Consider the following 68,313-nt stretch of genomic DNA (forward strand, 5'->3'; position numbering starts at 1 on the left):
TGTCCACAGGTGAGAGGGACTGAATGAGTGTGTGAAATTGTCCACAGGTGAGAGTGACTGGATGAGTGTGTGAAACTATCCACAGGTGAGAGTGACTGAATGAGTGTGTGAAACTATCCACAGGTGAGAGTGACTGAATGAGTGTGAAATTGTCCACAGGTGAGAGGGACTGAATGAGTTTGTTAAATTCTCCACAGGTGAAAGTGACTGAATGAGTGTGTGAAATTGTCCACAGGTGAGAGTGACTGAATGAGTGTGTGAAAATGTCCACAGGTGAGAGTGACTGAGTGAGTGTGTAAAATTGTCCACAGGTGAGAGTGACTGGATGAGTGTGTGAAACTATCCACAGGTGAGAGTGACTGAATGAGTGTGTGAAACTATCCACAGGTGAGAGTGACTGAATGAGTGTGTGAAATTGTCCACAGGTGAGAGTGACTGAATGAGTGTGTGAAAATGTCCACAGGTGAGAGTGACTGAGTGAGTGTGTAAAATTGTCCACAGGTGAGAGTGACTGAGTGAGTGTGTAAAATTGTCCACAGGTGAGAGTGACTGAATGAGTGTGTGAAATTGTCCACAGGTGAGAGTGACTGGATGAGTGTGTGAAACTGTCCACAGGTGAGAGTGACTGGATGAGTGTGTGAAACTGTCCACAGGTGAGAGTGACTGAGTGTGTGAAATTGTCCACAGGTGTGAGTGACTGAATGAGTGTGTGAAATTGTCCACAGGTTAGAGTGACTGGGTGAGTGTGTGAAATTGTCCACAGGTGAGAGTGACTGGGTGAGTGTGTTAAATTGTCCACAGGTGAAAGTGACTGAATGAGTGTGTGAAATTGTCCACAGGTGAGAGTGACTGGGTGAGTGTGTTAAATTGTCCACAGGTGAGAGTGACTGAATGAGTGTTTGAAAATGTCCACAGGTGAGAGTGACTGAGTGAGTGTGTAAAATTGTCCACAGGTGAGAGTGACTGGATGAGTGTGTGAAACTATCCACAGGTGAGAGTGACTGAATGAGTGTGTGAAACTATCCACAGGTGAGAGTGACTGAATGAGTGTGTGAAACTATCCACAGGTGAGAGTGACTGAATGAGTGTGTGAAACTATCCACAGGTGAGAGTGACTGAATGAGTGTGTGAAATTGTCCACAGGTGAGAGTGACTGAGTGAGTGTGTAAAATTGTCCACAGGTGAGAGTGACTGAATGAGTGTGTAAAACTATCCACAGGTGAGAGTGACTGAATGAGTGTGTGAAACTATCCACAGGTGAGAGTGACTGAATGAGTGTGTGAAATTGTCCACAGGTGAGAGTGACTGAATGAGTGTGTGAAATTGTCCACAGGTGAGAGTGACTGAATGAGTGTGTGAAATTGTCCACAGGTGAGAGGGACTGAATGAGTGTGTGAAATTGTCCACAGGTGAGAGTGACTGAATGAGTGTGTGAAATTGTCCACAGGTGAGAGTGACTGAATGAGTGTGAAATTGTCCACAGGTGAGAGTGACTGAATGAGTGTGAAATTGTCCACAGGTGAGAGTGACTGAATGAGTGTGTGAAATTGTCCACAGGTGAGAGTGACTGAATGAGTGTGTGAAATTGTCCACAGGTGAGAGTGACTGAATGAGTGTGAAATTGTCCACAGGTGAGAGTGACTGAATGAGTGTGTGAAATTGTCCACAGGTGAGAGTGACTGAATGAGTGTGTGAAATAGTCCACAGGTGAGAGTGACTGAGTGAGTGTGAAACTGTCACAGGTGTTTCCAATGATTCAAGGTAGGCTCTGGGCCCAATGCAGCCCTGAATAAGATGAAGTATTTACAGAAAATGAATGAATGAATGAGTGAGTGAATGAATATAGGCAGAACTTGAATTTTCAGCCCAATGTTACACCAAGCTGTGGTAACACAAATGAGTTTGGGTCTTTATTTCAGGAAGGCACGTAAGTCAAATACATAAACCAGTTGATTACAATCTATAGCAGTGTAAATTTTAGTATGCTTAAATTATGTTAAATTAGTTTCGAATTCACAGTACCAGACAAAAACACAGAACATACCAGAAGTCAGCTTGACCTGGAATAGATTCACTTAAAGATTTATAGAAGGTGGATCAGTAGTACCTATACAAATATGGTGGTTTGCACACACAGTAGTTCCAGAATCACGAAGGGTGTCAGGGCCGTGCGAGAAGCTCACACAGTCAGTGCTGAACTTGGAAGCGCTTTTGCGTTGGGGTCCCCTGGGAGTTGGCCATGCAGCTGCTCAGGAAGTTGTGGCACCTGTTGGAGTAGTCCTCGGGACAGTCTCTGTAGAGGCTCACATGGGCCGGCGTGATGAAGTCGAAGCTCTCCACGGACAGGCCTTTCTCCTGCAGAGCTCGGACCATCTGCTCCACATCCCTGTGCCTGATCACCCGGTCCGCCCTGGAGTAGAGGTACATCTGAGGCCAGGGAGCTGGGCGCTCCATCATGGCGTCGTAGTGGTTCTTGTGGAAGTATTTGGTCACCGGGTACAGGACGACCCTGAGCAGGACCACCATCACAGCGAACAGAACCAGGAGGAAGCACCGCAGCAGCACATTCACATTTGGGCCCAGCGTGGTCTTGAGGGCCCGGAGAGCCCCCCTTACATTCTGGCTCCCTGGAGCACTGTCCACCACCGTGCCCACCACACACAGAGAGCCGAACTGCTTGTGGTTCTGCAGGAGCTCCACCATGTAGCGGTAAAGCATGAAGCCACCGTTACTGAACACGTGGAAGAAGATGGGGTTGTTCTCCACCTCGTAGTCGTACAGTATCTCCAGCAGCTTGTGAGCTGTGCTCCTCAGCTCCTTGTATCCGAACGATTCCGAGATGAACACTGTCTTCAGGGGCGCGGTGTAGCGAATAGTCACACATCCCTGAAAATTGAGACGTACACATTAGCAAACACATACTGATGGTTAAATGGAACACCTGTGCCAGAAAGGGGTGCACCTTAACATGGCAGAATTCACTTTTGGAAAAATGTAACCTTCCAGAGATATAATTCGCTTAAAACTCGGTACTCACCTGCGTATTATAAATGGAGCTGTACTTAGAGAGGTGCTTGTCTCTGCAGCCAGCCCAGCCTAAAAGAATGACAACCGGCTCCTTTGACCCATGCCAGTGTCTCTCTGCCGGTAGAAAAGAATAAAACTGAAGGCAGTTTGGCAACAGAGCTCAGCAAACAAAGCAGTGCCAACCCTGCTGCCAATCAAACAAGCCACATATGTAGTTAAAGTTTAGGAGTAAATTATCTACAATTTTATTATTCATTCATTTGTTCATTGTCTGTAACTGCTTATCCTGTTCAGGGTCCTTCCTTCCAAAGCCTTCCCAGAATCACTGTGCGCAAGGCAGGAGCACACCCTGGAGGGGGCGCCAGTCCTTATTAGGGTGACACACATTCATGCATCCACTCACACCTACGGACACTTTTGAGTCGCCAATCCACCTACCAACGTGTGTTTTTGGACCGTGGGAGGAAACCGGAGCACCCGGAGGAAACCCATCCCACTCCCAGTCACAGGGAGAACACACCACACTCTTCACAGACAGTCACCCGGAGGAAACCCACACAGACACAGAGAGAACACACCACACTCCTCACAGACAGTCACCCGGAGGAAACCCACGCAGACACAGAGAGAACACACCACACTCCTCACAGACAGTCACCCGGAGGAAACCCACGCAGACACAGGGAGAACACACCACACTCTTCACAGACAGTCACCCGGAGGAAACCCACGCAGACACAGGGAGAACACACCACACTCCTCACAGACAGCCACCCGGAGGAAACCCACGCAGACACAGGGAGAACACACCACACTCTTCACAGACAGTCACCCGGAGGAAACCCACGCAGACACAGGGAGAACACACCACACTCCTCACAGACAGCCACCCGGAGCAGGAATCGAACCCACCGGTCCCTGGAGCTGTGTGACAAGTCATTACTATGAGATATGGAGTCATAACTATGAGATATTAAATCATTATTATGAGATATCCAGTAACAACTGTGAGATACTAAGTCATTATTATGAGACATCCAATCATAACTGAGAAATCCAGTTATAACTCTGAGATACCAATATTATGAGATACCCAGTCAAAACTGTGAGATACTACGTCACTATTATGACATATTCAGTTATTCTTAAGAGCGAATAAGTCATTGCTATGACACGTGCTGTCTTTATTTCACAGGATCTCATTGAGAGAGCAAGTGCAGCTGGGAAGTGTGAGACATTTCTCATTACTTCGATATAATAAACACTTCTGATAAACGTTCTGGTTTTTAATAGATACCAAGTCCTTACAATGAGATTTTCATCATTATGAGTTGTTAAATCATTATTATAAGACACTAAGTCATGATTTTGAGAAACCTCCTCACATTACCTCCGCTCTATACGTTCAGGACTGAACACGCGATGGGGTTTAGTTCATTCATGTGTTTGGTTAAATAAACGGATGTCAGTAACGTCACTGTTAGCAGTGAACAGCACTGGAGCAGTTTAACCGTTCGGGAGTAACCACAACACAGCAGCTAGCGTTACCCACGGTCTACCGCTGGTTAAGGGGTGCGTTCCAATTTGTCTCCATGCTCTCTACGTAGTGCACTACTCACGGCTTTAAATAACGGACGCTATGAACAATACACCTAGAATATGACCAGTAAATCTAGAATAAAGGCATTTCGACTTCTCAACGGACATACAGTACACAGTAATGGTAACAGAACACCTCAGGTATCTCACACGCTGCAGTACGTAGGGAGTATGAAGCCGTTTGGAACACACCCAGGCTACTGTTAGCTACAGCTCTAAAACATACGCTCTTACCCGAGATCTGAGGCTCTGGGAAGACGATGTTGTAGTCTATTCCATCATCATCTCCCATCCTGAGTCTCTGAGCCGGTTTGTATCACCGCCTCTGCCCCTCTTCCATCAATAAAGCGCTTAGACCTGGTCTGAACGGTCTCTCTGAGACGGAGACGCAGAGGGATGAAGAGCAGATACAGCACATTACCAGCACTTCCGCCCTACACTCATCAGCGATGACATTACTTTTACACACACACTTAATGCACACACACAGACAACTTTTTTTTACGTATATTTTTGTTTTCTATAATGTGTTCACTTATTATTTTGGTAATATGTTTTTATTATATAATGTGTTAAATGAATACTAGATCGTAATTTACCATAAAATTACAACTTCATTATCTGTTCACTGACCAGCACTGCAGAGACTGCACTATGTAACATTTGGAGGACAGTAGGAAACCAAACCCCCTCCATTCTTCCTCTCCCTTGATTTTAGGACAGTACTCTAAATGTAAAGTACATTCCTACACTGAAGTTCTCATGGACTACTAACTATCATCACCAGTAGATTGACCAGAGGAGGATGGGTCACCCCTTGTGAGCCTTGGTTCCTCCCAAGGTTTCTTCCTCAGCTGGGGGAGTTTTTCCTTGCCACTGTCGCCCCTGGCTTGCTCACTTGAGGGTTTTACATTTGTCTTTACATTTCATGTCAAATCTTGTCTTACTGGAATTCTGTGAAGCTGCTTTGTGACAACATCAGTTGTGAAAAGCGCTATATAAATAAATTTGATTTGATTTGATTCTGCAAAAGCCCCGCGACCAAAATTACCAAATTCTACCTAGTTTTATTTTAATTATTAGGACATTTATTAACAAATATTAATCTTAATACCTATCAATGGCCATACAATACATCAGATTTTTCTCACTTCTTACAATGATATATTTGATTGCAGAACACCTCAACAAACTGGCGTGTAACTCACTCACTCACTCACTCACTCACCTTTTGGGCCGGCACCACAGGGGGGCAGTATTCAGTCCTTTGTTTGGTCATGTTTTGCTTGGTCCAAGATGGTTTTTTTTGCCCAGGAGTGTACATAATATTCCTCCTGAAATCGTTTTTTTTTTTTTTTTTTTTTGCTGTAGGAGCTGCATCTTTTCTTCCAGAAAAAATTTACACTAGATGTTGGAACAATTATTTTTATATCACAAGAGCCACTCAACCACATCCTAAAGGTAAACGAATGGAATTCCATTACTCCAGTTTTACTGCTCCACACCCCGGTACAATCAGGCCTTTGTATTCCTCTAGTATAAATTTAGCATTTGGCATGGTGTCATTATGTGCAGCTGCTACTGACTGTCACAATATATTGCCCCTGTTCAGTGCCTTTTTTAAAAAAGAAGTAAATAAAGAAGTGTTTACGTAACTGAACACCTGGATCACCAATGGGTGCATCTTAAAGTAGGTGACCTCACTAATCGCAGGGGTAGGGTATAGTGTGACATCAGAATGTTAATGTTTCTGTATTTGATTAAATATTCACACTGTTATTTAACAAGGAGTGTTTTGGTTATGACTGACATTTTTTAATTAATTGTTTTATAATAATTTTATAAAATAGAGAAAACATCAGACTTGCACAGAACAGCGTTACATCACATGGGTTACGAAGAGAATGAAAGTATAGAACGTTTATTCATGATGTAATACAGTACAAGACTCACATGGACATGGATTAAGATTATTTAACATCATTCTCCATTTAAATCCTTGCTAGCCTACATTTATGATTAATCTTGTAGTGGCAAACCAGCCCTAAAATGTTAATAGAGCTTTATACATTCCAAGAAAATACCCACAATCTTTAAGTCAACATCCCAAGATTTAAACACCGTGTAGTATATAGAGCACTGTTAAAAAGCTCAAAGTCACTTTACAATCAAATGGTGGCACAGGTGAAAAAAGGACATGTAAATATATAAAGGAATAAATAAAACAAAACAAAAATGAAGGGAAAAGAGGAGAGTAGCATGACACGGACAGGACCAGAAAAAGAGGTGGGTCTTTAACTGAGATTTGAAAGCTGTGATGGGACGGTGCAACGAAGACTCTGTGGGAGATTATGCCACACTCTCAGAAAAAAAAAGATACAGTAGAGGTACATTATTGGTCGCTAAAGGTACAAAGAGTGTAAATATACCTTTAAAAGGTACAACAGTGGTTGCTAAGTACAGTTGAGTTGGTGCGATATGGGTTTATGGTTTGGTAAATGTAAGTGCATTAGCTGCAGAGTTTTGGATATAGTGCAGTGTTTTGGATGGCAGGTGGTTAAAAGAGGGCATTGTAAAAGTCCAAGCAAGAGGATAAGGCAAGAACTAGAGTTACAATGTGTGAATTTGAAGAGAGACTACAGTGCCACACAGTGAATGAAGGATGTCAAATCTAAAGGAAGACCTAGACCAAAGTTTTGCACTTTGAGAGATCCTTAGTCAGTTACCTGACAGGAGGAAAATTTTACCGTCAGAAAGCATGTTTCCATCAGACACATCTGGTTCCAGAGTGATGGACGGTATAGGTATGTGACCTACTATTTCAGCCTTCTCCTCTCTCTGTTCACAGCCACTGCTGGTGATAGCTTGCTGTGGAGGAATGGCAATGTCTGTAGAAACCTCTGTAGACACCCGTCGGGCAAAGGGCAATGAGTTGACACTGGAGCTATCCGCCTCACTCTCCGTCCAACAGGATTCGGTGTCCGAGGCCAGTCGGGTCTTCCCGTTTGCACGGGAAGCATTCCCAATGCAGATACCCAGGGAGCACTGACTGGTGAGGGTGGGCTTGCGAGAAGAGGAGCTGCTGACAGAGCTAAAGGAGGAACGCATGTCCTTCTCAGCAACACACATAACGCTACGGAGAATGGGAATATATCGGGCAATGGCTGCTCTGTACTTGGGGTGGGTGATGGCGTAGATTATTGGGTTGTGGATGGCAGAAGCCTTGGCAATCACCGCAGGCACCGAGTTCATGTACGGGGTAAAGAGGTGGGCATAGCCAGCAGTGGCAGTGAGAGCCACGATGGAATAAGGCGACCAGGAGATCACAAAGAGGAATATAACAAGCAGTGCCACTTTGGCCATCTTCCATTCACTCCGCATGCGCTCATACATTTTGTGCGTCTCCCCAGAGTCCAGCTCTTTCACCTCTTGCCGAGCCGATCTGATGGCTTGAAAAATGGCCAGGTAGCAACCGCAGATAATTCCCAGCGGAATGAAGAAGACGAAAAGGAACAGCAGGATTGTGTAGGCACGTACTGATGGCGTGAAAGACATGTAGTCCCAAGAGCACGACGTCTGCAGACCCTCTGGGACGTAGGCACTCCAGCCAAAGAATGGCGGTAAACTCCAGCCTAGGGAGTAGAGCCACACCAGAGCAAGCACGGCCCCTGCCCAGCTGCGGGTCACCTTGCCCAGCAAAGCTAGAGGCCGGGTGATGGCAAGGCAGCGATCTATGGCTATTGCTGTCAAGGTCATCATGGAGCAGATCCCAAACAAGCCTCCACAGAAGGCATAGAGCTCGCAAGCAGTCTCCCCAAACACCCAGCGCCCATGGAGGCTGGCCACAAAGAAGACAGGCGACTGGGTGAGGGACATGAAGAAGTCGGCCACAGCCAGGTTGACCACCAGCATGTTGCCTGAGGTGCGGAGGGATCGGCTGCGGCAGAAGACATAGATGACCAGAGCATTACCAATCACTCCCGTGACACCCACCATAAGGATGACTGAGCCGATGATGTAGTGAGCATGGTCTGGAACATCCACAGTGGGAAAGGGGTGAGGGGGCTCATGGTGGTGGTGGTGGCTGTTGGTCGGCCCATGGAAAGGTGCATGTAGAGACTTGTGCGTGTGGGCATTCAGGGAATCTTTGAACACGGCTGTGCAGTTGGATTCGCTGGGATGACAGAGATGCCCTCTCTGAGCTGAGTGAAGGCTCATGGCTTGGGTCTCGATCTTTCGAGGATTCACCAGGGAGCATTAAAGTAATTTTCCTTGTTTGCCAGAAGAACAACAGAGTCGAGAGTATCAAAACTGCATGGCATTGCTTGTTGCGAAGTCGGTAACCTCCTCCCTCGATCATTCTGGGATTAACTGTGACTAGCATTAGCTTTTTATATGTACATTGATCGGTCCACAAAGGACATTATTGATCCCCTGTCCTCTGGACTGGTTTCACATCTGTTTTCAAAATAGCAGCAGACAGAAGGATCAGCTCCATCTAAGCAGACCATTAGTGACCCCCTTACTGAATATTCCCCTTCAATATTCAGCTTGAGTTGATGCCCTGCCAAGCTTCCCCTAAACTCAACTGGGTCAGTTGGTAAAGGCCCGGGAGACAGCTGGGCCCTAAAAAGGGGCTGCTAGGATAAAAAGTGGGCCATGACATGCCATGGATTTTTGGGAGGCATTAACTGAATAAATGTGACCACTTTTCGTGAACTGGATAACCCAGTGGCCCTGCAGTGGTCCACATGGAGAAACAACACTTTTCTTTTTTACCTCTAATGAAACATAATGGACGATCTGAGCAGCTGCTTTGAGGAAAATCAATCGCGCAGGGTGTAAAATTGTAGAACACACTGTTTGTTCCAATGACCAATATCCTTCATCCTGGCAAAGTGCTCAGTGACCTGAAATGAATGAACCAATTCCCGTCTTCTCCATGTAAGCAATGGCCAACTTCTCTTCTGCCTCACAGTAGGGATTTCAACTTCTCATCACAGAAAACAGTGACAGTGGATAGTTTTGAGTTAGTAATATATATATTTATTGTTTCATAATGAAATCCGAGTGTACAGAAATAAACTGGGAACACTGTTTTTTTATTATTTTTAGGCATCTTCTGATTTTAAAGCCATTTTACAAACTAGCACCTTCATCACCTCAAATCCCAAACAAAACTTAACATCTCTTTTGAAAGTTACAAAAATATGAAGTGAATCTGATCAAACGTCTGGACAAACGTCTGGAGACACCTGCTTGCTTAAGGTTTCATTAGAAATACAGATATCAAAGCTCATTAGATATATAGATAAAGATCAGAGCTTCTGGGAAGGCTGGACCCTAGATATTGGAACATAGCTGTGAGAATCCAATTGCAGGCAAGGTAATGATAATGGATAATAGTTAGTTCTGAAGCTCTAGCACCAATTTACCAAATCCCATGTGTTGGTTATTGCTCTGAAAGACTTAAGTCCAGACGTCGGAACCTTACTGAACTCAGTGATTAGTTCTGGATCTCAAACACCAATCCAACTCATCTCAGCCATATTGGATGGAGCTCCATTGCTCCAGAGAACACAGTGTTACATATCCACAGCTGAATTCAGGAAGGTTTTTTCTACCCCCCAGTCACTTGGCACTGGGTGACCTTAGGCTCATATCCAGAACATCCTTTTGTATGAGCTGGTGCTCTTTTATATAGAGATTGTACAAATGGTTTGTGCACAGTCCAATGTTTGTATCATCAATGAGTGCAAATTAAAGCCGAAATTACTCATTTAAGGTGTCTACACAATTTTGGACATGTAGTGAATAAAATAAAGGCTGTTGTTGTATTTTTATTTTGAAAGCACACTAGTTTATGCATGTCATGTCATTCCAGGATATCAGTCTCACAAACCTCTAACTGTAGGTAAGACAAGTCGTTGGTGCAGCTTTGAGGTTTGGTGGCAGTATGATCTATATCTCGAAATCCATTTTCAGCAGAGTTTAAAGGTGTAGGTCCTTTATTCAAATTCAGTCTGTCCTCGTGTCTTACGTGGGTTCTTCTCAGCACCTGAGAGCTTGGGGAACGAGCAAAAAACATTAAGTAGTACACACTGATCCCATTTTAGTCTTAAATTTTGGAATTCATCTCCTACAGCAAGGTTTAAAAATGTGGGATACTATAAGATGAAAAAAAAACAAAGGAACACAGAGTATTTTTGTCTATTTTTAGCCCTTGCCTCTAGAAATGAAATACAGTGGAACCTCTGCCTATGAACTTGATCCGTTCCGTGACCCGGTTCCTAAGTGGAAAAGTTCGTTTCTCGAGTCAATTTTCCCCATTTAAAATAATGGAAAAGCAATTAATGCGTTCCAGCCCCCACCCCGAAAGTCACCCTTTCTGCACTGATATATGTTTACAACACTCTCAAATTAGTAAAAAAATACATGTAGCGTTACTAAAAATAAAAGAAAAATACAGTGGTAACAGTAATAAAAAAGAAATAATAAAGTTGTAAGTGGTTACACATCGCTACCTTGAAGATGTGACGACTGGCTGGAGGAGTAACACAGGCACTGGCTGTATGACGGGAGGTGGGGGGTGGGGGGAATAACGGAGAGTAGGTGGTGAATGTGGGGAGACGAAGCGTAGATACGGCTTAACTTAGCACGAATTTAGATGTCTGCTATTTACACTAATGCTAAATTGCTAAAGCTACAATGTGCTAATCTTAAAAGCTCACTCAAGTCTGGGCGCTGCGAGACTCGCCTATTGGGGTCAGTGGCCATTTCCAGCTGCCGGCTCGGAGGAGGCTCGGGTTCGTTTCTAGAGTCGTGGTTCGTTGGTAGAGGCAAAAAATATTCAAATGCCCGGTTCGTATGTTGGAAAGTTCGTTAGTAGAGGCGCTCGTTAATAGAGGTTCCACTCCCCTGACTTAAATTTAATTCACTCTTACACACTTGACTGGTGTAAAATTGTATTAGACCAGTTAGACCACCATCATTTGCCAATGATTTCTGGTATTTAACAAGCTCAGTTTAGCCTAACCTCTCAATACTGTATGATCTACACGTTACAGCTGTAGGCACCCATACATTAGAAGGAGTAAAAAGCATTTCCGCACGCTATTTAATGATATTCTGTGAGTAGCAGAAAAGGCTGAAAACCCTGTCCTACATCGGAGCTCATATTTCACACACTCACTCAATTTAATTTAATTAAACACTGCTGATTTCACGTAACAGATTGTAATTGGTCTTACCTGCCCCTGCCAGTGTGGACAGTGAGTGATTTCTCACTTGGCTTTGATAAGTGTGCATCATACAGTATAGTCTCAGTATTGGCCAAGCAGAATCCATTAGACCTCCATATATCTAAAGAGGATTACACCACAGTAATACTGACATTGATTAAAAAAAATTACATTTTATTAATTAAAATATTTTTAAAAAAAGCAACATGAAAGGCAAACCTGCCACTGTGACAGGACTGAACGGCTGAATCGAGTCGAAAGAGGTCCCGTGAAAAAATGTCATCATTGCCTCAGACTGGGAATACTAGGGCGAGAAGTGTAATTAATAATTAATAATATAAGAATTTAATCAATTTTAAAACATGAATATAATACGTTTTTTTTAATAATACACATACACACTAATACAGTAACACTAGGGTGACCAGATCTGAGAGGGGGGTGGGCGACTACTGATGTGCAGACTGACCAATTAAATATTTACAGAGAAGGTTATCGACCAATACCGGTAGCTCTACAGTCAGACCGTCCAATCAGAATATTTTAGGCTACTTCACCACGCCCCCTTCTCACTCAAGCGAACCAATCGGAGTAGGGGAGGGCGGGACTAGTTTGTGAACAAAGCGCTTCTCTAAGTTCTATGTAAGCGCTAGAAAAACAAAATTTTTGTGAAATTTATTCAGTTAATGCCTCCCAAAAATCCATGGCATGTCATGGCCCACTTTTTATCCTAGCAGCCCCTTTTTAGGGCCCAGCTGTCTCCCGGGCCTTTACCAACTGACCCAGTTTTTTTGTGACGTTTGTGAAATTCCGCCCGGACATTTTTTTAAGTCTAAAAAAGAGGACATGTCCGGGTAAAAGAGGACGTCTGGTCACCATAAGTAACACATATATGTAAAATTCATTAATATATTTATATAAAAAATATGTGGTGTACAAATATACATGAATACACAATAATACTGCCCCCCCCTCACTTTTTTTATTCTTTGAATGTAACCATCTATCCAGTTAACCTATCATCTGTTTCTATTTTTAAATATATATTTCTAAATGTTTTTAAATTCAACACATGTACCCATACCTTACGGGACATGCTGATTATATCCCGTAGTATTCCTTCCACTTCAGACAACCTGGTTTCTTCATCTGCATTTTTCTCTGATTCTCTTATCCTCTGAAGGGCTGAAAGTGGGGAAAATTTAATCAAGTTTTAGTCCAAGATCAATCACACTTATGACTGTAAAAAAAAAAGAAAAGAAAAAGAAAAACCCACAATTAAGACCATTAGAACAATTAGCACTAAAAGCTGATGGTTTCTAACTACTATAAATGATGTTATTGGTCATTGTTTGAGGTAACTAGTTAACTTAGTTTCCAGTAGGACATCAGTAGGACAAGTCCAAGTTCACTGTTTAATCATTAGATTATTTTACAGATAGATAACAACCCATCAGGCATTGAAAACAGAACCTACCCTCCAGCACCGAGGTTTCAACCGTCCCTCCATCTCCTGGAGCAGACGATGTTACTGCTGATAACTCCGTCCACAGTCTCTCCACCTCTCTCTCTAACTCTGAGTTCCTTCTTTTTGGTTTCTCCTGAGTCCTCAGCTCCTCTTTCCTCTGTTTCTCTTCCTTTTTGTCCTCCTCCTGAGGAGAGCTTCCCTCCATCTGGCGACGTTCCCCTTCTCCTTTAGAAACACTCGGTTTCAAATGTTAAGAAGACACAGAAAACTTACTTTATAACCGATATAACAAACAATACGACAAACTAGTTATAGCGGCCGCTAAACCAGACGACTCCACACTTTCATGCTAGCTGATAAGTTTCTTATTCGAATGATACATTCCACCTTAAACGCCGCCGCGCGGAAAATATCTGTGACCGTTATATTCTACGACTGAGGCGCCATTTAAGGTGGAACGGAGATTTAGAAGAAGACGCTGAGTAATATAAAGCCAAATTTAGCTTCGTGTAATTGTGGGAGGGGAAAACTTTACAGCGTCGTTGTATTGAGGTTAAAGCAGATTTATGTACATTCCCTTTAGACTCCCAGACCATTTTGGATTAATTGTACAAAAATACAGTCTTACCTATGATTGGGGCACATAAATATGGTGTGATTGCAATTTGGAAGCCTTCCAGCATTCCCCCTCCGTGTTGACGTGAATCAGTGAGACCCCAGGTAGAATAATCCCCTTTAAATTGGATTAGGGCTGAGATTTATTTTTCATACCGAGCAACACCCTTTGAATGAGCCCCACCACCAAGTGTTCACCTCAGAGCTTCACCAAACAGCTCACCAAATTCAGAAGAAAATCAAGATCAATATCAGAAGAAACCCACCGGGTTCACTCTATTTGAGGTGTCCTAATATTCACAACTCTTCTTTATCTTATGATGAGTAAACTGGGTAAATTGTAGTCACGTCTTTTTGATTACACCTATTGAAAACCATGTAATACATTGGGATGCTCTGGGGCAGTCACACATGAGCTTATTGTCACCATGCTGCACCCCAAACCTGGGCTAGAAGGGTATAAATCTCCCTGAGCATTGGGCTGTGGAGCATATAGGACGAGCTGGAATGGCATTTGTGATTTAAAAGAAATCATCCATCATCAGTACTTGATTTTACCAATGTTGCAGCATCATCTATTGCTTTTCCCGAGGAGTAAAGGCTGTTACATCAATACAGTTCCTCTTAGTACCTTTCATTTTAGCGACTGTCCACAAACTTTTGTCGATACAGTGTTAAATCAACCACCAATTACACTTTAAGTGTGAGACCTTCAACAACAACCCACCAGGTAGACTGTGTATTTCATATAAAACCTGTATTTCACCAGGTTCTCTATCTATTTAATATTTTCTGAGCTATGGACCACAGCTGAGCTACACTTTGGTGAGTTTCATGTCACATTAATTCTCATTACTGCAAATAAACACTGCAATTTCCAGAAGTGAAGGATGGATTAGAGAGGGGATACGTGAAATGTTCTCTGACTCGGACCTACAGTGTCACTAACAGCATCTAAAGACTGAAACACTATTTATTATTAAAAAACAAGGCAAAATACAACAAATATATTTCCATTTTGCATAGTGCAACTGTTCACAAACATTCAAATGAACAATTGTACAAAAACATCTGTACAAACATTGTGAAAGAAAATAATCAAACGGATGGGTTTAAAAAATGTAAACATTTTATTACAGTCCTGATTTATTTGGAAGGACGTCTTTTGGAAGAGCTGTTGTGAGAGCTGGAGCGTGGCCCCGCTGAAGGGGACTGATCAGAGCTGTGATGTTTGCGTGTGTGTCTCAGTAGCAGCTGTCGGTCAGGAGTGGAGTACTGACACAGGGGACAAGGGAACGACTCTCCGGTGTGATGTCGGCGACAGTGGAGATCCAGGCTTTTCTTCTGGATGCTGGCAAAGGAGGAGAGTTTTTTTTTGGGGGCTGATCTATTATAGAGCTCCCACTCCATGTTTCTGATTGATATCACCGTGATATTTATAAAACATTTTAATATCCTTTCATTAAAGTGTGGAGTAATACGTTTATTCATTTCTGACTTGATTTACTTACCTTTGGCTTTGACTGAAAGCAGCCTAAATGCAAGTGGTGGTAGAGGGATGTGATGTGTGGCAGTGATTCCATCAAATTTAATGAGAAGGGCTATGCCTTAAATATAATCCCATATCATAATAATCCTAGTCATTCATCCAATTCTTTAACCATTTTATCATGTTCAGTGTCAGTGGGTCCGGACCCTGCCAAACCTGACTCACTCTGCGCAAGGCAGAAACACACCCGTCCATTATAGATCACAAATGCCAAAGCCTTCTCTGGGCCCCAGCACATGATATGGTGACGTGCACATTTGTTAAGGCACTGTTAATGCTGAATGATATATACTGGGTTTGGAACAATATGTTGCCATCCAGGGCGGCACGGTGGAGCAGCAGGTAGTGTCGCAGTCACACAGCTCCAGGGGCCTGGAGGTTGTGGGTTCGATTCCCGCTCCGGGTGACTGTCTGTGGGGAGCGTGGTGTGTTCTCCCTGTGTCTGCGTGGGTTTCCTCCGGGTGACTGTCTGTGAGGAGTGTGGTGTGTTCTCCCTGTGTCTGCGTGGGTTTCCTCCGGGTGACTGTCTGTGAGGAGCGTGGTGTGTTCTCCCTGTGTCTGTGTGGGTTTCCTCCGGGTGACTGTCTGTGAGGAGTGTGGTGTGTTCTCCCTGTGTCTGCGTGGGTTTCCTGCGGGTGACTGTCTGTGAGGAGTGTGGTGTGTTCTCCCTGTGTCTGCGTGGGTTTCCTCTGGGTGCTCCGGTTTCCTCCCACAGTCCAAAAACACACGTTGGTAGGTGGATTGGCGACTTAAAAGTGTCCTTAGGTGTGAGTGAATGTGTGTGTGTGTCTGTGTTGCCCTGTGAAGGACTGGCGCCCCCTCCAGGGTGTATTCCCGCCTTGCACCCAATGATTCCAGGTAGACCCACCGCGACCCTGAACTGGATAAGGGTTACAGATAATCAATGAATGAATGTTGCCATCCAGACAACGTCTTTTTTTCTGGAGAGACCATGTTTATTTCAGTAAGACAAGGTCAACAGCTTGGCTCCTTAATAAAAGTGTCTGGGTGCTAAAATAGTCACCTACCGACTGAAAACAACTGACATCAAATTAAAAATGGGAAGATATTTTGAATTATTATTATTATTATTAATATTTCAGTGGATGGAAGTGTGTGTACCTGCTGTAGGGGCAGTACTGGCAGTGATAAGGCTTCTCCTGTGTGTGTGTCCGAGAGTGCCGCCGCAGAGAGCTCCTATCGATGGAGGCGTAGGAACACTGAGGACACTTGTAAGGCTTCTCACCTACAGCAAGCAGAGAAGAAAATATTTTCTCTAAGATTCTCCTTCTAAGGAGCTGAAATGTCATGGCAACCTTAGCATGGGAACCATTCTCCCCAAAGGGCTTCCATTAGGCGCTAAATCTCTCCAGGTCCATGACAGTGAGGCACATAGCTGTGGTCCTGTCCAACACTTCCAGGCTGTTGCCACAGCTCAAGCAGAGTCTGTGGGAAAAAGTCTCCTAATAGCCCCATCATGGCCACAATTTATTCGCACGGTCAGAGGGGCCGAAAAACTGGCTGACAAGAGGTGTCACCATCCTGCAGCGCCAAATGCTAGCTGTACTGCTGTATACCTCCAAACTGTGTAAACAAGTGAATGTGCAGTTGAGATAACTGGGTAAAGTTAAATATATAATGAATTTTGTTCTTTCAGAGCCTGACACTTAAAACTAACCCAAGCCAGAGTCTGAATGGTGTACAATCACCTTTTCCAATTTAGTCTGTGCACAAGAGTCTGATGGCACCACTGACACATGTGTTAATACTTATATAATTGCTGCAATTGCTTTTGGGATCTGTTAAATCCTATTAAATATTTCTCAAAATTAGCCACTTTAAGGTGCACACAATCTGGACACAGATATTCAAGTCAAACGCGACAGCTCTGGAGCAGCTACACATGAGCCACAGTTCCCGCGCCCAATGCCAATGGTCAGCTAGAGGGATAATGAAGCCCTACAGCATTTGGCTGTTAAAAATGAGGTCTACAACTTGTTGGCCATCTTTGGAAGACATTGGAAAAAGCTTATTACAAACGGTTCCTATTAAAAAATGTAATGTAATGTAACGGAGTGGCGTCTCTGTACCCGTATGCACACGAAGGTGCTGGATGAGTGAGGCTTTTAGTCGTGTGCTGTAGTGGCACTGGGGGCACTTGAAGGGCTTCTCTCCCCGGTGGATGCCCATGTGTCGACGCATGGTCAGTTTAGTGGAAAATTTCCTGTAAACACAAAAATTTTCAAACCTCTATATTAGACTTTCATTTTTAATTAATAAAAGCTTCATGCTGTATGTGATACTTCCAGGAACCACTATCTGCAATGTTTGGGCAACAGTGTAAATCAAGTGACACTCCTATAACCACCCCTTCTACAGGCACCTATCAGCATTGTAATCTACCTGGGTAACCTAAAGAGCATGATCACATTTTTTCCATAATTCTGTTTTCACAGAGGGCGGCACGGTGGCGCAGCAGGTTAGTGTCGGAGTCACACAGCTCCAGAGGCCTGGAGGTTGTGGGTTCGTCCGGTTTCCTCCCACGGTCCAAAAACACATGTTGGTAGGTGGATTGGCGACTCAAAAGTGTCCGTAGGTGTGAGTGTGTGAGTGAATGTGTGTGTGTGTCTGTGTTGCCCTGTGAAGGACTGGCGCCCCCTCCAGGGTGTATTCCCGCCTTGCGCCCAATGATTCCAGGTAGGCTCTGGACCCACCGCGACCCTGAACTGGATAAGGGTTACAGATAATCAATGAATGGATGAATGAATGTTTTCAGATTACGCAGGATGCTGTTGGCTTTGTGTGGAGCTGTTAGTGAAAAAGGAGGGATGAGAACCTTTTCCTGACGTCCAAAATTCTTAAAAATATTCAGGCCTGTTCTAGGTAACTTTTTTGCATGTACATGTAACTGAAATCATAGTTTCTTCTGGTTTTGTAGATCATTAATATTACCATCAAAATATATTATGTTAAGAATAAAACAATAAATGAAGTAAATTAAAATAAAATACATAGTTATACTGAGAAAACCCAAAAATGTAGAAATCTAATGTAAATGCTAAAGTAAAAATGTAAAATTATTTTTTTATTCATTGTCTGTAACCCTTATCCAGTTCAGGGTCGCGGTGGGTCCAGAGCCTACCTGGAATCATTGGGCGCAAGGCGGGAACACACCCTGGAGGGGGCGCCAGTCCTTCACAGGGCAACACACACACTCACACATTCACTCACTCACTCACACCTACGGACATTTTTGAGTCGCCAATCCACCTACCAACATGTGTTTTTGGAGCGTGGGAGGAAACCGAAGCACCCGGAGGAAACCCACGCAGACACAGGGAGAACACACCACACTCCTCACAGACAGTCACCCGGAGGAAACCCACGCAGACACAGGGAGAACACACCACACTCCTCACAGACAGTCACCCGGAGGAAACCCACGCAGACACAGGGAGAACACACCACACTCCTCACAGACAGTCACCCGGAGGAAACCCACGCAGACACAGGGAGAACACACCACACTCCTCACAGACAGTCACCCGGAGGAAACCCACGCAGACACAGGGAGAACACACCACACTCCTCACAGACAGTCACCCGGAGGAAACCCACACAGACACAGAGAGAAAACACCACACTCCTCACAGACAGTCACCTGGAGGAAACCCACGCAGACACAGGGAGAACACACCACACTCCTCACAGACACCCGGAGCGGGACTCGAACCCACAAGTCGAATAAGTCGTATAAAGACACGACTAACACAATTTGACAGCTACAGGACATTCAGAAACCTGCAAACTCTGCCATAGCCACTCATTAGGTTACATATACGACGTTAAAGCAGTTATGTGTATGCTATAAATGTTCTGAACATTTGGAACGCAAACATTATATCATGGGAACTATAAACATTTAAATGAATGATTAAATAATATCTAATTAACTGAATTCAGGACTGATAGTGTCCTACCAGTGTATATTTTACCTATCACACAGGGTGCAGCAGAACTCTTTCCTTTTGGAGACCTTCACTCCATCACGGATCTTTTGGGCGTGCCTGGTGCCATCTTTCATCTCCTCATCACTCTTCCCCCTTCTCTTAGTCTTGAGTTTCCTGCTTGTTTTCTTCACCTGGCTCCAGGATTCCAGCTGCCCCCCTCTGGGGCATTTTGGGTAACTGCTTGATTTATTGTCCAGCTTTTGGGCGCCTCTGTGGGTGCATTATGAAGGGGCATTAAGCTCAGAATACACTACCACCTGGATTCATATGAATGTGGCTGAAGATCCATGCTATTAAACAGTGTCACAATCACACAATTACAGAGTTTATGTGAGAGCGCAAAGACCAGGTTAAACACAACAAAACAGACCAAATGAGCAAGGATAAATAAGAGCACTGAGTAACCGAGAGAACCGAACGCAAACAGCTAAAACCAGAGCTTCCTCGCTCCTCACTGCTGTGCGCTCGGGGTCGGGGTGAACAGCGAGCGGCTCATTATCATTTAAAGGAACAGGTGCTGAATGAGAGAACGCTGCTGTGGGGTTTGATCCTTCCGATCTCATCAAGACCCAAAGCTGTGTTCACTGGTGAGATATATATGGTGTAATATTTCCAGAACACAGACATATTTACAGAGCTTGAGGAACCTGCTGCACAAACTAAAGGAGCACAGTTAAAGGGGAAGGTTTTTTTTGGTGTGTTGGGATTCAGTTTATCTGATCATGTTTATATGAAGAACTTACGCATGGTAAGAAGGCTGGTGGTCCGGATCTGGATCACACGGTGTGTGCTGATTAAGGATGTGCTTGTGTATCTTCTTCCATGACTTTTCTAAGATCATCAGAATAATGAAATTAAAATTAAAGTAGTAACACAGATTCATAACACAGAGGAAACTTATAACAGAATTCATATATTCACATAAGAAAATAATTCTGTTTTTAAGGAAATTCAACTAGGAACTTTTATAAATGAATATATTGGATGAGCTCTAACTGCATCAAGCGGTGAATATTCTGCAAATACACTCCTCTAAAACAGTGGTTCTCAAACTGTGGTAAGCGTACCTCTAGTGGTACGTGAAGCGGCAAGAGGTGATACGCCAAATGACCTCGAAAAACGTACTACTTAATTAAGGAATTTATTCATAACTGAAAATCTATAGTTTTTATCTGTAAACTACATAATTTGCAAAGATAGAGAGTACTACGCATACACCGTAATTGATTACGTCTGTAAGGGAACGGCAGGTGGGGACAGCATCCCTCCGCTTATTTCCAGGGAGGGAGGGAATGTTATCCCCCAGTTTTTTGAGAAATCCCTGTAAAGAAAGCCCAGGTCCAGTTGCTTACTGGACGTACACAAAGGCTAGAGACAGACGTGAGAAATTTGTATTGTACTATTAAAAGGGCAAAGTAAAATTAAAAAAACAATCAAAGACCAAGCCCGAGAAATACTCTGGCGCCCAGAAAGACTAAAACCAGAGGCAAAAATAGAGAAAAACTAAGCGAGAATTCTGTACACGTGAATTCACAATAGAAGAAAACACTCGTCTGAAGAAAAACATGGCTGTTCTTCACATCATTACAGCCCTAAAACAAGGTTTAACACCGCACCGCCCCTCCTTCACATACTGCTACAAGCGCCGAGAGCGGCTATGACCTGTCCCCGGCGCCCCACTGTTTTCACCTGGAGCCCATTAAAGCACATGACTGATATTACAATGACCTCTTCTCGTTTCTTATTTCTTTCAAAGCGCTTATTGACCATACATTTTAAATGTGTTCTTAAATGTATAACTGTGTTTAAAACATTCATTTGAGGCCTAGTTATTTGTATTCTCTCTATAAAGTTTAGTAATTTAAAACTTAAAAATGCAGATTTAAATAAACAAAAAGCAAGTAAATAAAAAGCAACAAAAAATACAAAAATTCAAGCCAGGTTTTGCCTCATGCCTCCGGAACAGAGGGAGAACCAGGGGCCACGTGTTTCTGTGGTAAAAATCACAGGTGCTACTTGGAGGTTTTAGTTTGATAACGAGTGGTACTTGGTCTGAAGAGTTTGAGAACCACTGCTCTAAAACATGAAGGTAACATTTTATTAACGCAGAGGAGTAAAGAACTATCAGAACAGGATGTGTGATACCGTATGGCAATTTCTATTTCTCCTTATACTGAGATAATTTCATTTAAATCATAAAGTAATAAAAAAAAATTAAGTACTCTTTTTACCCGTGAAGTCACAGTAGAGACATTTGAATCCTCCCTGAAAGTGGCAGCGCTGGTGTATCTCCCACTCTCTCTCTGAGTGGCACCACTCGAGGCAGAGGGAGCACTGGGCCAGAGGAGAAGTCTTTGTCTGTGATCGATGATGCCGGTTGTGTCTCTTCTCGTGAGCGTCTCGCGAGTCTGCCCTCCTGAACTTTCTGGGACACACGCCGCATTTATGAGGTTTGGAGCTCCTCCTCCTCACATGGCTCCTCCAGTGCCGCTCCATATTCCCCCACTCAGCTGAGACCCAGCCGCATCGCGGACACTTGAAGCCCTGCTCTCCATCGTGGCACTTCAGGTGAACCTCCAGCAGGCTGTGGCTCGCCATGTTCTCCTGGAAACAAGAGAGGAACACTTGATTTGATTATGACTGTTTGGGGCAAAACATCATAAACTCTCAAGAATTAACACAAATTATTTTGGCACAATCCAGAATCCAGAATAAATCAAATTTATACAAATTGAAGGAAGGTAACTAACACTTATTTTGCATATTTTGAGCATACAACCTGTATTTTTGTTTTTACTTTTGGTGCATCTGTTGTCCACTCCCTCAAAAAATAAACGCTATGAGTACGCAAGGTGCAGTACACGCGTAAACCATAGGGGGCAGTGCAGGCAATGTTTTGAAGAAGGCTTTGTCAGAGCCAAGTCTGCAATTACCCACGTCTTTCTCTGGTCTGCCCTCTAGTGGAAGCCTCCAGTTACAGAAGAGTTACGTTCATGGCGCAGGCGGTTGTCTACGCAAACACATGGCCAAACCGCAAGTACATCTTTACCCATAAATAGTTAAACATGAGGCCTGACACAGTTGTGTAACATTAGGAAATCAGTGTAACTCCATCTGTTCTCGACTGATCCATCAGTATTTGATTTTCAGACTCTACCTGGCAGAAAACACAGGACAGCCCCCCGTCCTCCTCGGCTCGTTTCTGTATTTCAGCAGCGGTGAGCAGAGGCTGTTTGTCACCCACAGACCCATCTGAAGCGTCCTGCGCTCTGGTCAGAGTCAGTCCTCTGACTAAAGGGGCCGGTTGTGAGGGAAACTTAGTGCTGGAGATTCTGCACAGTCCGAGGGTCATTAAATGAGCCGACTGGGCCATTTCATCATCCCGGTCCTCAGTGCAGGTCATTGTAGCGGAGAGGGGACCCTGCAGGCCGTCTCTGGTGTCCTCCAGCTGGAACACAGCCTCGTCCTCGCTGTCCTCCCTAGGCGGGTCTTCCTCAAACAAAGTGCTCACCTGGACAAGAACAATCATCAACTGGCATCAATTTAAAAACAACTTTCTCTAAATTTTAGAGGTAATTGTTCACTCCTTTCACGGCTCAGTTCAGTTCTCCATTTCTGGGCCAAGGTTTGGTTTGGTTTTTGATATCTATGCCAATAGGTTCATTTGTATCCATGTTCTTATTAAAAAAAAAGTTTATATTAATGAAATTTGATTTGGTTTTCAAGGGCGGCACGGTGGCCCAGCAGGTAGTCACACAGCTCCAGGAGCCTGGAGGTTGTGGGTTCGATTCCCGCTCCGGGTGACGGTGAGGTTGTGTGTTCTCCCTGTGTCTGTGTGGGTTTCCTCCGGGTGACTGTCTGTGAGGAGTGTGGTGTGTTCTCCCTGTGTCTGCGTGGGTTTCCTCCAGGTGACTGTCTGTGAGGAGTGTGGTGTGTTCTCCCTGTGTCTGTGTGGGTTTCCTCCGGGTGACTGTCTGTGAGGAGTGTGGTGTGTTCTCCCTGTGTCTGCGTGGGTTTCCTCCAGGTGACTGTCTGTGAGGAGTGTGGTGTGTTCTCCCTGTGTCTGTGTGGGTTTCCTCCGGGTGACTGTCTGTGAGGAGTGTGGTGTGTTCTCCCTGTGTCTGTGTAGGTTTCCTCCGGGTGACTGTCTGTGAGGAGTGTGGTGTGTTCTCTCTGTGTCTGCGTGGGTTTCTTCCGGGTGAATGTCTGTGAGGAGTGTGGTGTGTTCTCTCTGTGTCTGCGTGGGTTTCCTCCGGGTGAATGTCTGTGAGGAGTGTGGTGTGTTCTCTCTGTGTCTGCGTGGGTTTCCTCTGGGTGCTCCAGTTTCCTCCCACAGTCCAAAAACACACATTGGTAGGTGGATTGGCGACTCGAAAGTGTCTGTGTGTGTGAGTGAATGTGTGTGTCTGTGTTGCCTTGTGAAGGACTGGCGCCCCCTCCAGGGTGTGTTCCCATCTTGCGCCCAATGATTCTAGGTAGGCTCTGGACCCACCGCGACCCTGAACTGGATAAGGGTTACAGATAATGAATGAATGATTTGGTTTTTAAATTAAATTGTATAAAAGACAATTGACTATGATGGACATGCCAAGTTTGTACTACCAGGTACGGCAGAGCCAGAGATTCATTCAATCATTCATTGTCTGTACCTGCTTATCCAGTTCAGGGTTGTGGTGGGTCCAGAGCCTACGCAGAATCACTGGGGGGAAACACCCTGGAGGGGGCGGCAGTCCTTCGCAGGGCGACACACACTCACACCTATGGACACTATGAGTCACCAATCCAACTACCAACATGTCTTTTTGGACCATGCGAGGACCCTGGAGCTGTGAAACAGTGACACTACCTGCAGCGCCACCATGCCTCCCAGATTCTGCACTCAACAGAATGTAATCATGGCCACCCCCTTGTGGGGGACCCGATCTATGAAGCATAAAGTGGTTAATTCAGGGACCACAAAGCAACTTAATTCTTCGTCTCATGAGAGTTGCACTTTATATAAAATAATTTTATAAATAATAATTTACACAATTACAGCTTACTCGTTTCTAGTTACTAAAATGACACTGCTACTTTGACCCCTCACACCTGGACTCACCTCACACGTCTGGGCGACATGAAGGTTGCCGTCGGAGCTGGAGCTGAGGGCTATGTCGCAGGGCGGGGGGCTGATGTTTGGGAGTATGCTGTACATGGGCAGCAGGAAGGACATACGCTCCATGTCCATCTGGTCCTCGCTATTTTTGGAGTCGGCGTGAAGGTCGTATGGAGAGCCGCTGTGGTCCAGCTCACTCTCTTCCTCCACCCTCATGTCCACGGTCAGGCTCTCCTCGTCCTCTTTCTCCAAGCACGGGAGGTGGGGACATGGAGAGGGTGACGAATGCCTCTCAGACACATGGCTGCTGATCCGGGCTTTCTGACCGCTGGTGAACTGACAGACACGGCAGCGGAACACCTCGATTAAGAAGGCCTCCACCAGCGAGGACAGGTGGGCTTCGATGTTCTTGGCCGAACTGCAGTAAAGGTGTGACGTGACGCTGTCCTCTGCAAGTCGCAGTGTCACAGGCTGGACATCTTGATATGCCTCTTTAATCCCACCCATGATATGGACTACAGAAGACGGGAACAAACAGACAGAAGTCATTTATCAGAGACATATTACAAATAATTCACTTGTTCAATGCCTGTGGATATTCATGTGAGGATCTGGAGCCCACCAACCCACACACGGTGAGACCAGATCACCCAGTCATTATTCTGTGGCCTACCTAAGCCTTAAAACATGGGATAAATTAGCTCTTCTGAATTGTGCTGCTCCTTACATAGAGTGCACACACTTTAGAATTGCCCCGCCCCCTCCTCTCAGTCTGTCCAATCACAGCACTGGACCTGCATTTACATGAGAGCACAAAGACAATGTTAAATGGAGCAAAACAGATATATTTATGAGCACTGAGTAGAAGTGAGTAAAAGAGAATGAAGGAGAAACGGCTAAAATTAAGTGCTTCTGCACCTCGCTGCTCACTGCTGTGTGCTCGGGGTCGGGGTGAACAGCGAGTGGCTCATTGAAGAGAGCTGTTTATACAGAGGGAGAACACTGCTGTGGGGTTTGATCCTTGTGGTGTCTTGAACGAATTAGGCCACAGACATTAAAATTCAGAACTGTGTTCACTCAAAGACAAGGGGGAGAATGTGTCTCCTTTAATGTGAAAGTGAAAAGTGGATCACCATGACACAGTATTTAACAAAACATGAATATACAGGCCATGGCTAGTCTAGACAACTGCCTCAATAGGATTACTCCATAACACAGGCTTTGAAGGCGACAACTATTTGCCCCGTTAGACAAACACAGTTACAGTGGCACTAATGGTGAGTAGGGGGCGATCACACTCATGGGCCCCTCAGATATATATATTTGAGCATTCTTGACTCACATGCTGTGTCCTAAACTGTGTCTTAGTGACTATATAGTGCACTATTTTGGGGTTCCTCCATTTTGTAGTGGGGTTCAAAAACACAGTGAACAATTTCCAATGCACTCAAACAATCCCACAATGCACTGCAGTGAACCCATGTGCACTAGCAGATTACCCATAATCCACTGTGTTTTTAGTAAAAGAAAAAAGAGCATGTGGTAGCGTCTGAATCAGGAATAAAAATCAATTTTCACTGCAAATGTCGTTTAAACAGGGGTCCACAAGATTCTCAACCGCTCTAGCCCCCTCTAGACTGACATTTCGCATGGTAACCTGAGACCAGTGTAGAGCTGCTCTAGAGCATCCCATTTGTTTAATGGTATCCTATGGAGATTAAAGGGTGTGTTCACTTTAAAATACTTTAATTCAGTTTTATAAGAGATGCCTCGATGTACTTAAATACACAATGTATTTGACCGGTTAAAGCAGACGTGGACAAGACGTAGACCCTTAAAAATGTATAACTGTGAGACAAAAAATGATCACACACACATCAGAACTCAGAGAGCAAACTAACCTACTATTTTAGAGAGGACACTCCAGTTTATATTAATCCACCAGCTTTCACTTGGCTCATCACTGTAGCCCAATATTAACTAAATGGACCTCGCCTCGACCTGCTGAACTGATTATTTAAACCATGAAGTAGCGCTACAACCTGCGTAATATTTAATAATGTGGGTTAAATGTCTTTAAACCACTATAAATGAGGAGTTCTCAGTGTGCTAAGCTACTATCCCTTTGCCGCCGTTGTTGTTGTGGTAGTTAAGGGGGAGAGGGAAAATTGTCAGCTCCAAAAAGAAAATCACAATTTCTCAGTTTATTTCCACAGTTTACCAATTGACAACAAAACACAGACATATAAGAAAAAATATTTATTTTGTGAGCCAAAGCCACATATCACAAGTCACATATACAAGTAATTCTCCATTTAAAAAGCAGTAAACCTTAAATTTAATGTAAGCTAGTTAGTTTTATTCTCTACAAATATATATGTCATAGCATACCACAAACCACAAAAATGCACAGCCCTAAATACTCTGAAGGACTGTGGTTTTTATATTTGAATATAAACATATATATTAAGGTTTTTTTTCGAAATTAGTGTTCTTCTACGTTTTTAATTGAGAGTGAGAGTTGACCCTCGGTGCCTTACTGCTGCTAACATGGAAACCTTGATAAGCGCCGTGAACGATTTCGAGTAAGAGATATTTACATGGTTCCTGCGTGTTTGTTCGTGGAGAAAGATATAAACGCAGTACTTTGGTACTAAAGCTGTGTGTCTTTGAATGAACAACTCTAAAATTGGGTTTTATGCGTTAATTACGAGTGAAATAACCGTCTAAATGAGCTCCGCGGCTAAAGCTAACGCTGTCTCTGTTGACGGTGGGGAGTAAACACCACCAGAGCTTAAACAGGCAGTTCGGCCTGTTGTTTTTTCTTAGGAGGGTTATAAGGAGGTCTAAACGTTAGCTCGTCTAAAGAAAGAGCAAAACAAGTCGCGTTCACACGACTAAAAATTAATTACCCATCATTTTAAAGGGCTTTCAGTGGTGTTCTGACCTGGATAAGTCTCTAGATTGGTTTCTCATGTGTGTCCCTTTAGATATTTAACGTACAAATGTGTAGGTAACGTTTTATTACATTTCAAACCTGAAGTAAAGCGTCTTTCAATATAAAACATGAATAAAACAGCACAATATGTATTTATTTCTACATAGCTAAAGCTCCCCTTGAAATATGAACATAAACCATGTTACTTCATTTGAATTAACACTTTTGAACGTGTGTGTGTGTGTGTGTGTGTGTGTGTGTGTTCATTCAAAGATTCAAAGATCCGTTTGTTCATCATAGTTACAGATGTAAAATCTATTCTCAAGGAAAAAGGTAATGCCTTTAAAATAGTTTTAACGGTAACTACACCTTTATACACCTACATTTAGTGTGCGCAGATCTCTGAAAATTCTGTTAGTTCCACCCTTCTGCAACAGGCACGTGCCTCAGAAACACAACCCTGCACGTGGACAGGACTGGTCCGTAAGGTTTATGATGTAAAAAAAATATCTGTCTGTCTGAATATCCCCAAACGTGAGTGTCTTTGAGGCAGTCTTGGCACTGACTGATTGTTACACTCATGATACACCACATGGGCAACGGTAAGAATGAGGTATTCGGATGTTTAAATGCCTGAAACATCTGCTTAACATCCCACTCATTTTAGAAAATAAAATACTGTCCGTGTCAGGCGTGTGTCTCGTGTCTTGTGCAGTACTGATTAATATAAAGATTGCATTTTGGTTTTTTGTTCCCAGAGAAGACGATGTGTACAACTCTGACAGGAGTGGGAATGGCTCTGGGGATGAAGACGAGAACAGGGTGCGAAGATCTGAGGACTTGAAAAGCGATGACATGGAGAAACATAAGCGAAAGAAACACAAGCATCACAGCAAGCACCGAAAGCACAAATATTCCTCATTAGAGGAAAAGGAGCACAGACACAAGCACAGGCACAAGCATAAAAAACGCAAACACAGAGATTCCTCCAAGGTGAATGACGAAGACGGCGTCGAGGAGGACACGGCGGACTTCGTCGCACTGAAGAAGTCCAGACTGGATGACTTGGCGGCTCTGGAGGATCTTGAGAAGCAGAGGGCCATGATCCAAGCTGAGCTTGATAATGAGCTGCTGGAAGGAAGGGTGCACTCAGGGATGGGTCTGATACTGCAGGGATATAACTCAGGCTCCGACGAGGATGGGGAGATGCAAGAAGGAACGTGTAATGGAGAAGAGCAGAGGGACAATCTGGACCAGGCTTGTATGACTCAAGTCTCTCCACCTGCTAAAGAAGCTGAAAGGGAAAGACCGGATTCCTGGCCTCGAAGAAGAAGCAAGTCAAAGGAGAGAGATCTCAAGCAGCACAAATCAGATAAACGAAAGAGTAGAACAGAGTCGGATTCTGACACCAAGCAGGGCACTCGAGGTCCAAGCCCGTCCCAGGAGCGGAGGTCGTCCAGTAGTCTTCAGCAGTCTAGAGACGGACGTCAGAGGTCCAGATCTCCTGCTACGTCCAGGAAACAACCGTCTTTACACAGGAGTCCCCATGCCATCTCAGCAGAAACAGAGCATAGTAGTAAAAGGGCCCCTTCCTCAACTTCAACACCGCAGCCTGAAAGTAGGCAAAGTGCAGAGTGTCCCAAATCACCAGAGAGAATGAGACGCTCTCGATCCAAAGATAGATATGGAAGAAAACTGGAGTCTGACCGCAGACGAGACAGGGACAAGTTAGCAGTTAAATCTCCCTCTAAGGAAGTGTCGTCAGGGAAGGAAAACCGATCGCCCCGCAGAAAACAGGCCCAAAGCCCGGCACGCTGGACCAAACCCTCTAATAGGACCAGGGAACACCATTCCCCCCAGCATCCTCCCAGGGCCCAGAGTGGTGACCAAGGGTCCAAGCATGGCCGCCCGGAGCCCCACAGCAGATCACCAGCAAGGAGGGCTCGGTCCCGTTCAGCAGAGAGGAGACCACGAGAATCTGACCGCCAGAGACCTTCACCCACCAGGTGTGGGACGTGTGTAACGTTGTGTTTCTTTTTATTAAATAACTTTTTTGTGATGTTCACGATTTTAATCCAAAATACTTCTTATACTTACTGTAAAATTCAGAGAATGTGTCTTCACCAGTTTGCTAGCTCTCTGGTCAGGACCAGTGTTTGATCTGTGGATCAGTGGGGAAATGGCAACAGGAGGCATTTGGATGGAGTAGAGAACTATGAACATTTAAAAGCATTAAAAATAGATGAGGATGTTATGCCTTATTTTTGCTGTTTCAGATGTATTAATTAACTACAGGCGATCAATTAGTACACAGTTCCAGGGGACCTGGAGGTTGTGGGTTCGATTCCCGCTCCGGGTGACTGTCTGTGAGGAGTGTGGTGTGTTCTCCTTGTGTCTGTGTGGGTTTCCTCCGGGTGACTGTTTGTGAGGAGTGTGGTGTGTTCTCTCTGTGTCTGCGTGGGTTTCCTCCGGGTGACTGTCTGTGAGGAGTGTGGTGTGTTCTCCCTGTGTCCGCGTGGGTTTCCTCCGGGTGACTGTCTGTGAGGAGTGTGGTGTGTTCTCCCTGTGTTCGCGTGGGTTTCCTCTGGGTGACTGTCTGTGAGGAGTGTGGTGTGTTCTCCCTGTGTCCGCGTGGGTTTCCTCTGGGTGACTGTCTGTGAGGAGTGTGGTGTGTTCTCCCTGTGTCCGCGTGGGTTTCCTCCGGGTGACTGTCTGTGAGGAGTGTGGTGTGTTCTCCCTGTGTCTGCGTGGGTTTCCTCCGGGTGCTCTGGTTTCCTCCCACAGTCCAAAAACACACGTTGGTAGGTGGATTGGCGACTCAAAAGTGTCCATAGTTGTGAATGTGTGTGTGTTTGTGTGTTGCCCTGTGAAGGACTGGCGCCCCCTCCAGGGTGTATTCCTGCCTTGCGCCCAATGATTCCAAGTAGGCTCTGGACTCACCGTGACCCTGAACTGGATAAGGGTTACAGATAATGAATGAAAGATCAGTTGGTATTTATTAAAGTAAGGTTATTCCAAATGTGCCACAAAACTAAACAGCTGGACTTACAAATGGGTTTCCGTGGTGACTGAAACAGTGACATTAACGTGAAGTCAACAAACGAGTTACAGTCGGCTTCTTACTCAAACATAACATTACTGTGGGGCTTCTGAATGAACACAGAGGTGGGCTTTGTTATTCTGAGAGAGCAGTAGTTCCCCAGAGTCGTCTACATGGCCTTTAATATTACACTCATTTAATGACTGTGTTTGTAAACGTTACGAACACTAGCCTCTGTAAATTCACCAACGTACACTGCAGCTATCACAAAACACTAATGTAAATACATGAGTAAAAACTGTAGATGGTACTTATGTGCATTTACAGAGGCTGAACTACTGTAATCCATCATCACCAGTCATAACACGGTTGTTATGTTTAATAACACAGTTATTGCAGGCAGTTTATATAAAGTGGGACCAAACATGTCAACAACAAACAATGTGGAACCTTGACTAATAATGTTTTGCAACTCTATATAAACCTGGTGTGTGTACACACTTGTTTGGTCATTTTAATTATGATCTCCATCCCTTTCAAAACATGTATTATCTCCCACTGAGCTTGGACAACGAAGATGATTTTGCCTCTGAACCCTGTAGGGTGCGCTCTCGCGACGAGGCCGGAGGTGGCAGAGTGCCGAGCCCCTCTCTGAGCTCCAGAAGAAGGCTGAGCCGGTCTCCTCTAAGGTGCAGATCCCGCTCCCCCAGGAGACACCCGGGCAGGTCGACTCCTCCCAGACGAAGGTGTTTGCCAATTACTAACCACCGTTTTTACAGTTCACAGACACCAGTGGTTGTTTTTGTTGTGGTTGTTGTTGTGAATACCATGTGAACCCTGGAGTTTAATGACTGAACAATGTTGGTTTTCTCTGTGTTGGGTGTTCAATCTGCATTTCCACTAAACCTGTTCCTGTGCTGCTTTAGGTCGTTGGAGCGGGACAGAGTGGGCCACAGGCAACAGCCACGCTCTAGATCTCAGGAGAGACGGAGGAGAGATAGAGAGAAAGAAGACAAGTTTAAGGGGAGTCTGTCTGAAGGCATGAGAGCAGAGCAGGACGAGTCCGATGAAGAAGTGTGAGTGCTCAAGCGCTTTCAGCGTGGATTTGTTCATGAATCGTGGTAGGGTTTGGATGTGAAACATGATTGTTTCCCACAGCCCTGTTCAGAACGGCTTGTTTCATCACCTGTTTCTTTAAAAGATAATGAGCCGCGGTTCACCACCACCCAAGTGCACAGCAGTGAGGAGCGAGGAGCAGCTCCATTTTCACTCGGTTCTCTTACTTTTCTGTTATTCCTCCGCACTCCTTGTGTCTGTTTAGCTGCGTTCTCACATAAATGTAGGTCCAGAGACTTTGACTGGACAGGGGAAATTCTAAAGTCTCTGGACGTAGAGTAAGGAGCAGGTCAGAGGTCAGTGTGAGGGGTGGTATACTCCACTCCAGATGGGTGTAAAAGAAATGAGCACAAACCCTGAACAAGTGATTTTATTTTACATATTATTTCCCTTTTAAGAATAATTATGGTTTTGCATTGTGTTCCCTCACAGGCTGGAGGATTATGATGTTGATGAAGAGGATGAGGAAGCTCTGATTCAGCAGAGGAGACTTCAGCGCTTGGCGATTGTGCAGGTCAGGCTTCATTTGCACTGTGTGTGTCGTGAATGAAATATAAACCGTATTCTGTGGAGACACCTGCAGTGAAGAGGTAGCTTTACGAACCAACACTAGAAGTCAACAGACAGCCGTATCATTTCTGTAAATACATTCTCAAAACGTATATCGAACCACATCCAGGTCTTTAAAAACTGTCAAAGTGGTTTAGGGGACATTATGAATTTTTGAAAACTCACCACGGAGCTGAAGGCAATGAGCAGCTGTTTATGGCGACAGATTCTGACACTCTTTGTCTGCACATGTCACGCTAGATTTGAAGATTGCGATTGTGTCTGAGTCCTGAACATTTTCTGGAACATCATTCCAGAGTTGGGGGGCTTTATAACAAAAGGCTGAGGCCTTCTGAGTTCTGGGAACTATTAAAAGTCCAGTACTGTGTGATCTGAGGAATCGTGGAGGCTCATAGTCTATAATAAGGTCTTGAGGGTGTTCAGGAGCGAGCCCATGTAGAGCTTTATCTGTCAATAACAGACTTTTGTAATCGATACGGAATTTAACAGGCAGCCAATGAAGTGATGATAGAACTGGACTGATGTGTTCACATTCTCTAGTTTTAGTGAGGACCCTGGCTGCAGCATTTTGAACTAGTTGAAGTTTTCTTAAATTTCTGCTGGCGCGCTCCAACTGTGCAGTAATCCCTCGCTACTTCTTCGCGGTTCCTCTTTCGTGGATTCGCTACTTCACGGGTTTTTTCAGGGGCGCTTATTGCTGCTATATCGCGGATATTGAGGGAAAATCTAGGAAAACCGTGAAAGTCGTGAGTAGCCAAAATATTTCATTAAATCCATTAAAATTGTATAAAATTCTTCTATATTTGTTGCTGTTATTAGCCCGTTGTCAGTGCTAAATGCGTGAGTGCACAAATCTTTATGCATATACTGTCTACGCTAAATCACAGCTTAGGAATGACTCTATTAAAGAAACTGGTGGGATATCACATGTAGTTCCAGCTGAAAAACATTATAGAACGACTGTTTAATGCAAAGAGTGGGTTGTTAACAGTAACAGGGAGGGTTTTAAAAGTCCAAACACTCGTTAAATACATAACAAAAATATATTTCCTCTACTTCATGGAAATTCGTTTTTCGCGGGTGGTCTTGGAACGCATCCCCCGCCAAAAACCAGGGGTCACTGTAGTGCGTTACAGTAGTCAAGCCTTGAAGTAATAAAGGCAGGTACTGTGTCTGTGTCCTGCAGGGATAAGGCATTTCTAATCGTGGTGATGTTGTGAAGATGTAAAAAAGCTGTCCTAGTGATTACTGCCTATGTGTTGATCACATGATAAATCAGGGTCAATTTTGATGGGAAGATGTTTTGCTGCTGAACCAGGTTTAACTGGAAAGTCAGTGAGATTTAGAATGATATCTGATCTCTTATTTCTGGCCACTTTTGGACCCAAAAGTGTTTTGTTACTGTTTTAGAAGGAGGAAGTTACGCAACATCCAGTCTTCACGTTTTTTACACAGTCCTCTACTTTCTTTAATCTGTGTTTGTCATCGGGCTTTGGCTGAAATTTACAATTGTGTGTCGTCTGCGTAACAGTGAAAGTTAATGTCATGGTTTTTCTTATAACTGTGCCTAGCGGTAACAAGTATAATGTTTACGTTTATAAACAGATAATGTTCCGTTAAGTAAGACTAGAGATTGGGTAAAACAATAAAACATAAGTTCAAGTCTTAGTAGGGCATTTAAACATCAGTCTTGCAAGAAATCATGTATCTAAACAATATTTAAGTATCTCTAACAGTGTTGTAATTCTTTGTGTGCAAAACTGCATGTGGAACACAACACATTTCCATTTCACGACAGATATTTCCCTCAGTGTAAAAGTTAGCTTAGCGGTTAGCTTCCTTTTCTCTGAGAGGAAAATCTACCGCCATTTTAACCCTTACATGTAGAGTACGGATACCAACACAGGACAAACGTAAACTCATTTTGAACCTCTCAAAACCACTGAATGTGGTAGCAACGGTCTCGTTTGACTGTCACAAGCAGGGGAGGTGGCCGAAGTTAGGGGGCGCTAATAATTTTAGCAGTATTAGCACCTACTTAAACGAAAGCGTTTTTATCTAAAAACATATTTTCTTTCAAAGTCAAGCAAGTCTTGACTTGACATTAATCCACACACATTTGACTCCTGAAAAATGTTGATTTGTGTGAGTAAAGCCCTTCTATTTATTTACAGTTAGCTAAGATTTCTAGCATTGTAATTAAAGTGGCCGGAACTTGGGGTAACTACGCTATAGTTAAAAGAGGACTGATAATAGCTGGAAGTACTTCTTTGAGTGGGAATTGCATTATGTTTTATATCAGCCACATCAGATGACAGCCAGGTCAGATTTAATACTGTGGGTTGAGTTTGCGGTCTAATATGTTTTATTTTATTATTAGAAATGTCCATAAAGACATTACACGTGAGAGAATTTGTGGTTGAGTACTTGCCTGATTTTTTGTAGTTGTGAAAATCACACTAAACAGTGCTCTCTGATTATTTTTATTATTGGAGATCAGCGAGGCCAGGCCTGAGTGAGCTTTAGTGAGGGCATTTCTATACTCTATAAAGCTGTCCTTCCAGGCAGTGGAACACCTACAGCTTGGTTGATCGCCATTTCCGCTCTAGTTTCCGTGATGTTTGTTTTAAAGTATGGGTTTTATCGTTGTACCATGGGGTGAGCTTTTTCTGTCTCATACTTTTTCTTTTAAGTGGTGCCACTTTTTCTAAAGTAGATCGACAGGTATTTTCTAAGTAGTCAGTCAGTACTTCTAGCTCCATTGGGTCTGATGGAGTGGGGACTGGGGTCGATAGTTCTGGGAGGTTTTCTATAAACTGTAGGGCAGTAGATGGTGTTATTGAACACTTTGTAGAACAGCGAGGGGACGTACATGTATTATGACTAAGACGTAGCCCATATGAAATTAGGTAGTGGTCGGAGATTGCTGAGGTTTGCGGTAAGATTAATTCTGTCTCTGTTAAGACCTAGTGTCAGAACTAAGTCTAAAGTGTGACTACAGTAGTGTGTAGGCCCTGTTACATTTTGAGTAATAACAGTAGAGTCTAGGATTGAAGTGAATACCTTTTTTATTGGGTCATGTGCCTTCTCAAAACGGATATTGATCTTCTACAATTATAACTTTATTATACTCACACTGTATACTTTATTGCGCTTAAAAATATCTTTTAGCTATTAGCTATATTTTAGAATAGGACATTTAGCTTGTTTTTAATCTATAATTAATTCTTAATTTGGTAAATTTATTACTAAATGAGTTTGTCTTGTCTTTTTGTTCAAATATATAACGCTACACTTTTAATTAATGTACGTTGTTTCCAGTATTTGGGCAAAATTACTTCAGTGAAATCTGTGTGATTTGTCTTTAAATAAATGAATGAATGAATGTCTACAACTGAAAAATGATTATTGTCCTTCAGTAGTGCTGATTGTCCTCTATTGCTCCCTTCTGCCTTGTGACGCGATGTGTTTTATTGCAGAAATATAAGGAGGACAATAATAAGTCAGAACCAGGCAGTCCTCAGAGTAGCCCTCGCAGCCGCTCGCCATCGCCAGACGACGTACTCGAGAGAGTTGCAGCTGATGTGAAAGCTTACGAGCAGGAGAACATGGACACTTTCGAGGCCAACATTAAGGCCAAGCACAACCTGCTTAGCCAGGATAAAGATGGTAGAGTGTTTTTCTGTCCTATACAGTGTTTTGTTCTCTACATTGTCAATGTTTGTGGCCACATCTTGTTCTGAAGTGATGGGTATCAATAGGAAAATAGTTCCCCTTTACTGTTTGATTGCATGACTGTCTGTGAGGAGTGTGGTGTGTTCTCCTTGTGTCTGCGTGGGTTTCCTCCGGGTGACTGTCTGTGTGGAGTGTGGTGTGTTCTCCCTGTGTCTGCGTGGGTTTCCTCCGGGTGACTGTCTGTGAGGAGTGTGGTGTGTTCTCCTTGTGTCTGCGTGGGTTTCCTCCGGGTGACTGTCTGTGAGGAGTGTGGTGTGTTCTCCCTGTGTCTGTGTGGGTTTCCTCCGGGTGACTGTCTGTGAGGAGTGTGGTGTGTTCTCCCTGTGTCTGCGTGGGTTTCCTCCGGGTGACTGTCTGTGAGGAGTGTGGTGTGTTCTCCTTGTGTCTGCGTGGGTTTCCTCCGGGTGACTGTCTGTGAAGAGTGTGGTGTGTTCTCCCTGTGTCTGCGTGGGTTTCCTCCGGGTGACTGTCTGTGAGGAGTGTGGTGTGTTCTCCTTGTGTCTGCGTGGGTTTCCTCCGGGTGACTGTCTGTGAGGAGTGTGGTGTGTTCTCCCTGTGTCTGCGTGGGTTTCCTCCGGGTGACTGTCTGTGAGGAGTGTGGTGTGTTCTCCTTGTGTCTGCGTGGGTTTCCTCCGGGTGACTGTCTGTGAGGAGTGTGGTGTGTTCTCCTTGTGTCTGCGTGGGTTTCCTCCGGGTGACTGTCTGTGAGGAGTGTGGTGTGTTCTCCCTGTGTCTGCCTGGGTTTCCTCCGGGTGACTGTCTGTGAGGAGTGTGGTGTGTTCTCCTTGTGTCTGCGTGGGTTTCCTCCGGGTGACTGTCTGTGAGGAGTGTGGTGTGTTCTCCCTGTGTCTGCGTGGGTTTCCTCCGGGTGACTGTCTGTGAGGAGTGTGGTGTGTTCTCCCTGTGTCTGCGTGGGTTTCCTCCGGGTGACTGTCTGAGGAGTGTGGTGTGTTCTCTCTGTGTCTGCGTGGGTTTCCTCCAGGGTGTATTCCCACCTTGCACCCAATGTCTGACTGACTCTCGACCCACCGCAACCCTGAATTGGATAAGGCTTACAGATAATGAATGAAAGAATGAATGAATGACTGAATATCTGATGCTTGGCACTGGGCTGGTGACCATAGCCTTACATAAAGCTGCTTCAGAGCATCCCTTTACATCCCTTCAGGCGGTTTCACATGTCTGCAGTTGTGAAATGGTGTCCACAACGGGTGCACTTTAAAGCAGCTGATTCACTGACCATAATTGGTGTCTACACACCTTTGTTTATACAGAGTATATAATGTCTTTCTTTTATAAATGACCATAAGCCATTGTACTTTATGGTTTGATTGGTATTTATGTGGAGGGGATGAGTGTTTCAGTGTGGAAGGCAGTCATCTAGAAAATGACTTCAGGACAAATGAAGATTCATGACGTTTTAATGTCTCCTCCAGGTGCTAATCTGAAGAAGCAGTCGGCCCCAGACATGTTCACGGAGTCAGATGACATGTTCGCCGCGTACTTTGACGTGAGTAGACTGGAATTGGTTTTCCGTTGCGTGGGTCTGTACCCGTCCATGCTTGAGTGCTTAAATAAAGTTGTATGTGTAAGTAGATCTGCACAGGTAGAGTTGCAGACTCTTGTCCTTCCCTTATTGCTTTAAACCGTTCAGGTAAGCTGAACCCTCTGTGCTGTGTGTTGGGAAAAGCTGTCCTTTTAAGCCCATGTTTCAGCTGAGGTATGATTTCCGTTTTGACAAAATGCATGGGTGAGGTGTAATGGGCATTTTTATTTTTGTCATTGCAAAGTGTGCCTCAACATTTAACCCATCTCTGGTAGTGGACATGCTCTCTCACACACACACACACACACACACACAAAACAGGGCACTAGAGGCATTGAGGATCCATCTGTCTCAACTCCTGGAGCCTAGTTTATCAAACAGACTTTCTCTTTAATCGATCATGTGAGTGTGATGCCAAAAAGCTGTGTAGATGAGATCAAATTTCCAGTCTGACGTATGAACAGCATCTATGTTCTCCAGTGACCTCAGAAGACAGTGCTCTGTGATATTTACCATGTTTTTCCTGTTCCAAAAACAACAACAACAACAAAATACATGACACTGTGACCCCTTTGTGCTGCTTCACCAGGAGGTTGAGTGTCGTGATAATGATTGGGCGTGTGTATTCTTAAAAATATCCCTGATTAAAAATGATTTAATAGAATTTCAGATGCCAACATATATGCAGTTCAACTTTTCTCCACTTGGTGGTGCACGGTTCTTTTTAATAAACGCTATTTACACCAGTAAGTCAATATTAAAATGACCTCTGTGTTTCTACACTTAGACACACCAGCTCCACTGACTGTAGAGGTGCACGTTGTTGTGGCAGAGATTTGTAGGCCTCTTTTTGTCCTGTTCTTCACTAGTCAGGACCTCCACAGGTCAGGTATTCCACAGGGGTGTGGATCATTCTCAGTGTTGCAGGGGCACTCATGTGGAGGTGGTGGTGCGTTAGTGTTTGATGCGCTGGTACGAGGGGCCATGTGGGGGGCCAGACCATTGAAGAAAGAGGAGAAAAGGGACTAACAAAGTAGGCATAGCAACACATACATCCTCAATACAGTCTGTAAGTGTGAACTCTAGATACTGAGTATAAACTTTACTAAATGGTAAGGTAATGTCCAAATTAATCCTTAAATAATGATTAGTGGAATTAGCAATAACTACCATTCTTTAGCATTTGATAAAGTCAAACAATGTTTGATTTTGTTTCTCACATTATTTAGTTATTAACTGTGATTTTAATTAATTGTGTAGTAATGCTTATTGGAGTCGTATTATTTATTCATTCATTCATTCATTCATTATCTGTAACCCTTATCCAGTTCAGGGTCACGGTGGGTCCGTGGGTACCTGGAATCATTGGGCACAAGGCGGGAATACACCCTGGAGGGGGCGTCGGTCCTTCACAGGGCAACACACACACATTCACTCACACACTCACACCTACGGACATTTTTTGAGTCGCCAATCCACCTACCAACGTGTGTTTTTGGACTGTGGGAGGAAACTGGAGCACCCGGAGGAAACCCACGCAGACACAGAGAGAACACACCACACTCCTCACAGACAGTCACCCGGAGGAAACCCACGCAGACACAGAGAGAACACACCACACTCCTCACAGACAGCCACCCAGAGGAAACCCACACAGACACAGAGAGAACACACCACACTCCTCACAGACAGTCACCCGGAGGAAACCCATGCAGACACAGGGAGAACACACCACACTCCTCACAGACAGTCACCCGGAGGAAACCCACACAGACACAGAGAGAACACACCACACTCCTCACAGACAGTCACCCAGAGGAAACCCACGCAGACACAGAGAGAACACACCACACTCCTCACAGACAGCCACCCAGAGGAAACCCACGCAGACACAGAGAGAACACACCACACTCCTCACAGACAGTCACCCCGGAGGAAACCCACGCAGACACAGAGAGAACACACCACACTCCTCACAGACAGCCACCCAGAGGAAACCCACGCAGACACAGAGAGAACACACCACACTCCTCACAGACAGTCACCCGGAGGAAACCCACGCAGACACAGAGAGAACACACCACACTCCTCACAGACAGTCACCCGGAGGAAACCCACGCAGACACAGGGAGAACACACCACACTCCTCACAGACAGTCACCCGGAGGAAACCCACGCAGACACAGGGAGAACACACCACACTCCTCACAGACAGTCACCCGGAGGAAACCCACGCAGACACAGAGAGAACACACCACACTCCTCACAGACAGTCACCCGGAGGAAACCCACGCAGACACAGGGAGAACACACCACACTCCTCACAGACAGTGACCCGGAGGAAACCCACGCAGACACAGGGAGAACACACCACACTCCTCACAGACAGTCACCCGGAGGAAACCCACGCAGACACAGAGAGAACACACCACACTTCTCACAGACAGTCACCCGGAGGAAACCCACGCAGACACAGAGAGAACACACCACACTCCTCACAGACAGTCCCCCGGAGGAAACCCACGCAGACACAGAGAGAACACACCACACTCCTCACAGACAGTCACCCGGAGGAAACCCACACAAACACAGAGAGAACACACCACACTCCTCACAGACAGTCACCCGAAGGAAACCCACGCAGACACAGAGAGAACACACCACACTCCTCACAGACAGCCACCCAGAGGAAACCCACACAGACACAGAGAGAACACACCACACTCCTCACAGACAGTCACCCGGAGGAAACCCATGCAGACACAGGGAGAACACACCACACTCCTCACAGACAGTCACCCGGAGGAAACCCACACAGACACAGAGAGAACACACCACACTCCTCACAGACAGTCACCCGGAGGAAACCCACGCAGACACAGAGAGAACACACCACACTCCTCACAGACAGCCACCCAGAGGAAACCCACGCAGACACAGAGAGAACACACCACACTCCTCACAGACAGTCACCCGGAGGAAACCCATGCAGACACAGGGAGAACACACCACACTCCTCACAGACAGTCACCCGGAGGAAACCCACACAGACACAGAGAGAACACACCACACTCCTCACAGACAGTCACCCGGAGGAAACCCACGCAGACACAGAGAGAACACACCACACTCCTCACAGACAGCCACCCAGAGGAAACCCACGCAGACACAGAGAGAACACACCACACTCCTCACAGACAGCCACCCAGAGGAAACCCACACAGACACAGAGAGAACACACCACACTCCTCACAGACAGTCACCCGGAGGAAACCCATGCAGACACAGGGAGAACACACCAAACTCCTCACAGACAGTCACCCGGAGCGGGAATCGAACCCATCGGTCCCTGGAGCTGTATGACTGCGACACTCCCTGCTCCCTGATGCACCAACGTGCCGCCCTTGTATTATTTAACACATGCTTAAATGCATTTATTAAATGCAGTGTGTTATTGTAAAGTGTTACCAGTGAACCTAATTGGCTTATCTCTGTATAATAAATGTGTAGAGAAGAGCTCTACGGAATGTAGACTTCATCAAATAACACGTGTTAAAGTGCAGTTTTAGTTTTGAAAAAGAGTAAAATCAGGATCTAATGGTAAATACGTGTAAATATTACATTAATAACATACGTGTATTAAACCACGATATTTTGCGGTGTGTCCAGAAGAGTTTCCCTTTTTTCCTAAAGGGGGAACAAAGACTTAATCATCATTACTCAACTTTCAACAACAAAACAAATACCGCCACATTTCAGGTTGGATTTGACCACCTCACCACAGTCTCTGCCTGAATGAAGTAAACTAGGAAATTACAAACCTGTAATTGCTTCTCTGCCCATTGCATCATCACCAGATCTGTTTATATTGTCTAAAAATTATACACGACCAAGTGATAGTTTTTGTCTGTTTGTCTTATCTGGGATCACCTGTGTAATGGAGCCTTCGGGTAAAACTGCATCACCTGTTTTCATAAAGTTTAATCCTATTACAATTAGAGTACAGTTCAGATACAGTAGAGTTGTTCCTGGCTTCTGTTGTGGTTGCTGCTGGTGACATAACGTCCTGTCCTAATACTCCTTGGCCACTGTACCTTCAGAGTGCAAGGCTGCGAGCTGCAGGCATCGGGAAGGACTTTAAGGAGAACCCCAGTCTGAAGGACAACTGGACGGATGCAGAGGGATATTATCGTAAGTCTCGTACACAGCACACGCTTGAGTCTTTACGGCCTGCGTATGTGTTCAGTTAAGACGCGTGGCTGATGAAAAGCAGTGTGTATAACCTTTAAGCATGGTGTTCGCTCGCTTGTCTGATGTTTTCAGGGGTGAACATTGGCGAGGCGTTGGACAAGCGCTACGATGTTTATGGCTACACAGGGCAAGGAGTCTTTAGTAACGTTATCCGTGCAAGAGACCTGGCCAGGGCCAATCAGGATGTGGCAGTGAAGATTATACGCAACAATGAACTAATGTGAGTGAACCTTCATTAATAAACGAGTGCCTTCAGAATATTGTGGTACGTATCTCAGAAATGTCTTTAGGAAAGATGACATTTATATATTAATATTGTCGTATTTTCTTCACAAAACGAACCTGTCACAAGTTAAAGATGAACCTCTTTGTTATGAGACACAGCCTGACCTTCAATGTGACCCTGTAGGCAGAAGACAGGCCTCAAGGAGCTGGAGTTTCTGAAGAAGCTGAACGACGCAGACCCTGACGATAAGTTCCACTGCCTGCGGCTTTTCAGGCACTTCTACCACAAGCAGCACCTGTGTCTGGTGTTTGAGCCACTCAGGTTAGTCTCCCTTTAAAACAATTGTTCACACCCTTCTTGAGGTGTTTTTACAGTGTTGTAGGGGACGTATGAAAGAAATAAACCACTTTTATCAAGGAATCTGGAGTGCACTAACCCACACCCTGAAACAAAACCGCCCAGTCATTTTAAAGTCAGAAAACTGGTCTTACTAGGCCTCCTCATCTGAGATTCTCCACAACCTCTGACCCACGTTTATGTGAAAGAGCGATGAGACAAGCGCAGAACAGAGCAGAACAGGTACGGCAAGCTCTGCTTTAAAACTGAGAAAAAGAGAACAGATAAGAAAGAGAACTGAACAAAAATAGCTAAAATCCAGAGCTGCTTCTCCTGCTGTGGGGTTGGATCTTTGTGTGATTTTGACCAAAGCAGGTTACAGATATTTCATTAAGACCCCATGTTCACGTGTGGCAAGGTGGGAGAATATGTCCCATTTAAAGGGTCTGTCTCAAAGCCTAGTGAGCTGTACATAGCAAGCATTTTATGTCTTAGTGTGCACGCTCCTGATTGGCTGTCCCGGTTCTTAGAGTTGATACGCTGCCTACTGAGATACCTTCATCTGGCCTGAGTTTAAGGCGGCTTCAAACTGTCCCTCAGCCATGAAGGCAATCCCATGATGCAACGTAAGCACAAACTCTCGTAATTGAAACTGTAGTAAAACGGGAAGACTAGACTCTATTGCGCTGAACAACTGAGGCAACGCTAGCCACTGAAGGAAGTAAACACCGGTTGCGTGCAAGGGACGCGAACAAGCCGTGACACAATCACTCTCTAACTAGTGCATCTCAGTCTGCCTCATGAGGACAGACATCCGTTTGAATGCTGCTGACTTAAACACCTCACTGTCACTAGGTTTTGGGGCAGATCTAAAGCCTTGACGTCTAGCTGCTAAAGCAGATGTCAGTCTGTATTATTAGCTCATCCTTTGTTATTGTAAGTGATTAAGTCCTTTCTAACGGGTTGGTATGGTCTGGACCCAGCATGAACCTCCGCGAGGTGCTGAAAAAATACGGCAAAGACGTGGGGCTCCACATCAAGGCAGTGCGCTCCTACAGCCAGCAGCTCTTCCTGGCCCTCAAACTCCTCAAGCGCTGCAACATCCTTCATGCTGACATCAAACCCGACAATATCCTGGTGAGGCCCGTCTGTCTGAGACCGTTGCATCATACACTAAGCATCAATGGCTGGTGTTCGGCGTTTCTTAACTGCACTCTCTTCTCTTAGGTCAATGAGTCTAAGACTATCCTCAAACTCTGTGACTTTGGCTCGGCGTCCCACATCGCTGATAATGACATCACGCCCTACTTGGTCAGCCGCTTCTACAGAGCCCCAGAGATCAGTGAGTAGTAGACCACACTAACGTCTCAGCCACCGTGAGGATTCGTTATATTTCATTAGACGCACACCTGCTTTAATTTAAGGAAAGGTTACCTTCTTGAACAGTGACCAAACACAAGGTGACTGAAGGTGACATAACAGTGTGCACCCTTATTTATGTATTAGTAATAATACAAGACGTTTACCTGTTATATTATGTACATATTTATACAGTAATGCGTTGTGTTAGTATTTAAAGAAACACTAGGTAAGATTTGGTATTTTTGCTACTGATCCTGCACTCCCCCTATAGTTGCAGAGTTGAACACACCCTTACAGCACTGTGCGAAAACCAAGGGGATAGACGGTAGGTGGGGTGGTTTCCTACCCTCCTCCAAAAGTTAGATAGTGCACTTTCTGCTGTGCTGAGCCTGGAGAAGCAATAGCAGAGACTGTATACTCAATGTTATAGTTCAGTGGAGCAACACAATGATTTTGATTGTGTAATTTGAAGGGATAAATATTACCTAATGTTACTTTAAATGTGTTAACTGCCTGTGCTGAGCTGCCTGGGGGGTGTAACCGAGTCAGCCTAGATTTGCATGTTCCTGTAGCAGACAGGAGGTGAAAGGTGTCCGTATGGATGTGCTGGAAAGTAGTGTGATGTAAACATATCATTTATTCTGATTGGTTTCTTGGCCGAGCTGATGTCACTTAAGTTGTACCCTTCCCACTGAAGCCTAGGAGATGAAAACTGCTGAATAGATGTAAAAATAAAAATGGAAAATCTGTCAACGAAAAAAAGCCTGCATCAGTCTTTCTGCCCGGCTTCAGAGCATGTTCAGCATTAAAGTGAAAAGAAAAATACAGGTCATGAACCTGAGTTTCCTCAATATATAGGTGGCAGAGAGAAAGAGCTGCAAAAACTAACACCTATACCAGCCTTACTGGCAAAGCAAGAGATCAGATAAACATCCTCAGTAAGAAAGCGAGAGAGAGTCTCACTTTGAAAGGTGCCCAGGGCGGTAAACACAAATAGAATTCTGCACCATTCTCTCTGCCCTGCTTCAGTGCACATTCACCATTTAAAAAAAGAAAAAGGCAGGTCATGAACCCGAGTTTCCTCAATACACGGGTGGCGGAGAGAAAGAGCTGCAAAAATTAACACCTATACCAACCTTACTGTCACAGCAAGAGATCAGATAAACATCCTCAGTGAGAGAGAGGGAGTGTCAGAGAGAGAGAGAGAGAGAGAGAGTCAGAAACAGAGAGAGAGAGAGAGAGAGAGAGAGAGTCAGAAACAGAGAGAGAGAGAGAGAGAGAGTGTCAAAAACAGAGAGAGAGAGAGAGAGAGAGTGTCAAAAACAGAGAGTGTCAGAAACAGAGAGAGAGGGAGTGTCAGAGAGAGAGAGAGAGAGAGAGAGAGAGTCAGAAACAGAGAGAGAGAGAGAGAGAGTCAGAAACAGAGAGAGTGTCAGAGAGAGAGAGATGTTTCATTGATAATGGACACATCATAACTGTTGTCACATATGAAGAGAAGTAGGTCCACAGATGTTACGGAGTTGTCCTTTCACACGTCTTGTGAAGCTTTCTGATTGTCTGTGTCAGACGTGTCCTCGCAATTCTTCTGTGTGCTTTAGGCTTGGAGCTGCACCTGTGCAGTGTGTGCAGATGTCAGGAGTCTCCAGAACATTCCTGGCTCTATTCCCACGCAGGCTCACTCTAGGGTTCTAGGGGGCTGTAAGGTTAAAGCCTGGGTATTGTCTTGGAGAAACGTGCATTTGTGTTCACACATGAAGCTCCTTATAAGGCCCTGGAGAATCTCTGTGGCACCGTGCATGTGTGGAAGGGAACTGTATAAAGAAATGTATTAAAAAGAGTGGACAGTAGCTTTTAAAATGATAATGATTCCCATAAATTCTTGGATTTGATCTGTGTTTCCTTCGCAGTCATCGGAAAGCCGTATGATTATGGGATCGACATGTGGTCTGTGGGCTGCACACTGTACGAGTTGTACACAGGGAAAATCCTCTTCCCCGGAAAGACCAACAACCACATGCTCAAACTTGCTATGGACCTGAAAGGAAAGATGCCCAACAAGGTAAAGACACTGTGACGCGTCGAATGAATGCTGCTGTGACGTGCATCTGATACAGCACTGCGCTAAAGTCCTAACCACCCACGACTTTTCATTTCCTGTAGTAATGTTATTGGTTTTATTCTAATTTTTTAGTTTGTTTTCCCAGATGATCAGGAAAGGCTTGTTCAAGGACCAACACTTTGATCTGAACTTGAACTTCTTGTACACAGAGGTAGATAAAGTCACTGAGCGGGTGAGCATCCTTTATATTCACTTTCCTGTCTAGCTTTTTAAGCACGGTTGTGGATCACACAAACACTCTTTTCTTCAGGCCTCATTTCTGTTTTTTTCATGTTGTGCTGCTGCCCCAGTCTTGTCCTCACGTGTCTGTCTCCTTTCCCTTAACCGCTGTCGCTCTTTTTCCCCGCTCCAGGAGAAAGTGACGGTGATGAGCAGCATCAACCCCACCAAGGACCTGCTGACTGATATGGTGGGTCGCCAACGACTGCCGGAAGACCAAAGGAAGAAGGTAGTTCAGCTCAAAGACCTTCTGGACCAGATACTTGTGCTGGAGCCAGCCAAGAGGATCAGCATCAACCAGGCCCTGCAGCACCCGTACATTCAGGAGAGGATGTGACCGTCCACGTGCACACGATCACACAAGAAGTGCTCAGCAAGTCTGCCAGCCAAGTGACGGTTTTGTATCTGCAGACATGACTCAGAGACGTTATTTGAATAATATTTCAGCTGTTAATTACGTTATGAACTGCTATGCCATCTTTGTTTCATTTTAAGTTTAAAGACAAGTTGCTAAAGTAGCCCCCACACTTTGAATGACGCTGCAGATGGGCTCTTTAAATCTATTTCTGTTTGTTTGTTTGTTTTTTCCCGCTCCTTGCATTTATTTTCCAAGCCCCTGCTGGTCATTATTCTGTGGTGTAGCTGTGAAGGCAGATGTATTTGATAAAACTATTCAGGGGACATTAGGATAGACAGAAGATTGTATCTACATTTGCACCATTGTTTCCGCTCTGAACCGCCCCTTATTCTTCTGTACAGTGTGTCAGATGTTGTCCGATGTCAGCATAAATGCTGTCTATATCCACATCTCCCTCAGGTGTTAGTGCGTGGGCCTGTAGGCGCGTGTCTGCTGAAATCGGAGCTCTTGAGCCCTACCTGATCCCATCTGCAGGGAAGGCCTCCTATGTAAAGGCAGGTGGTGTTCCTCTAATAGTACACTGAAGGTAAGCTCACCCCTCCAAAAACAAATAAATTAAAAATGCCATTGTTATTTTATGTTGCCAAATGCTGTGGCCCGCACGAGCCAAAACTAAAACCCACACTCGTGCTCTGGCATCTCTTGCATGCTTCATGTGTAAAGAGGATAAACGGACATCGCTATCTTTCCACGTGCTGGCGATTCTCAGCGTTCGCTTCCACAGAGCCATCTTTGGAACTCTGGAAGGAAGAGTCCTTGAGGAAGCCAGTCACGGTGGCTGTTGAGGGTAAGGGGTAGGAACATGGGGGAAACCTGGAATCTTGTAATTGAACTGGCACCTTCAGTGTACTACAGTCAATATTCTGTTTGACAAGAGCCACGTCTGTGCTCTCTCACTGCACAAGTTTCGTTGTTTTTTCCTGGTGTTATTTCAAGGTGTGCATGTGTATATAAAATGCTGCACTGTGTATTGTATAAGCCCTATAAGTTTGTGTCATTCTGCTGTGGTCCTTTGTTCTGACGTGATGTTGTCTTTTGATACAGGAGTATTCCTCATCTGCTCTATGAATCTGCTTGTTTTGAGCGGTAATTGCTTCTTTATTTCATATTGCTTTATTGTTCAAATCAAACAGATACAGACACCAAAACAACTAGCTCAGGCTGGTACATCCTTGTATATTACCTTTTGCAAAGATGCATGTTATCGAAACAAGCTTGTATTAATTGTAAATTCATGTTATGGCAAAACAACATTAAAATAAAATGTGTTTTTTTTGGTGGAAGAAAAGATAACAAAACAAAATGGTGATAGACTTCTAAGCAATTGTGGTTTTGAATTTAATAAAATACCCAGCCGCAGGTATTTCATAGTTTGAGGATTTGCATCTCTTTTCACTAACACTAACTGCTTTTTGTGATGTTTCTCCCACTGTTTCCCTGTGGTTGCTGAGAGAGAGAGCGAGAGAGTGAGATTAAAAACTCCAGCCAAAGGAGGCTCTTCTCTGTGCGCCATCCTCCAGCCTGCTTCTGCTTTCAAAGAGACGAGACCTTCACAAGATCCCCTTACCCAGGTCACTCCTAAAGGCATGTGTAGCTTTAACACAGCAATACAGAGATGATCAGACTTATCTGAACAGGACGTATGCTTTGCTCTTCAGTTCAAGTGTAGTTTCCCCCTCTGGCTGTTGTTTGGGAGATCTGCCACGTTCTTACACTGCAGATTGTTTGTCATTGTGGGATATTGCACCAGTTACACAGACAGGGAAGAAACGTGGTTGTGTAATATTGAAAGCAACTATGTTTTGCAATCCTGATTAAAGTCAAATCTGATTAGTGTGTACAGTAAGAAAAATACACACAGCAGCTGCAACAGATCCAGCCCAACACAAACCCTGGGCCCCGAGACGAGGTCAGACTCCAATATGGAGGCACCTGGTGGCCTTGCCCTTAAGCAGTGGAGCACCTCACACCATGGGGAACCCAAACACTTAATGAGAGACAGCCATTAACTGGCCAGAGGTGGGTTACGAACCCATTTGCTCAACCAGTGATCTACCAGTTGATGGTTGTCTCCCTCCTTTGTGTTTCATGGGGTGCAAGGTTTTCGCTCGTTTAAGGGTAAGGTGGGGTTAGCACAAGCAGATCAGTGGTACAACAGGGGTTGGAGAATGAAAGTGAAACACCTGGTTTTAGACCACAGTAATGTATTAGTATGGTGTAGGGCCTCCTTTTGCGGCCGATACAGCGTCAGTTGGTCTTGGGAATGACATACACAAGTCCTGCACAGTGGTCAGAGGGATTTGAAGCCATTCTTCTTGCAGGATAGTGGCCAGGTCTCTACGTGATGCTGGTGGAGGAAAACGTTTCCTGACTCGCTCCTCCAAAACACCCCAAAGTGGCTCAATAATATTTAGATCTGGTGACTGTGCAGGCCATGGGAGATGTTCAACTTCACTTTCATGTTCATCAAACCACTCTTTCACCAGTCTCGCTGTGTGTATTGGTGCATTGTCGTCCTGATACACGGCACCGCCTTCAGGACACAATGTTTGAACCATTGGATGCACATGGTCTCACTGGTGCAGTGTGCAGTTAATGAAGATTGTCCACCAGGCTGCTCCAATTTAGCCCTGACACCTCCCACACTACAATGACAGGTGTTTCAGTTTCATTGTCCAACCCCTGTATTTAACTCAACACAATGCAATGAGGATAAAACAGTAATAAAATAGTAATAAAACCGTTAAATATTCCCAAGCCATAGTGTGTTAACTGTAAATGTTATTAATTGAATCGATGCTATAGCTATGAGCTACGAGGCAAATTTATTTATAAAGTCTTTATCTATGGTTGTGTGCCTGATGTTCATAAAAAGTAATAACTACAAATGACCAGTTATATATATATGTTTATATGTATATTTTGGCAGTGATTTAGAGAGGGTTTGTTCATAGGGAGGGGTTTTCAGTGGCTCACTAAAAGGCTGAGCAGGCCGATGTTTGTGTTGCTTCATAATGTGTCAAGAACATTCTCTTGACTGCTACCACTTTGCAGGAAGATACTGGTTTATTTGTTCTCTGTATTTTAGGTGCAGCCCATTAGAGAAGACTCTTAAAGGGAACCCCACCTGACCAAAGGTTTCTGTTTTAGAGAGAGATCTTTTTCTATGACATTAAATTAGCTTTAAACCCGTGTATGAGTCTTTAAGGAGAGGCCAGGAACACCGTTCTGCAGGTGCAGGTGTTACAGCATGGAGCAAAGTGTCACAACCACTTCTCTGGCACTGCTTTAGAAATGACAAGTGATGGTTTGGGTGAACAGTGCTGGCTTAGGAACAGCATGATCACGTAAAACATCTGGTAATGCCCAGCCCCTGCCACCTGCAGAATACTTGACGTCTGCTATTTCAGAGTTTTACAATATATATTATAATGTTACTGTATGTATATTCATGAGACATTGTAATTTGGCGGTATGTTGCCAAATTAAACAACCTAAAGGTAATACTCTTCCTTTTTTAAAACAAATTGAGATGTGTGTTTTATACGTGGTTCTCTGGACTAAACCTCTGTTTTCTGTCTTCGTCGTAGGGGTAAGTCAACCTTTGATTCCTGTTCTAACTACTGTGCAAGATCCCAGACCAGAAAGAAGTCTTGATTGACAGCCTACCTTTAATCCAGATAATGATATGACCCAGTCACTCAGCTGTGGAGAATGACAACACTACGTTGTAATCGAACTGCTCAGAAGCATACGCAGTCGTAGTCGTTTGTATAGTTTATTGTGCTTTAATGTGCAGTTATGAGACTTGAATAAACAGTAAAATGCATAAACGTACTCTCGACCTGTGCTTTCTAAAGATGTCCTTTTGTGCTGCATGTGGCTAGGGCTAGAGATCTGTTATGATGCATTGGAAAGCGTAGACACACTAGTGAAGCCTTGTTTACGTTATGTTTTTCTGCTAGGTGCAGACATTTTCTTTTTTGCAGAAGTTGATTCCGCTCGCTGTGGCTTTGTGCATTTCTTGGTAGCTCTGAGACTCTGGGGTCTGTTTGACGTTGTCGACTTTGGCAAGACGCTTACAGAGAAAGCCGAAGCCACACTTTCAGTTCTGCAGTATTTGCCTGCCATGGTTTGTGGACGCTTGGGCAGAGTTCGACGTAGGCCTCCGCTTCCACGTCCTGATTTTGTCAAGGGGCAAGATGGATACCTGCATCGGCATAAAGTGTTGGGACAAAGCGTCAACTTTGTAAAGCTACTGGTAACAGAGCCGCACTCCGCATCCCCAGATGTTCCTGCCTTGTGTCCTGGAAGATCACTGTTTCTCACGCGTGAGGCGTTTCGTGTTTGAGGAGAAGCGGTGGTAGGTCGAGATCGCACTGGTTTGACTCGCTCTTTCTGCACAGTGGCGGCCTGAAGCTTTTCTAGCTCTAACAGACGTGCCACCAAGGGAGCAAGGCATGGGTCGCTCATCAACGACCTCTGCTGACTCTCCAGATTTTCTGTGGAGGAAAAACGCTGAGGAAAATCCAAATCTGAGAAAGGAGCAGGAATAACCTCGGCGTAAGCTTGTGCCAACTCCTCCTCGGTGGAGCAGGGAAGGTCCACGTCCTTGTCGAACGGCTCGGGCCTCAGGTCTAACTCCACGGGTGCGGCCCACTGTGAAACCCGAACGCTTTCTTTCTCCTGATCTGAAAGATCGCTGTCATCCGAGTTTAATTCCAATGACGCTGCTGTGTGACTCGGTGACTCTGTGTCGCACGCTCTCACCTCTGGAGCTTCAGCGTCAGAAACACGTGGACTCGAACTCAGACACGTGTGGAGAGAGTCTTTATTTCTTCCCTCGGTTTCTTGTTTGCGGTCTCTCGGAGCTGCAGTGCGGTCGGTCTTTGTGGCAGTGTCCCTGATTCTACTGGCGGGGCTCGGGAGGCCAAGCCTCGTCCACCTGTGGGTCAGCATCCTAATCCGGTTGTTGTGATGATGTCTCAACCTGGAAAAGAGAACAGAGTACGGCATTATGTCCTGAAATCATTTATCGTCCTTAATGCGATAGTAACTCTAGATGGGAGACTGATGTCGGAGGATAATGCGGAGCTACATTCAGTTCAACCACAGGTTAAAGAGTTTGGCAAAAGCCACCGGGCCTAGGTGCCAAGTGCTGTCAGGGGAGATGGTGTACATTTCTGAATTATTCATCACACATCCATCGCAGAGTTGGACGGGCGAGAAGACTAATGAAGAGCCCATTACTTAATCTCCCATTGTAGTGTGGACAGGTGGCAGTTAATACGCATCCGCCATCGCACGCTGCTGTGAGCGTACGAGGGCTATGTTCTGAAACACTCTGGACTTGGATGAACTCTGAACGATGAAGCCTGTCACCTGGCTGGGAGTGTCCCCAGTGGCTGAAGAGAGGAGTCGTATCTGCTTACACTTTGGCTGATTCTGGCAAGCTCCAGCAGATGGTTGGCTCCGGTGCCAAGTGGGCTGTGGAACTCCAGGCGGACGAGGTTTTCTGTGGAGTGCATTTCATACAAAATGCATTTGAGACACAATGGTGGTGTTTTTAAAACTATTCTGTTCACAGCTACAAAGAAAACACTGATACTTTTGGTGCACTCACTTCTTGCGACAGCTGTGGGTCTTCAATTCTTTGTATGAAGTGTGTGATTAAGAAGTCCTGTAAAGACAGAAAGTTAAAGAGGTTTGACTGATATTCCATGTTTATTCCACTGTGATCATTGCTCGTTAGTGAGGTCTACTGTATATAAGCCGTCACAAGCAGATGGACAGTGCATTGTGAAGATATTAACCGCAGAAATGTCTCAATGAACAAACAAGGACATGAAATAATTTACCTCCTCAGTTTCTCTCAACAAAGACACGCCGGTGCTGAAACATTCACGGGAGTTAAAGAGAGTCTCTAAGTGAATTTGAAGACAAACAAAAATTAGCCTTTGTTTACACTCGGGTACAGTGTGACCCTCAATGAAAAGTGGCAGAAAAAGAGAAAGAAATGAAAGCAAAAAATATATAATGTTAAAATAATAGGAATGAAATAACATCATTAAAATTTGTCGTGAGAAAAACAAACCAAAAAGCACAATTTAAGCAGCAGGTTAATGATAATACAACAAAGACCTATCAATATAAACAGTCAAATGAGCCACTGACCTGGAGACGGTGCTGGAACGGACGGCCCCGGTGCCTTAACGACCCATTTCAGCTGAGAAAAGAAGAAGGACAGCAGTGTAGTCTGAGCTAAAGACTCACAGAACTGGACACTGAGGCACAGATAAAGTTGAAGCAGGTTTCCACTCACACTGGCCGCAGTGAGACTGGTGCTGAGTCCTCCAGGCAGAGCAGCCCCAAACGTCTCCGTACAGCCTCCCTTCACGGGACACGCAGACATCGCTCTGACTGGCTGCTGTTCAACATGAAGAATGGTGTGTGAGACCTGTAGCATTCAATGCCCCTGGTTATATGACCTGCTTTGTTGGGTTACAACGATAAGTTAATATCCCTAGAGCAGGGCTTCCCTGACTTCTTTGGACTGCAGTAGTTTTTAATTATTGCATTCCTTATACATTTGGGTTTATTTTGATAGATCAGTTACACATAAAAGATACAGAAAAAACAAAACAAAGATGTTCTACACTGACATTGTTACCCACCACTAAAGTGTAATAATTTATTACAATATTTTAATGTATTTGCTTTTTCATAAAGTATTTTTTTTAAAAAAGGCACTTAAAAAGACCATTAAAGTTCACCATTGCACTACCATCACATTCATTTATTCATTGTCTAAGCACTTATTCAGTTCAGGGTCGTGGTGGGTCCGGAGTCTACCTGGAATCATTGGGCGCAAGGCGGGAATACACCCTGGAGGGGGCGCCAGTCCTTCACAGGGTGACACACACTCACACCTATGGACATTTTTGAGTCGCCAATCCACCTACCAACGTGTGTTTTTGGACTGTGGGAGGAAACCCACGCAGACACAGAGAGAACACACCACACTCCTCACAGACAGTCACCCGGAGGAAACCCACACAGACACAGGGAGAACACACCACACTCCTCACAGACAGTCACCCAGAGGAAACCCACGCAGACACAGAGAGAACACACCACACTCCTCACAGACAGTCACCCGGAGGAAACCCACACAGACACAGGGAGAACACACCACACTCCTCACAGACAGTCACCCGGAGGAAACCCACAAAGACACAGAGAGAACACACCACACTCCTCACAGACAGTCACCCGGAGGAAACCCACGCAGACACAGAGAGAACACACCACACTCCTCACAGACAGTCACCCGGAGGAAACCCACGCGGACACAGGGAGAACACACCACACTCCTCACAGACAGTCACCCGGAGCGGGACACAAACCCACAACCTCCAGAACCCTGGAACTATCTATGTTTTAGGTGTAAGTGTTTTTACCTATGAAATGTTCCCTAACAATAAATCCCCTGAGTTTCACAGTTGGGTGCAGGATTTGTAATGATGCAGATGAGATTTTGCTATAAGAAGTCCACATATAAAACAACAGTGTGCTGTATTAGTTAAACAACTCACGTTTGACACAAGAAATAAAGTAAACCAGAAACAAATCTTAATTTTGTATCGTATTAATATGTTTATTATATCTTTACAGCTCTAAGGATGAAGCATAAATTACCAAAGTATTTAATATCTTCACTAGTGGTCAACTTCTTACATATTTCCTTCATGTGACTGCAGTCTTACACATTAACTTCGCCATAATAAAAGTGGCTGTAGTTGAAGTACAGCCTTGGACAGAGTATACATTCAAAACGGAAGTGACAACAACCTTCTCATCCACCGTAACTCATTTGTCAATGACAGATTGATGTGGTTGCTAAAATAACAGTTTTTTATCATGTTCTTATATTGTACAACTCATTTGTAGTCGTCAGAAAGTGTATCTTTAATCTCTTGATGCCAATGGAAAAAACAACTCGATTCACAATAAAACTAATTTCACTACATACCTGGCAACCCCGTCCTCCGCTTTCCATTACTCCTCCTGTTAGAGCGGTTGTGGAGGAAGGGTTAGTCACAACATACATCTCAAGGTGATAAGGTGTGAATGACCTTTTCCCTTAGGTGTAAACTTTGCGGTGAACACATTAGTGCGTATTTATACCAACGTTTTGGTGAATGACTAAGTGAGATTTGAGCCCGAGGTGTAAAAACTGAAACCATGGCAACCAACAAACCCTCAGTCAGAGCAGCAACAACAACAACAGAGCACGGAGGGGGGGGGGCTCTCTGTGTAATAACTGGCAGCAGCGCGTGTATATATTTTCGACGGAGTATCTCGAGATAACGATTTAATTCATCACACGGCCAGAAAAGTGTGGACATTTCCTCAAACAGCGTTACGTCAGAAGGGTATTAACGTTCAAGGTTCCCCCCTTTGTTGTAGTATCACGCTGTCTGTTATGGGAAGGCTATACAGAAGATGTTGAAAGATACCTGTGAGGTTTTGATGGCTTCCAGCCACACAAACAGGTCCCGTACTGCTACTGAGCTGTAAAAATAATCATAATTTGCTAAAACTTACTTTGCCAACGCTCAATGGTTCTGGGAAAATTTCCTGTGAACGGTTAAAACAAAACTTGAGGTTTTTGGCAAGTCACATCAGCTATACGTTCACAGATGAGAAAATAAAACTTTAGATAAAAAGAGGACCATGCCTATTGTGAAGCATGGAAGAGACTTGTGCTGCTGTTTTGGGCCTGCTTCACTGCATCTGGAACTCATTTTTCATTCATTCATTACCTGTAACTGCTTAACCTGGAATCATTGGGCACAAGGCGGGAATACACTCTGGAGAGTGCGCCAATCCTTTACAGGGCGACACACACACACACACACACCTACGGACACTTTTGAGTCACCAATCCACCTACCAATGTGTGTTTTGTGAAACTCACTCAGACACAGGGAGAACACACCACACTCCTCACAGACAGTCACCCGGATGGAAACCCACGCAGACACAGGGAGAACACACCACACTCCTCACAGACAGTCACCCGGAGGAAACCCACGCAGACACAGGGAGAACACACCACACTCCTCACAGACAGTCACCCGGAGGACACCCACGCAGACACAGAGAGAACACACCACACTCCTCACAGACAGTCACCCGGAGGAAACCCACGCAGACACAGAGAGAACACACCACACTCCTCACAGACAGTCACCCGGAGGAAACCCACGCAGACACAGAGAGAACACACCACACTCCTCACAGACAGTCACCCGGAGGAAACCCACGCAGACACAGAGAGAACACACCACACTCCTCACAGACAGTCACCCGGAGGAAACCCACGCAGACACAGAGAGAACACACCACACTCCTCACAGACAGTCACCCGGAGGAAACCCACGCAGACACAGGGAGAACACACCACACTCCTCACAGACAGTCACCCGGAGGAAACCCACGCAGACACAGGGAGAACACACCACACTCCTCACAGACAGTCACCCGGAGGAAACCCACGCAGACACAGGGAGAACACACCACACTCCTCACAGACAGTCACCCGGAGGAAACCCACGCAGACACAGGGAGAACACACCACACTCCTCACAGACAGTCACCCGGAGGAAACCCACGCAGACACAGAGAGAACACACCATACTCCTCACAGACAGTCACCCGGAGGAAACCCACGCAGACACAGGGAGAACACACCACACTCCTCACAGACAGTCACCCGGAGGAAACCCACGCAGATACAGAGAGAACACACCACACTCCTCACAGACAGTCACCCGGAGGAAACCCACGCAGACACAGAGAGAACACACCACACTCCTCACAGACAGTCAGCCGGAGTGTGGCTCGAACCCACAACCTCCAGGTCCCTGGAGGTGTGTGATTGTGACACTCCCTGCTGCCACCGTGCCGCCCTGCATCTGGGACTGTGTAGCTTTAATGAAATCTCAGTCTCTGAGACAGCTCAGTTGATGGTCCTCCAACAGGATAATGAGTCATAACACACCACCAAAAGCATTCAAGAACAGCTCAGAACAAAACCCTGGACTATCCTCAAACGGCCAAATGAGACTTCATCTAAAACCTGTCTAACATCTATGGAAAGACCTGACACATACAGTGTGGAGAAGAAACCTTTCAAACATCTAGACAAGCTGTCTCGGTATGAGTGCGTCAAACCACCTGCTGACGTGTTCAGAAGTCTCATTCAGAGATACAGAAATCAAAGCCTTTTCAACAATTGCAAGAAATATTAGTTTAAATGTCCCATAATATTGTCCATGCAGTTTTCATTGGTTTATTATATATATATATAATAATCAAAAATTAAAAGCCAGTTCTGGCTTGTGTTTACTGTGGAATAAACAGTGATGGATGCCTATTACTTTCAGGTTATTTCTAAAAACATTGTAGGGTCTCAGAACTGCAGAATCTTTATTCAGATACTTTTTTAATCTTTGGAAAGAAATGTCACAAAACACATGAGCTTCTCTGAAATTAACGTCTATTGATTAATATAATTAGTTTACAGCTCAACTGGCCTTATTTGATTGGTTTAGTTGGGCAGTATCTTTTCTGTGAGGAATGTGGTGTGTTCTCTCTGTGTCTGCGTGGGTTTCCTCCGGGTGACTGTCTGTGAGGAGTGTGGTGTGTTCTCCCTGTTTCTGTGTGGGTTTCCTCCAGGTGACTGTTTGTGAGGAGTGTGGTGTGTTCTCCCTGTGTCTGTGTGGGTTTCCTCCAGGTGACTGTTTGTGAGGAGTGTGGTGTGTTCTCCCTGTGTCTGCGTGGGTTTCCTCCGGGTGACTGTCTGTGAGGAGTGTGGCGAGTTCTCTCTGTGTCTGTGTGGGTTTCCTCTGGGTGACTGTCTGTGAGGAGTGTGGTGTGTTCTCTCTGTGTCTGCGTGGGTTTCCTCCGGGTGACTGTCTGTGAGGAGTGTGGTGTGTTCTCTCTGTGTCTTTGTGGGTTTGCTCCGGGTGACTGTCTGTGAGGAGTGTGGTGTGTTCTCTCTGTGTCTGTGTGGGTTTCCTCCGGGTGACTGTCTGTGAGGAGTGTGGTGTGTTCTCCCTGTGTCTGCGTGGGTTTTCCTCTGGGTGACTGTCTGTGAGGAGTGTGGTGTGTTCTCTCTGTGTCTGTGTGGGTTTCCCCCGGGTGACTGTCTGTGAGGAGTGTGGTGTGTTCTCCCTGTGTCTGCGTGGGTTTCCTCCGGGTGCTCTGGTTTCCTCCCACAGTCCAAAAACACACGTTGGTAGGTGGATTGGTGACTCAAAAGTCACAGGTGTTAGTGTGTCTGTGTTGCCCTGTGAAGGACTGGCGCCCCCTCCAGGGTGTATTCCCGCCTTGCGCCCAATGATTCCAGGTAGGCTCTGGACCCCCTGCGACCCTGAACTGGATAAGGGTTACAGATAATGAATGAATGAATGAAAGGTACAATATAAATAAACTTGCCTGGCCTTGACTGGGAGGTGTTTTGAGATTTATTCATATCTCATTTATTGAGATCTCATTGTCATCAAATACTGGATGTGAATGCTAAGAAGAATTTTGTTTAAAATGAGATGAAAATTATATATGAACGCCTCCTCGTGTTTCCTTTATATGGAAAAGGGATTCTGTGACACGCCCCTTTAATGCAAATAATGGAATGTTCCAGTCCTCTTTCCAAGGCTCAGACTTTTCCAAGTGCCCGCTGCGGTAGGGGGGGTTTATTGACCAGTGTGTCGGCGGCCTAACCGGGGGCTGTTCTCTTCATCTGTCTAGGTGGGTTATTTGTTTTTGTGCACATTTACAGATAATGATTATTAAGCAGTTGAAATATAACAGCCATCAAACATGAGCTGGTTTATATTCCTTTCTCTGTAGTGAGCTCTTTAGCGCTAGCTTCGTTATTGTGGCAAAGCAAGAGCACAGACAGTGCAGATCTGCTGATCTACAACTCATTTACTGCGTGGAAACACCAGTGGAGATTGTTTATAGATCAGCGAAAGGCTGGCTGCTTGTTTTGAAACATTCAGCCGACATATTATACATGACCTATTTATTTACCAGTGTTTATCTTGTGGTAGGAGACTTAAAGCACTTCGAACTGCAGCGTTTGACCCCTTACGCTGTACCGTGAAGCTGGACATGTCAGGGCATGTTCACAAATGACCGTTACCTTGCAGTAACACAGTGATAATGATAAGGAAACCGTTAGCTGGGCAGGTAGCAGTGCTGGCATCAAAAGTACAGTTTATTGAAGACGTTATTGCTGTTTTGTTGACATCTGTCTATGATTTATAAGAATGAGGTTAAAATAAAAGTATATGAGGATTAAAACGTTCCCTCATCTGCTCCATTTTAAAAAAAATCACCTCAGTTTAATATTTTGCTCTTTAATTTAACAAAGCGTCAGAAAAAAGTCCCAGAACATTGTTTCATTCAGTTTAACCAGTGGGAAAGAACAATTTTATATATAAATGTAATTAATTATTAAATTGAATAAACTGAGGAGAATCTTTGGTTAATCTGAGGAGATTTTTCACCTGCTTTAATTATTTTATTATGCTTTGACAAATAAAATCCTCAGTTGAATTATTAAAGTCTCTCTCTGGTCAATGATTAAACCCCTAAAAACTCATAAAACGTAAAAGCTATTTCCCAAAAAATGATATAACCCTGACATCTTAAATGTTGTTTAAATGTAACTCTATACCTTTGCTTTGCGTACTACGACTGAACTGCCTCTGTCTCCAGTTGGAACCCTCACCCGTCCAATTAACAGAATTAGTTCCTTATGTTTATGACATCAGAAACCCTGGCTGTCAGAATCTGTCCGTTTGAGACTTCGTAACATTACCATTTCAAAGACAGGAGTGCCTAGCCATTGGTGCTGACTGCTTATTTCAATAACGTCTTCTAACGTCCAAACAAAACTACACCTCTTTGACTTATGACTTACCGTTTCTCAGAATAATAACCCGACCTCCTCGTTTGTTCCTCAGGGTTCAAGACAGAAACTTCCAAAATGTCCAGCAAAAGAGCTAAGGGGAAGACCACCAAGAAGCGTCCCCAGAGGGCCACTTCAAACGTGTTTGCTATGTTTGACCAGTCTCAGATCCAAGAGTTTAAGGAGGCCTTCAACATGATCGACCAGAACCGGGATGGGTTTATAGACAAAGAGGACCTGCATGACATGCTTGCTTCATTAGGTGAGATACTGCTAGTAAACAGCACCAGGAATTAAGATCTGCTCGGTCAAGTGCAAAGGCATCTGTCAATTATGGTTATTATGGTTTTGATGGTCATTATTCTGACATCAGATGAGTTTTGTATCATAATTTGGTACGTAAATGCTCTCTTGCAAAACAACAATTGGCTCAACACCCAACAATCACTCCAAGCGTTTTAATGTGGCGTCGTAAACAATGGCCTTTTTCAAACAATAAATAAATGATGAACATAAAATGGCAATTACAGAGCAAACATATTAACACTAAGAACGCTAAGAACCCCAAAACACACAGAGCATTTTCTTCATTTTATATCCATACAGTTCTCTGTTTTTAATCAGAAAGCAGTTTTTTTCCAACAGCCAACACTTACAGCTAGCTCTTCACAGCAGGCCGTCAGTCACAAAACCAGGAGACATTAGCCAATAGCGTTCAACGCATCCCCAACAAGCTCCTCTGATTGGTCAAAAGGGTTTTCTGATTCTTGAACAGGGCTGGACCTTGCAGACCTCTATAGATAGTGGGTGCTAATGTGAGAGTGGACAGAACCTGTCCTGTACGAGCGTATAAACAGCACTGCAGACTCGTGGCCGCAGTTTCTAGCAGCTGTAGTAATTGTATTGTGTCAATATAATTGCCCATGAAAAGTAAACCCAAACAGAAAGCGCTCTAGATGTGTGTCACTCTCACTGCATGAATTGCAAATGTGAAAATCTCGTCAGTGGCTTCACGTTTTTAAATACGAGCGTGTGAATGTTTTGCATCATATTCAACAGCGGCCAGACTGTGCGCAGCTGATATATTTCTGATTTGTGTGCAGGATTCATGAAGGTGTAAGCTGGCGTATGTTGTACTTGTGGGTGTTTACCGTGATGACTGTTTTCTACAACTACAAATCTCACTCAAAAATACCTTCATAGTTTAACTGTGCAGCCGTGGGTCTGATATTTGTTTAGTTCGTTCATTCGGATAAACACCTTCATGAGGGGTCAGTGTGTTACTGAGCTGTTGTCTTATTTCTTTTTGGTTTGATCCATTTGACAGTGCCCTGAGCCTAATGTGGCCCGCTGCCTGAAATAGGGTTCTAGTGACAGAGAGTGGTGAAGAGGCTTTGGAGGAAATGAAGTTAGACCTCAGTATCATGCGGTTCAGTGTAAACTAACTCCGTGGTGCTTTGCCAGGTAAGAACCCCACAGATGAGTACCTTGAGGCCATGATGAATGAAGCACCTGGTCCCATCAACTTCACGATGTTCCTCACAATGTTCGGAGAAAAGCTGAACGGCACGGACCCGGAGGACGTCATCAGAAATGCTTTTGCGTGCTTTGACGAGGAAGGAACAGGTCAGTCATTAAAGCTGCAGCAGACTAATTAAATACGGTTTAATACTGAGAACGATTAGGAGCCCATGCTTTGCTGATTGTAATTGTAAATAGTGTGTGTGTGTGTGTGTGTGTCTATTATCACTCTACACCATACCGAAGGCTTAGAGAAAGCATACCACAAAGAAGAGCTTGCTCACTCTCTCACACACATACACCCACACCTTTCACACACTTACACACTCTCACTACTTACGACTTGAAACAGCATTCGTTCAAAATATATTTTAGTTTTATTTATTCTCATTTTGCTCAACGCCAAGAGTGCGCTAGAGAGTATGACGTCCCCCAGCACTGGTCTGTGGAGCTGTGATCTCAGGAATGATGGAGCTCTACTGAGTCCCTTTGAGATGATTTGGAGTAGTTCTCAGAAGATTAAAGAAGAAACACAGTGTCCACAGAGTTTTTGCCATAAATTGCATGCTTCAGTAAAATGTTCATTGCTGAGGAATCTTAATCACATCCCCCTCAACTCTCCACATCAAATGAATGTCTGAGTAAATGTGAAGGGGGTGAGCGCCTTGTTAAACGTATTCCCGATAATCCCCGCAGGTTTTATACAAGAGGAGTACCTCCGGGAGCTCCTGACCACCATGGGAGACAGGTTCACGGACGAAGAAGTGGACGAGCTCTTCAGAGAAGCCCCTATCGACAAGAAGGGCAACTTCAACTATGTGGCGTTCACACGTATCTTAAAGCATGGCGCCAAGGACAAGGACGATTAGAACAGGACTGGGATTCACTGAAGATTAAGGCAACGTTCGTACACCGTTCGTAACACCGCGCACCATGTTTAATCATCTCCGGTTCTTATCTTGTGTAGGACCGATCACACGCATCTGCTTCTGTGGGGGAGGTGGAGGTTCATTCAGGCTTAAGGAAACACTAAGGCTAGACCCCTGCCCATGGACTTCTCTCCTAGTGCCGCTGTAGGATTGTAAATAATGAATTATGTACGTCTAAATAAACGGAGGTGTACTCGGGAGGGAGCTGGAGCTGGAAATAAACCTTGAAATGATTAAGTTATTCACAAAGTTGTTGTGGAGTTACGTTTTGTTGGAGGTTTAGAGGTTATTTCATTCATTCAAAACAAGGCTATATGCAGCAGCCGTGAGTTAATGGTTGGAGACCGGCCTTGGTACTGGTAGGTATTATTATAATTATTATTATTATTATTTATTTAATGGACTAAAACTACTCTCCAACTAGCAATAGTTAAATAAGTAAAAAAAGACAAAAACTAATACAGATTGATTTTTTTATCCAAAGACAAACACAATCAAAATCTGTTGCTAGCATTAGCTCTGCCGCTCACAGTGGTGTGAGACACTGCTGCTCTCCTTCAGCTGGTGTTTCCAAAGCATCCTAACCCCCACCCCCTTCCCCCTACCCCTAAACCATCATCCCCTGCCCTCCGCTGCCCCCTCTTTAGCGTTCCCGCTCTTTAAAATAATGTGCACTAAATGCTTCACGGCAGCAGTGTGTTGGAGCTTGTCGAGGGTTTACCTCATGAAGAAATGAATAGGTTTTAGTCATTCTAGTGTTAAAGGGACAGTAAGTGATGTGCTTCATTTTCTAGTTCACACTGATTATCTGCAAATAAAAAGAACATCAACAACGGTTTCAGGACAAGTGTATTTTGTGCCTGAAAAAAGAACTGCGCCCCTCAACAGAGCGGCTGAGTGTGTTGTTGATGTTCACCTGTTTGGCCACTAGAGGTCAGGTCTTCTCTGGTCAGAATTTAGATACGTGACATCTAGTGGACAGCAGGGTGAACTGCAATAACAAGTGAAGCTCTTGAGGGCTGCTTTAATACATTTTCCTTCTTTGCTGCTGGAGCGTTTGTCATCGAGAACTTAAAGTAAAGTCCCATGTTGTTACTTGCTTTTCTGTGGAAATTTTTACAAAAATTGTGTGTTTACAGTGGGTGCAAATTGCAGCAGCAGATTTCACAGTTTATACGGGTTGTCTGCAAACATTTGTCCGTGTAGAGTACGTATGAGACGAGAGGGTAGGAAACACACTACCGAGTGAGCAGCGTTAAGGCTTAGTGCTGTGGTGATTTAGCCACTTAGCTTTAAGTGTTACGTAAATGTAAATGTTTCTGAAAACAAAGATGGGTTTTCCCCTAAAAAAGTGAAAATGAAAGATTTGATCATGTCATACGCGTAAAACAAAGACTGCAGGGTGAGTATGATTTGAATATTATCAGTAGCGACAGGAGTCCATAAAAGCCCCGAAGAATATCACTCCATCTGTGTCTCAGTATCTACCTACTGTCTTTATAAGCGTTGTATATAACTAGCTCCAGTAAGAAAACTAATAGATACAAGGTTTTACCAGTGCACCTCCTGCTTTCATGCAAAGAGCAGTGGACAGAAACCTGTTGTCAGAATAATCTCTCAACACTTAAAACATTCTGCAGGTGTAAAAACCACAGCTCACTCATTAGACGTTGAGACACAAACACCTTTGTGAGGCCAACTTCCCTAGAGACACCCGACGCTGAAGTTAAAAAGCATTGCGAAGGTATTTTGTTGATTTTATTTCATAGAAGTGTTAGATCAAATGCAGTCGAGGTGTTTTCTTTAGTAATGTGTGGTGTTGGGACTTCTGAAAGATATATTATCACAAGTTAATGGAGCCTGATTCTTTTTCCCTCCCCCATTACAGCACCTCCTTTTAACGTAGGCTAACAGACATAGCACAAAACAAGCTAAGCAGGTTTGAGGCTGTACTTGGAGGGAAGGCCTCTTGGAAAAGCGTGGGTGGCTGCTGGAGATGGTGTTGGTGGGACCAACAGGGCACGCTGTCACTAGTCTTTGTGGATCCCAATGCCTGAGGGCAGTGACGGGGACACTGTCCTTAACGCATAGCGTCATGAGACGTAAAACCAAGTTCCTGTCTCTGAGGTCGTCAAAGACCCCGGGGCTACTCCTGGAAAAGTGTGGGGGTGTGATCCCGATGCCTGTTTAAATCTGCGGACCTTCTGATCTTCCCCATCTTCAAATAAATTCTAAAGCACATGTTACCAGAATCGATGTACAATGCTAAAAACTGAGCTAATCTGGCTAAAGTTAGCAGGCGCTAGCACTCGCCCTCATTCATCAGTAGCTCTCACATCCGGATTATAACACTGTATCAGTGGAACACAAGCTTTGTTGAGGACAAAGTGTACTTTCAGTTATTTAATTCACACAACAACCAGAGAAAAGCACTTATTACCAGAATCAATGTTGAACGTGAAAAAGTGAGCTAATCCGGCTAAAGTTATCAGCTGCAAACACTGGCTCCCTGCTCAGTGACTCTCAAAAACTGATTATAACATTCATTCTCTCTCTCTCTCTCTCTCTCTCTCTCTCTCTCTCTCTCTCTCTCTGTCTCTCTCTCTCTCTCTGCCATAATGTCCGTACCATGATTACAGAGCTAGATCCTTCTTCTAGGTAACCATCCGTGAGATTTGTGCCGTAAAGTGTTACACATTTCTCCCGAGAGTCCCCCGTCCCCTAATTCAGAAGTTTCTTAGTGCAGTAACCAGCAGTGGACCCAGCATAGCAGCCACAGAGGCTCTATTCTCCATATTACAGCTCTGTGGAACATCACAGTCATGTAGAAGCTGTAATTTTAAAGTAGAAATACTACACAGTGTTCCTTTAAAAAGAACACTTCATAAGATCATGACGTTTTTTGGTCCTGGGCTCCCCTCACAGTTGCAGGGTGTAAACAGTTTTTAACCGCACTGTCCTGAAATCAAGGAGATGGAGATAAGGAGGTGGTTTCCTACCCTCTCCCAAAAGTTACATAGCTTAGTTTCTGCCGTGCTGAGCCCGACGTAGCAACAACAGAGACTCTGTTCTTCCTGTTACCGCTCAGTGGAGCATCAAAATGTTTTCAAAGCTTGAATTTTAAGGTACAAAAACTACCTAGTGTTACTTTAATCAACCTGCACTCAGTAAGGTTTTTACCATTTCTTACCAAAGGTTTTTTTTCTTAATTTGACCCTGCAGTGCGTGTGATGTAGAGCGTGCTTCACAAAGTTTCACATGTTTTTGCAGTTTGGATTTAGTTAATCGTGCAGCCCGTGTGTAAACGTAATGTATCACAGTCGTAACGTATTTGATGCGAACTCTACACGCACTATGTGGTCAGTAAAGAGTTTGTATTCAAAAAAACATGTCAACATGAGTCTTCATGCCTCTTCCTGTCGTGAGAAGCTGGCAGATTCGCTATTTGTGTGTGTGTGTGTGTGTGTGTGTGTGTGTGTGTGTGTGTGTGTGTGTGGTTTCTGTAAACCAATCTCATCTCATCTTGGGGTTGAATAACAGCTCACCTCTAAACACTGAACATTGTGTACTACACCGTACTCTCTACTAGAAACCCCCTCTATATTTACCTCTCACTCGCAGCATATTGCCATGTGTTTTGTGTCAGTAACGGCCATTTTCTGCACAGAGCTGCTCCTGATTGAATGTTTTTGGGCAGTGGGCCATTTTCAACAAAGATGTCTGTGTTCATTGATTCTGGAATGCATCTGTTTGCTTAGTCACTGGTTCTTACACAAACAGCTCGAGCGCATGCTTTCACTGTCGGTCCACCTTGTAGATGTAAAGTCAGAGACAGTAGTTCATCTGTCGCTGCACAGTGTGTGTCGCTCGTCCTCTAGTCCTTCATCAGTGACACAGGACGCTGTCGGCTGGATGTTTTTGGTCGGTGGACTGTTCTCGGTCCAGACACTGAGGGGTTTAAAAACTCCAGCAGCACTGCTGTGTCTGATCCACTCTACACCAGCACAACACACACTAACACACCACCACCACGTCAGTGTCACTGCAGCGCTGAGAATGATCCACCACCACATCACACCTGCTCTGTGGGGGTCCTGAGCGCTGAGGAACAGGGGGAAAGAGAGCTAATGAAGTATGCTGGGAAACTGGGTGTAGAAACAAGGTGGTGGTCATTATGTTACGGTTGTGTGCATATCTCCTGGTCTTTTAATGATCACGTCCACCACAGGTGTGATTTTGGTGGTGGATCTTTCTCTGTGACACTGACGTGGTGGTGGTGTGTTAGTGTGTGTTGTGCTGGTGTAGAGTGGATCAGACACAGCAGTGCTGCTGGAGTTTTTAAACCCCTCAGTGTCTGGACCGAGAACAGTCCACCGACCAAAAACATCCAGCCGACAGCGTCCTGTGTCACTGATGAAGGACTAGAGGACGAGCGACACACACTGTGCAGTGACAGATGAGCTACTGTCTCTGACTCTACATCTACAAGGTGGACCAACGAGGGAGGAGTGTCTCACAGAGTGGACAGAGAGTGGACACAGGGTTTAAAAACTCCAGCAGCACTGCTGTGTCTGATCCACTCTACACCAGCACAACACACACTAACACACCACCACCACGTCAGTGTCACTGCAGCGCTGAGAATGATCCACCACCACATCACACCTGCTCTGTGGGGGTCCTGAGCGCTGGGGAACAGGGGGAAGCGGGAAAATGAAGTATACAGAGAAACAGATGGACTACAGTGTGTAATTGTAGAACAACAATATGCTCCCGTTGATCCACTGACTGCCCAGGGGCACTTTGTAGTTAAACAGTTACAGACCGGAGGTGGTGTGTTAGCTTTTCATTTCAAATTCAAAAATCTATACAGATAATGTGAAGCTGCTCTTTGCATATACGTTTGTGTGTGTGTGTGTGCACTCATGTGACACTCCCTATAAGGTCTGCGGTGATACTAGGAAGCCGACAAACTACGTCACGTTCATAACGGTTCTGTGACCACAGTGGTTTGTGATACTCACTCTCTCTGTGGTGGGGCACCAATGCCTTTCGCACGAACACTCTCTACGAGTAAACAAGCCGGCCATGTGTGTATCCTCTGCTTGACATGTTCTAGTGTGAGATCTGCTGTGTGTGTGTGTGTGTGTGTGTGTGTAGGCAGATAGGAACCATGTTCCAAAAAATACCCTGAACCATAATAAGATCCATTTCAACAGGGATTTAATTCAGACTGTTGACACAGAAAAGCAGCAAGTATACAATAACATTGGCTCAGTTTTATTCTTCCTTTACACAACGTATATATCTCACTGACGACAAACACAATAAAATAATATACAGGGGTAGATGATACTGGCAAATGAGCAAGTGCACAATCCTTGCCTACCACAACATTAGCCCTTTACAGGCCTGAAATCCAAAGGACAAAGACATTCAGTGCAGAACCAGTCTCTGAGTCCAAAAGAAGCCTTCTGTACATAGTTGTGATGAACTCAGTCAAGCATTGCAGTCATTACATACAAAATATGAAACTGGAAAGATAATGCTAACCAGGATATTGCCCATATCCTTACATTCAAGAACAGCAGAGTAGCCACAGCACATTCCGGAGGAATCAATCCCCCGAGGCACAGACTTTTAACTGGATTCACATTTTTTATCAAATGACCGAGAACCTTGTTTCTGACCGCACCATTCTGTCCATGAGCAGTTCATCCCTTTATGGCGAGCCCTTTCTTAATCAGAGATGTGTCTCTTTGGTCAAGTACAACAGACGCTGACCGCCAAGAGCAGTTGCAAAAGCTGAGGTCTCCTATGGCACTGAAACCATCCTGCGGTCAGTCTCACAGAGAGAGGGCCATGGTGCTGTCTGCATCCGACATGACTGAAGACCGCAGGGGTGTTCCTTGCTTGAAGGGCTTTCCACTGGATCGCCAACAACCGTATTGGCGCAGCAGCTTGATCAGATCCTTCCTGAAGCGCACCCCGACAAAGGCGTACAGGAACGGGTTGAGGCAGCAGTGAGTGTAGGCCACACTCTTCATGACCTGAATGGTGATGTCAAAGCTTTTGGCCTGGTCGCACTCCGTGATGGTGGTGTTGGCTGCCTGTGCCGCTTCCATCACCAGCATGCCGTTGTAGGGCAGCTGAGAGAGAACAAAGACAGCCACCACGGCCAGGATGACGCGCAGGGCCCTGTGCTTCTCAAAGTTCCTGGCCTTGAGCAAGGTGTAGATGATGTTGGTGTAGCAGTAGATCATGGCCAGCAGTGGGATGCAGAAGCCCATGCTGATCTGAAGAGCCAGGACCAGGATCTTGGTGCGGTTGTTCTCGTTGTACCAGTAGATCATGGTGCAGAATTTGTTGCCCAGCGAGTCCTCTTTGGTGTTGGCGAA

General features: G+C 44.7%; 8 protein-coding genes across 26 annotated transcripts in view; 2 read left to right on the forward strand and 6 right to left on the reverse strand.

Annotated features, from left to right (window-relative positions):
* Nucleotides 1-1,876: 1,876 nt before the first annotated feature.
* Nucleotides 1,877-5,058, reverse strand: tmem53 (transmembrane protein 53). Its single transcript, XM_066681772.1, has 3 exons — nt 4,861-5,058; nt 3,038-3,141; nt 1,877-2,886 (listed from the first exon to the last, which is right to left on the reverse strand). Exons 1-3 carry the CDS (start codon nt 4,916-4,918, stop codon nt 2,188-2,190), a joined length of 861 nt encoding a protein of 286 aa, XP_066537869.1. The 5' UTR covers nt 4,919-5,058; the 3' UTR covers nt 1,877-2,187.
* A 1,601-nt stretch (nt 5,059-6,659) lies between these two features.
* Nucleotides 6,660-9,501, reverse strand: opn4.1 (opsin 4.1). The gene has a single exon (XM_066681326.1). The coding sequence runs from the start codon at nt 8,842-8,844 to the stop codon at nt 7,345-7,347; it is 1,500 nt and encodes a 499-aa protein (XP_066537423.1). The 5' UTR covers nt 8,845-9,501; the 3' UTR covers nt 6,660-7,344.
* Nucleotides 9,502-9,688: 187 nt separating this feature from the next.
* Nucleotides 9,689-14,192, reverse strand: LOC136707332 (PX domain-containing protein 1-like). Of its 2 annotated transcripts, none has more exons than XM_066681327.1 (6): nt 13,964-14,192; nt 13,345-13,560; nt 12,952-13,052; nt 12,087-12,171; nt 11,877-11,988; nt 9,689-10,691 (listed from the first exon to the last, which is right to left on the reverse strand). In XM_066681327.1, the coding sequence occupies exons 1-6, from the start codon at nt 14,016-14,018 to the stop codon at nt 10,502-10,504; spliced, it is 759 nt and encodes a 252-aa protein (XP_066537424.1). In that variant the 5' UTR covers nt 14,019-14,192; the 3' UTR covers nt 9,689-10,501. The 2 variants fall into 2 exon arrangements, with proteins under 2 accessions (XP_066537424.1, XP_066537425.1); XM_066681328.1 differs by having other exon boundaries at nt 9,692-10,691; nt 13,345-13,571; nt 13,964-14,190.
* A 200-nt stretch (nt 14,193-14,392) lies between these two features.
* On the reverse strand, nt 14,393-26,736 carry si:dkey-154p10.3 (zinc finger protein 431). 3 transcript variants are annotated; one of them, XM_066681324.1, is made up of 10 exons: nt 26,510-26,736; nt 25,278-25,398; nt 24,608-25,119; nt 22,667-23,020; nt 21,741-22,113; nt 20,253-20,340; nt 19,495-19,719; nt 17,590-17,723; nt 16,622-16,745; nt 14,393-15,301 (listed from the first exon to the last, which is right to left on the reverse strand). In XM_066681324.1, exons 3-10 carry the CDS (start codon nt 25,109-25,111, stop codon nt 15,097-15,099), a joined length of 2,007 nt encoding a protein of 668 aa, XP_066537421.1. In that variant the 5' UTR covers nt 25,112-25,119; nt 25,278-25,398; nt 26,510-26,736; the 3' UTR covers nt 14,393-15,096. The 3 variants fall into 3 exon arrangements, with proteins under 3 accessions (XP_066537421.1, XP_066537422.1, XP_066537420.1); XM_066681325.1 differs by lacking the exon at nt 25,278-25,398; XM_066681323.1 differs by lacking the exon at nt 25,278-25,398 and having other exon boundaries at nt 26,506-26,736.
* Nucleotides 26,737-27,154: 418 nt separating this feature from the next.
* Nucleotides 27,155-50,209, forward strand: prpf4ba (pre-mRNA processing factor 4Ba). 12 transcript variants are annotated; one of them, XR_010804175.1, is made up of 17 exons: nt 27,155-27,189; nt 28,301-29,548; nt 31,185-31,328; nt 31,509-31,658; nt 32,131-32,212; nt 35,748-35,937; nt 37,440-37,513; nt 41,650-41,740; nt 41,873-42,020; nt 42,210-42,347; nt 43,346-43,499; nt 43,590-43,704; nt 45,632-45,783; nt 45,929-46,015; nt 46,196-48,064; nt 49,569-49,617; nt 50,071-50,209. XR_010804175.1 is itself a non-coding variant. In XM_066680705.1 (15 exons), exons 1-15 carry the CDS (start codon nt 27,155-27,157, stop codon nt 46,397-46,399), a joined length of 3,012 nt encoding a protein of 1,003 aa, XP_066536802.1. In that variant the 3' UTR covers nt 46,400-49,624. The 12 variants fall into 12 exon arrangements, 2 of the variants coding, with proteins under 2 accessions (XP_066536802.1, XP_066536803.1); XR_010804176.1 differs by having other exon boundaries at nt 46,196-48,051; XR_010804173.1 differs by lacking the exon at nt 50,071-50,209 and having other exon boundaries at nt 46,196-47,267; nt 47,525-47,566; nt 47,936-49,624.
* Nucleotides 50,210-50,408: 199 nt separating this feature from the next.
* On the reverse strand, nt 50,409-54,720 carry LOC136706947 (uncharacterized). Of its 3 annotated transcripts, none has more exons than XM_066680710.1 (7): nt 54,513-54,720; nt 52,803-52,904; nt 52,655-52,706; nt 52,339-52,403; nt 52,104-52,160; nt 51,913-51,995; nt 50,409-51,470 (listed from the first exon to the last, which is right to left on the reverse strand). In XM_066680710.1, the coding sequence occupies exons 1-7, from the start codon at nt 54,588-54,590 to the stop codon at nt 50,429-50,431; spliced, it is 1,479 nt and encodes a 492-aa protein (XP_066536807.1). In that variant the 5' UTR covers nt 54,591-54,720; the 3' UTR covers nt 50,409-50,428. The 3 variants fall into 3 exon arrangements, with proteins under 3 accessions (XP_066536807.1, XP_066536806.1, XP_066536805.1); XM_066680709.1 differs by having other exon boundaries at nt 52,803-52,907; XM_066680708.1 differs by having other exon boundaries at nt 52,803-52,937.
* Nucleotides 54,721-58,170: 3,450 nt separating this feature from the next.
* On the forward strand, nt 58,171-62,315 carry LOC136706907 (myosin regulatory light chain 2, smooth muscle minor isoform). Its single transcript, XM_066680652.1, has 4 exons — nt 58,171-58,297; nt 59,521-59,727; nt 60,930-61,091; nt 61,683-62,315. The coding sequence occupies exons 2-4, from the start codon at nt 59,544-59,546 to the stop codon at nt 61,853-61,855; spliced, it is 519 nt and encodes a 172-aa protein (XP_066536749.1). The 5' UTR covers nt 58,171-58,297; nt 59,521-59,543; the 3' UTR covers nt 61,856-62,315.
* A 5,378-nt stretch (nt 62,316-67,693) lies between these two features.
* ccr9a (chemokine (C-C motif) receptor 9a) overlaps nt 67,694-68,313 on the reverse strand; it is a 1,680-nt gene continuing 1,060 nt past the window's right edge. For all 3 annotated transcript variants that reach the window (XM_066681232.1, XM_066681233.1, XM_066681234.1), the window contains exon 3: nt 67,694-68,313. This exon is cut by the window's right edge and continues 501 nt beyond it. In XM_066681232.1, coding sequence (XP_066537329.1) covers nt 67,762-68,313 — 552 coding nt within the window. In that variant the 3' untranslated portion in view covers nt 67,694-67,761.

The sequence above is a fragment of the Hoplias malabaricus genome, chromosome 9 (assembly GCF_029633855.1).
Source record: "Hoplias malabaricus isolate fHopMal1 chromosome 9, fHopMal1.hap1, whole genome shotgun sequence".
NCBI classification, from domain to species: Eukaryota; Metazoa; Chordata; class Actinopteri; order Characiformes; family Erythrinidae; genus Hoplias; species Hoplias malabaricus.

Excerpts from the sequence above, each read along its gene's own strand:
- LOC136706907 (XM_066680652.1), top strand. The coding sequence starts at position 59,544 with ATGTCCAGCAAAAGAGCTAAGGGGAAGACCACCAAGAAGCGTCCCCAG. Across the intron at positions 59,728-60,929 it reads TGACATGCTTGCTTCATTAG|GTAAGAACCCCACAGATGAG; the intron begins GTGAGATACTGC and ends GTGCTTTGCCAG. Across the intron at positions 61,092-61,682 it reads CTTTGACGAGGAAGGAACAG|GTTTTATACAAGAGGAGTAC; the intron begins GTCAGTCATTAA and ends TAATCCCCGCAG.
- opn4.1 (XM_066681326.1), bottom strand. The coding sequence starts at position 8,844 with ATGAGCCTTCACTCAGCTCAGAGAGGGCATCTCTGTCATCCCAGCGAA.
- LOC136707332 (XM_066681327.1), bottom strand. The coding sequence starts at position 14,018 with ATGCTGGAAGGCTTCCAAATTGCAATCACACCATATTTATGTGCCCCA. Across the intron at positions 12,172-12,951 it reads TAATCAGCATGTCCCGTAAG|TATTCCCAGTCTGAGGCAAT; the intron begins GTATGGGTACAT and ends TTCTCGCCCTAG. Across the intron at positions 10,692-11,876 it reads GTCCACACTGGCAGGGGCAG|CTCTCAGGTGCTGAGAAGAA; the intron begins GTAAGACCAATT and ends TCGTTCCCCAAG.
- si:dkey-154p10.3 (XM_066681325.1), bottom strand. The coding sequence starts at position 25,111 with ATGGGTGGGATTAAAGAGGCATATCAAGATGTCCAGCCTGTGACACTG. Across the intron at positions 22,114-22,666 it reads TGTCCTGTGTTTTCTGCCAG|GAGAACATGGCGAGCCACAG; the intron begins GTAGAGTCTGAA and ends TCTTGTTTCCAG. Across the intron at positions 20,341-21,740 it reads TCTCTACTGTGACTTCACGG|AAAAGTCATGGAAGAAGATA; the intron begins GTAAAAAGAGTA and ends TGATGATCTTAG.
- tmem53 (XM_066681772.1), bottom strand. The coding sequence starts at position 4,918 with ATGGGAGATGATGATGGAATAGACTACAACATCGTCTTCCCAGAGCCT. Across the intron at positions 3,142-4,860 it reads CCCAGAGCCTCAGATCTCGG|AGAGACACTGGCATGGGTCA; the intron begins GTAAGAGCGTAT and ends TTCTACCGGCAG. Across the intron at positions 2,887-3,037 it reads GCTCCATTTATAATACGCAG|GGATGTGTGACTATTCGCTA; the intron begins GTGAGTACCGAG and ends CTCAATTTTCAG.
- prpf4ba (XM_066680705.1), top strand. The coding sequence starts at position 27,155 with ATGGAAACCTTGATAAGCGCCGTGAACGATTTCGA. Across the intron at positions 35,938-37,439 it reads GCTTAGCCAGGATAAAGATG|GTGCTAATCTGAAGAAGCAG; the intron begins GTAGAGTGTTTT and ends TGTCTCCTCCAG. Across the intron at positions 43,500-43,589 it reads TCAAACCCGACAATATCCTG|GTCAATGAGTCTAAGACTAT; the intron begins GTGAGGCCCGTC and ends CTCTTCTCTTAG.
- LOC136706947 (XM_066680708.1), bottom strand. The coding sequence starts at position 54,590 with ATGTATGTTGTGACTAACCCTTCCTCCACAACCGCTCTAACAGGAGGA. Across the intron at positions 52,938-54,512 it reads GCGGAGGACGGGGTTGCCAG|GTCTCACACACCATTCTTCA; the intron begins GTATGTAGTGAA and ends TGAATGCTACAG. Across the intron at positions 52,161-52,338 it reads TGTTGAGAGAAACTGAGGAG|GACTTCTTAATCACACACTT; the intron begins GTAAATTATTTC and ends CTGTCTTTACAG.